Source organism: Neoarius graeffei, chromosome 28, assembly GCF_027579695.1.
Source record: "Neoarius graeffei isolate fNeoGra1 chromosome 28, fNeoGra1.pri, whole genome shotgun sequence".
Lineage (NCBI taxonomy): Eukaryota > Metazoa > Chordata > Actinopteri > Siluriformes > Ariidae > Neoarius > Neoarius graeffei.
Window position 1 is genome coordinate 46815608 of NC_083596.1, and position 72089 is coordinate 46887696.

At 43.0% G+C, this 72089-nt stretch overlaps 1 long non-coding RNA gene across 2 annotated transcripts; it reads left to right on the plus strand.

Moving 5' to 3' along the window:
• Positions 1-35331: 35331 nt before the first annotated feature.
• LOC132875523 (uncharacterized) lies at positions 35332-55246 on the plus strand. 2 transcript variants are annotated; one of them, XR_009651832.1, is made up of 4 exons: positions 35332-35379; positions 43352-43392; positions 43497-43823; positions 48567-55246. It is a non-coding gene; the product is annotated as an uncharacterized LOC132875523 (long non-coding RNA). The 2 variants fall into 2 exon arrangements; XR_009651831.1 differs by having other exon boundaries at positions 35342-35479.
• Positions 55247-72089: the final 16843 nt, after the last annotated feature.

The following is a 72089-nucleotide window of genomic DNA, read 5'->3' on the forward strand; positions in this document are numbered from 1 at the left end:
CTCTGGTATTATCTGTTTGAAGAGTCGTGCAGGTAAGGGATCTAGGACACAAGTTGAAGATTTTGATGTGGAGATTAATGAAATTTGTTCGATTTTTCTAAGGGGAGTAAAACAGTCTAATTGATGATCTGATAGTTATATTTGGTTACTTAAATTTTCTGACATGAAATTAATAGTTAGAATTTTTTGTCAGATATTTTCAATTTGGTCATCGAAAACCTTCATGAAGTCTGTGGCAGCGGGGGTGTGGTCAAGCATCGGTCTGTGACTGGAGGGCGGAGTCAGGGAAGGTAAGTGGCAGAATCACTGCACCTGATGTTAATTAACGTGTGTTTGTGTGTCTTCCCCAGTGACCGCGCCCTATTTAAGGAGAAAGCGAGAGCAGAGGAGGGCTCTCTCCTGAACCAGACACCAGATGTGTGTGCATGTGTCTGTATGTTACTGGAAGACCACTGAAAAGTGTATAAAATAAAAAGATTTTCAAATCTTAGTTCTGTCCTGCCGTCTTCTGTGCTCCGCCCACTCTTACAAACTGCCACAGTGGTGCTGAAACCCGGGAAGTGGAGCGCAGAAGAAGAACAGACCCATGGAGTCCTCCCATTTCGCTGACCTGGTCCACGCCCTCGCCACTGCCCAGCAGAGCCAGCACCAGGCACTAGTCACCCTCCGGAAGGAGCAGGAGCAACGGTTTGAGGCCCTGGTGTTGGCTCAGCAGGAAGATCGACAGGCGTTCCGGCATCTCCTCGCGTCGGCGGGGTCCACCAACTCCACCGCCGCGGGCCCTTCCCACCTCACCCTAATGAAGATGGGCCCGCAGGACAACCCCGAGCCCTTCCTCATGCTCTTTGAGCAGGTAGCAGAGACCTCGGGATGGCTGGTGGAAGAGCGCGCGGTGCGCCTCCTCCCCCTGCTAATGGGCGAGGCGCAGCTGGCCGCGCTACAGCTCCCCGCCGACCGCTGGCTGGCCTACGCGGACCTTCGCCGGGCCGTCCTCCAGTGTGTGGGGCACACCCCTGAGCAACAACGACAGCGCTTCCATGCTTTGCGCTTGGAGGAAGTCGGTCGGCCGTTCGCGTTTGGCCAGTAACTCCGGGACGCCTACTGGTGGTGGTTGAGGGCCGACAACCGCAACGCCGAGGAAATCATCGATCAGGTGGTACTGGAGTAGTTCATCGCTCGCTTAGCAGCAGGAACCGCAGAGTGGGTCCAGTGCCACCGCCCGGTGTCGCTGGATCAGGCAATCAAGCTGGCGGAGGACCATTTGGTGGCTGTCCTGACGGCAGGACAGGAGAAAACCTCTTCTCCCCTCTCCTCTCTCTCCCTCTCCTCCTGTATCTCATCCTCACCCTGTTCCCCCACCGCGGAGGTGGGGGCCGGCGCCACCCCAGCCGGCCCGCCGCACCCACGGTGCCCTCCCATTTCTCCCGTCTGTCCCCCCCCCCCCCCCTCAGGTGAGTGAACCCCAGAGCACCAGTGCAGAGAGGAAGCCCGGGCCGGTTTGCTGGCGCTGCAGGGAGCCGGGCCACCTCCAACAGCAGTGCTCGGTAATGGAGGTGGGCACGGTGGTTCGGATCCCCGACATGCCAGGAGCCGCCCTCGATCGGGCTGTAGTGTATCGCATACCAGTGAGTGTCCAAGGGGATACATATCAGGCGTTGGTGGATTCTGGCTGTAATCAGACCTCAATCGACCAAAGCCTGGTGCAAGACGAGGCATTGGGGGAAGCACAATTGGTGAAGGTCTTGTGTGTGCACGGGGATGTTCACAACTACCCTTTAGTGTCAGTCCACATTCTTTTTCGAGAGGAAAAATTTAGAGTAAAGGCGGCGGTTAATCCTCGCCTTACCCACTCGATAATTTTGGGAACTGATTGACCGGGATTTGGGGAATTAATGAGTCATTTAGTGACGAGTGGGTCCTGCCGTAGTTTAGCAGGGGGAGGTCCTGGTGTCGTGTTAGCGGGAGCAGCTGTCACAGAGCCGTCTACGTCATCTCCGCGTCAGAGTGAGGAGCCGCCGGCTCCTCCTCTCTCTATTGGGGAATCCCTTGCGGATTTTCCATTAGAGAAGTCGCGAGATGAGACTCTGTGGCATGCGTTTGACCAAGTGAGAGTAATCGATGGTCAAATGCTCCAGCCAAACACCACCCCGTCCTACCCCTACTTCGCAATTATGACAGATAGATTATACCGAGTGACGCAGGACACTCAGACTAAAGAGCAAGTCACGCAGCTTTTGATTCCAAAGAGCCGCCGGGAATTGGTATTCCAGGCAGCTCACTTTAATCCCATGGATGGACACTTAAGGCAGGATAAGACACAAGCCCGAATAATGGCCCGGTTCTGTTGGCCAGGGATTCACAGCAATGTCCGTAGGTGGTATATGGCGTGCCGCGAATGCCAGTTAGTAAATCCAGTGGCCATTCCAAAAGCACCTTTGCGCCCTCTCCCATTAATCGAGACCCCGTTCGAAAGAATTGGGATGGATCTTGTCGGGCCATTAGATCGGTCAATACGAGGGTACCGCTTTATTTTAGTTTTGGTGGACTATGCAATGCGATACCCGGAAGCGGTGCCTCTTCACAATATCTCAGCACACAGTATTGCGGAAGTGCTCTTCCACATCATCTCCCAAGTTGGAATCCCGAAAGAGATTCTGACTGACCAAGGCACCTCGTTTATGTCACGTACACTGAACGAACTGTATGGGTTGTTGGGTATTAAGCCAATCCGCACCAGCATGTATCACCCACAAACAGACGGTTTAGTTGAACGGTTCAATCGCACCCTCAATAATATAATTAAAAAATTTGTAAGTGAGGACACACGTAATTGGGATAAATGGCTCGAACCCTTGTTATTTGCAGTGCGAGAGGTCCCCCAAGCCTCCACGGGGTTCTCCCCGTTTGAATTGTTATATGGGCATAAGCCACACTGCATTCTAAATGTGCTGCGAGAAAATTGGGAGGAGGGACCTTCACCAAGTAAAAATTAAATTCAATATGTTATTGACCTGCACGCAAAACTCCACACACTCACACACCTAACTCAGGAGAATTTGTGGCAGGCCCAAGAACGGCAAATCCGCCTGTACGACAGGGGTACGCGCCTTAGGGAGTTCGCACCAGGAGATAAAGTACTCGTACTGTTGCCCACATCGAGCTCCAAATTGATCGGCAAGTGGCTAGGACCCTTTAAGGTCACACAGCGAGTCGGGGACGTTGACTATGAGGTGAGGCGAATGGACAGGGGTGGGGCGCTACAGATTTACCACCTCAATCTGCTCAAACTCTGGAATGAGGAGGACCCCGTGGTGTTGGTGTCGGTGGTTCCGGAGAAGGCGGAGCTGGGGCCAGAGGTTCAAAAGGGAGCATTGGCATCATGTACCTCTCCAGTCCCCTGTGGAGACCACCTCTCCCCGACCCAATTCGCGGAGGTTGCCCAGTTGCAGACCGAGTTTTCGGATGTGTTCTCGCCCCTGCCCGGCCGCACCAACTTCATAGAGCACCACATTGAGACGCCCCCGGGGGTGGTAGTGCGTAGCCGCCCTTACAGACTGCCTGAACACTAGAAAAAGGTGGTTCAGGAAGAACTCGAGGCCATGCTTGAAATGGGCATCGTCGAGGAGTCCCACAGTGACTGGAGCAGCCCGGTGGTCTTGGTACCCAAGGCCAATGGGTCAGTCCGGTTCTGTGTAGACTATAGAAAAGTCAACACGGTGTCTAAATTCAATGCGTACCCAATGCCTCGTATTGATGAGTTACTCGATTGACTTGGCACAGCTCGCTTTTACTCGACACTGGATTTGACAAAGGGTTATTGGCAGATCCCCTTGACTCCATTATCCTGAGAAAAAAACGGCCTTTTCCACACCGTTCAGCTTACACCAGTTTGTCACACTTCCTTTTGGGCTGTTTGGGGCGCCCGCTATGTTTCAGCGGCTGATGGATAGGGTCCTCCGCCCCCACGCCACCTATGCGGCCGCATACCTCGACGACATCATTATTAATAGTAATGACTGGCCGCAGCACCTACAACACCTGAGGACCGTCCTTAGGTCGCTGAGGCGAGCGGGTCTCACAGCCAACCCGAAGAAGTGTGCGATTGGGTGGGTGGAAGTACAGTATCTGGGCTTCCACTTGGGCAACGGGCAGGTGCGTCCCCAAATTAACAAGACAGCAGCAATTGCGGCCTGCCCGAGGCCCAAGACCAAAAAGGGGGTGAGAGAGTTCCTGGGGCTGGCTGGCTATTATCGTAGCCTAATATCGTATACCTAATTATTCGGACATCGCCAGCCCACTGACTGATCTGACTAAAAAGGGGGCACCAGATCCGGTCCAGTGGACGGAGCAATGCCAGTGGGCTTTTTCTGAGGTAAAGGCTGCACTGTGTGGGGGGCTAATGTTACACTCCCCTGACTTTTCTCTCCCCTTTATGTTACAGATAGATGCATCAGACAGAGGGCTGGGGGCTGTTTTGTCCCAGGAGATGGAGGGGGAGGACTGTCCTGTGCTGTATATCAGCAGGAAACTGTCGGTGCGTGTGGGGCGCTACAGCACTATTGAGAAGGAGTGCCTCACAATCAAGTGGGCTGTCCTCGCCCTCCGTTACTACCTGCTGGGACGCCCTTTCACCCTCTGTTCGGACCACGCGCCCCTCCAGTGGCTCCACCGCATGAAGGATGCCAACACGCGGATCACCCTTTGGTATCTGGCACGCCAACCCTTTAACTTCAAGGTGTTCCACAGGCCGGGGGTGCAGATGGTCGTGGCTGACTTCCTCTCCTGTCAAGGGGGGGGGGGGGGGGGGGGGAATTGGCTGCAGGCCGAACAGCCACCCGCCCTGAGTCGGGCGGTGGGGGTATGTGGCAGCGGGGGCATGGTCAAGCCTCGGTCTGTGACTGGAGGGCGGAGTCAGGGAAGGTAAGTGGCAGAATCACTTCACCTGATGTTAATTAACGTGTTTGTGTGTCTTCCCCAGTGACCGCGCCCTATTTAAGGAGAGAGCGAGAGCAGAGGAGGGCTCTCTCCCGAACCAGACACCAGATGTGTGTGCGTGTGTCTGTATGTTACTGGAAGACCACTGAAAAGTGTATAAAATTAAAAAGTATTTCAAAACTTAGTTCTGTTCTGCTGTCTTCTGTGCTCCGCCCACTCTTACGAACTGCCACAAAGTCATTGGTACTACACATTACAGGTGTGCATATGTCTGTAGTGGTCTTTTTCCTAGTTAATTTTGTTAAAGTATAAAACAGGAATGTAGAGTTATTTTTGTTATCTTCTATTAGGGTGGAGAGATACAGTGGTGCTTGAAAGTTTGTGAACCCTTTAGAATTTTCTATATTCCTGCATAAATATGACCTAAAACATCAGCAGATTTTCACACAAGTCCTAAAAGTAGATAAAGAGAATCCAGTTATACAAATGAGACAAAAATATTCTACTTGGCCATTTATTTATTGAGGAAAATTATCCAATACTACATTACTACAATACTACATCAAATATTTGTTTAGAGTTTGACAATCTTATTATTTCTGGGGATTTTAATTTCCATGTTGATAATCCAGATAACACATATGCAAATGAATTTCTTACACTGATTGATGCCTGGGGCGGTACGGTGGTGTAGTGGTTAGCGCTGTCGCCTCACAGCAAGAAGGTCCGGGTTCGAGCCCCGTGGCCGGCGAGGGCCTTTCTGTGTGGAGTTTGCATGTTCTCCCCGTGTCCGCGTGGGTTTCCTCCAGGTGCTCCGGTTTCCCCCACAGTCCAAAGACATGCAGGTTAGGTTAACTGGTGACTCTAAATTGACCGTAGGTGTGAATGGTTGTCTGTGTCTATGTGTCAGCCCTGTGATGACCTGGCGACTTGTCCAGGGTGTACCCCGCCTTTCGCCCGTAGTCAGCTGGGATAGGCTCCAGCTTGCCTGCGACCCTGTAGAACAGGATAAAGCGGCTAGAGATAATGAGATGAGATGATTGATGCCTTCAACCTAACACAACATGTACAAGGGCCAACACACTCCCATGGCCACACCCTCGACCTTGTCATCACTAAGGGTCTTAATGTATCTACTAGTGTCATGGACCTGGGTATATCTGATCATTTCTGTGTTTTCTTTGATGTTTCCATTTCCCCTCACTTTCAAAACAAGTCTGTGACTGTAAAAAAGAGGGTAATTACCAATGGCACAGCAGCTCTTTTTGAGCAGGCACTCTCAGAACTCCCATGTCAATCTTCAGATTGTGCAGATCTCATCTCATTATCTCTAGCCGCTTTATCCTTCTACAGGGTCGCAGGCAAGCTGGAGCCTATCCCAGCTGACTACGGGCGAAAGGCGGGGTACACCCTGGACAAGTCGCCAGGTTATCACGGGGCTGACACATAGACACAGACAACCATTCACACTCACATTCACACCTACGGTCAATTTAGAGTCACCAGTTAACCTAACCTGCATGTCTTTGGACTGTGGGGGAAACCGGAGCACCCGGAGGAAACCCACACGGACATGGGGAGAACATGCAAACTCCACACAGAAAGGCCCTTGCCAACCCCGGGGCTCGAACCCAGGACCTTCTTGCTGTGAGGCGACAGCGCTAACCACTACACCACCGTGCACCCCATTGTGCAGATGATCTAATGGAAATTTTTAATTCAAGAATGAATCATATTATGGATGCTATTGTTCCTTTTAAAACCAAAAGAGTCATAGACAAAGGAAAAGCACCCTGGAAACTAAATCCAAAAGTTAAAATGTTAAAGAGGGAATATAGAAAGTCTGAAAGAAAATGGCGTAAATCTAAACTCCAGATTCATTATCAAATCTACAAAGGGATGTTATGTAAATACAACTTAGAAATTTCTAAAGCAAGACAGTCTTTTTTTGCTGATATTATTAATAGGAATATCAACAATGCCCGTGTGCTATTTTCTACAGTTGAAAAGCTAACAAACCCATCAAAACAAATGCTTTCTGAATTTCTCTCAGTTAATACATGCAACGACTTTGCATCTTTTTTCAAAGGAAAGATTGATAAAATACATATGAATATAGCCACACAGGTGCAAACACTTCAAAATCTGGAACCATTGGATAACGAGAGAGGGGGTGGTAATACAATGTCAACATTTAGTTTAATTGATGTTGAGACTCTGAGAAAAACAGTACAAAGTCTCAGCTCCTCCACATCTGAACTGGACATTTTACCTACAGTCTTGACACGGTAGATCATTCCATACTGTTACATCGACTGGAGCATTGGGTTGGATTTACTGGTATAGTAATCAACTGGTTAAAATCTTACCTACAACAAAGATTTTTTTATGTGGCCATTGGAGGCCACAGTTCATCACCAGTGTCCTTGAACTGTGGGGTTCCCCAGGGCTCAATCCTGGGACCATTACTATTCAACCTTTATATGCTCCCACTTGGACAAATTATTAAGAATAACTCAATAAACTTCCATAGCTATGCAGATGACACTCCGCTTTACTTAGCTATGTCACCTAATGACTATGCCCCTCTTGAGTCTCTTCATAGATGCATTGACCAAATTAACAAATGGATGTCTCACAATTTTCTTCAGCTGAACGCAGATAAAACTGAAGCAATTATATTTGGCAAAAAGGAGGAAAGGCTTAGGATTGCCACTGTTCTTGAAACTAAGGGGCTTAAAGCAAAGGATCCTGTCAAAAACCTTGGTGTCCTTATTGACAGCGAACTTAACTTCAACAGTCATATGAAAGTGGTAAAAAAGTCTGCATTCTATCACCTAAAAAACATTTCTAAACTCAGGGGTCTCATGTCAAAACATGATCTAGAAAAACTTATTCATGCTTTCATCTCCAGTAGGGTTGATTACTGCAATAGCCTTTTCACAGGTCTTCCAAAAAAGACCATCAAAGAGCTTCAACTAATCCAAAATGCAGCAGCAAGGGTTCTTACAAGAACAAAAAGGGTAGTCCATATAACTCCAATCCTAAGGTCTCTGCACTGGCTCCCAGTGAGCTATAGAATTGACTTTAAAGCACTACTTCTTCTATTTAAAACATTAAATGGGATGGGACCCAGCTACCTACTGGATATGTTTCAATTATATGCACCAACTAGGTCTCTAAGATCACAAGAGAAAAATTTGCTAGTAATACCAGCTGTCAAAACGAAGTGTGGTGAAGCAGCCTTTAGTTGCTATGCTGCTAAGCTTTGGAACCAACTTCCAGATGATATCAAAAATGCTCCTACTGTTGTTAGTTTTAAATCCAGGCTCAAGACAAATCTGTTTTCAGATGCTTTCACTTGATTAATTTTTACCTAAGTAATTAATTTCCTTTAACATAATTTCTTTTAATTTTGATTTTAATGATTTTACTTTCTTTATTTTAATTTCTTTTTAATCTTGGATTTTAATGATTTTACTTTTACTTTAATTAATAATTAATCTCGAGGCTGATTAACTTTATTTCATTTTATTATTTTATTTCTACTATTGTTTAATTCTTATTATTTTTCTTCCCCAATTATTTTATGCAATTTTATTTTCTATTGTTTACTGTTCTGCTTTTACTTCTGTAAAGCACATTGAACTGCCACTGTGTATGAAATGTGCTATATAAATAAACTTGCCTTGCCTTGCATATCTGTGAGTTGAAAAAGTATGTGAACCTTTGCTTTCAGTATCTGATGTGAGCCCCTTGTGCAGCAATAACTGCAACTAAACATTTCCGGTAACTGTTTATCAGTCCTGCACACTGGCTTGGAGGAATTTGAGCCCATTCCTCCATACAGAACAGCTTCAACTCTGGGATGTAGGTGGGTTTCGTCACATGAAGAGCTCACTTCAGGTCCTTCCACAACATTTCCATTGGATTAAGGTCAGGACTTTGACTTGGCCATTCCAAAACATTAACTTTATTCTTCTTTAACCATTCTTTGGTAGAATGACTTGTGTGCTTAGGGTCGTTGTCTTGGTGCATGACCCACCTTCTCTTGAGATTCAGTTCATGGACAGATGTCGTGACATTTTCCTTTAGAATTCACTGGTATAATTCAGAATTCATTGTTCCATTGATGATGGAAAGCTGTCCTGGCCCAAATACAGCAAAACGGGCCCAAACCATGATACTACCACCACCATGTTTCACAGATGGGATAAGGTTCTTATGCTGGAATGCAGTGATTTCCTTTCTCCAAAAATAACACTTCTCATTTAAACCAAAAATAGTTCTATTTTGCTCTCATCCATCCACCAAACCTTTTTCCAATAGCCTTCTGGCTTGTCCACATGATCTTTAGCAAACTGCAGATGAGCAGCAATGTTCTTTTTGGAGAGCAGTGGCTTGCTCCTTGCAACCCTGCCATGCACACCATTGTGGTTCAGTGTTCTCCTGATGGTGGACTCATGAACATTAACATAAGCCAATGTGAGAGAGGCCTCCAGTTGCTTAGAAGTTACCCTGGAGTTTGTGACCTCGCCGACTATTACATGCCTTGCTCTTGGAGTGATCTTTGTTGGTCGACCACTCCTGGGGAGGGTAACAATGGTCTTGAATTTCCTCAATTTGTACACAATCTGTCTGACTGTGGATTGGTGGAGTCCAAACTCTTTAGAGATGGTTTTGTAACCTTTTCCAGTCTAATGAGCATCAACAACACTTTTTCTGAGGTCCTCAGAAATCTCCTTTGTTCATGCCATGATACACTTCCACAAACATTTGCTGTGAAGATCAGACTTTGATAGATCCCTGTTCTTTAAATAAAACAGGGTGCCCACTCACACCTGATTTGTCATCCCACTGATTGAAAACACCTGACTCTAATTTCACCTTCAAATGAACTGCTAATCCTAGAGGTTCACATACTTTTGCCACTCACAGATATGTAATATTGGATCATTTTCCTCAATAAATAAATGACCAAGTATAATATTTTAGTCTCATTTGTTTGACTGGGTTCTCTTTATCTACTTTTAGGACTTGTGTGAAAATCTGATGACGTTTTAGGTCATATTTATGCAGGAATATAGAAAATTCTAAAGGGTTCACAAACTTTCAAGCACCACTGTATGCTGATCTAGCAGCACCAAGAGCTTTTCTATACTTCAGGAGGCTCTCCTTCCATGCTAATTTGAATACCACCAATTTTGTTTTATGTCATTTACATTCTAATTTTTGAGTGGTCTGTTTTAAAGTGCAAGTGTAATCATTATACCAGGGTGCTAATTTTTTCTCTCTAATCATTTTTCTTTTAATAATATTTCTAATAGTTCTTAGACATTATATATGTAATTTCAACAGGAATGGTTGAACAAGGTTTTGGTCACACTAGAAAGGTACTAGACATAATTAACTTGTTTAAATCAAAAGTTTCCACTGTCTAATCTTTTGAATTCACAGAAACGAAGACACTGAAATATTTCATTTTACAAACTGGACACACACTAAATACTCCCGAGATCTTCACGGCTCAGCTTCAGTCTAAAATCTCATCTCTGAAGGAGGCGTATACAGTAGATGGGTGTGATTTCATTCTGACTTTCTGTCCTGTTGTGTCACGAGCCGGAACTGACATTGAAGCAGGAATGAAAAAGCTTAATGATCTTTCAGGTATTGAAAGAATCCTTTCTAATTAAATGATGTATCTACTGAACAATGTCATGAGAATTGTTCTGAGTAAATGTCTCATTTGTTTTCCAAAGCTGACAAACCTACTGTTCTGGTGGTGCTCCATCACATGTTTAATCCAGAGTGTGTTGTACCAGATAGCAGCAGATCTGTAAACAGAGGGAATACAATCACAGTCGACTGTCTGTTCCATGAAAAAATGGGACTATTGAACTGTTCAAAGAATCAGGAATCATTTATCAGAATTATAAACTACATAAAATCTCAGGTACTTGTTTGATCGTTTTACTTTAAGAGTTGTCAGTGTAAAGCTGCATGCATTGATTTGGACGTCTGTTTTAAATATATGAATAATATGTTGCAGCAGTTCGTAAGAGTGGGCAGAGCACAGAAGATGGCAGGACAGAACTAAGTTTGAAAATGCTTTTTATTTTTTATTTATGTATCCCCTTGGACACTCACCGGTATGCGATATGCTCCGACCCAATCGAGGGCGGCTCCTGGCGCGTCGGGGATCCGAACCACCGCGCCCACCTCCATTACCGAGCACTGCTGTTGGAGGTGGCCCGGCTCCCCGCTGCACCAGCAAACCAGCCCAGGCTTCCTCTCTGCACTGGTGCTCTGAGGCTCACTCACCTGGGGGGGGGGGGGGGGGGGGGGGGCGAGAGACAGAAACAGAAGGGAGAAACAGGAGGGCACCGCGGGTGCGGCGGGCTGGCTGGGGTGGTGCCGGCCCCCGCCTCCGTGGTGGGGGAACGGGGCGAGGATGAGACACAGGAGGAGAGGGAGAGAGAGAGCAGAGAGGAGAAGAGGTTGTCTGCTGTCCTGCGGTCGGGACAGCCGCCAAATGGTCCTCCACCAACTCGATTGCCTGATCCAGTGACGCCGGGCGGTGACACTGGACCCACTCTGCGGTTCCTGCTGGTAAGCGGGTGATGAACTGCTCCAGTACCACCTGATCGATGATTCCCTCGGCATCGCGGTTGTCGGCCCTCAACCACCGCCAGCAGGCGTCCCAGAGTTGCTGGCCAAACGCGAATGGCCGGCTGACTTCCTCCAAGCGCAAAGCGCGGAAGTGCAGTCGTTGTTGCTCAGGGGTTCGCCCCACACGCTGGAGGACGGCCCGGCAAAGGTCCACGTAGGCCAGCCGGCGGTTGGCGGGGAGCTGTAGCGCAGCCAGCTGCGCCTTGCCCGTTAGCAGGGGGAGGAGGCGCGCTGCGCGCTGTTCCACCGGCCATCCCAAGGTCTCTGCTACCTGCTCAAAGAGCGTAAGGAAGGCCTCGGGGTCGTCCTGCTGGCCCATCTTCGTTAGGGTGAGGTGGGAAGGGGCCACAGCGGTGGAGTTGGTGGACCCCGCCGACGTGAGGAGGTGCCAGAACGCCTGTCGATCTTCCTGCTGAGCCAACACCAGGGCCTCGAACCGTTGTTCCTGCTCCTTCCGGAGGGCGACTATCACCTGGTGCTGGCTCTGCTGGGCCATAGCGAGGGCGTGGACCAGGTCGGTGAAAGGGGAGGACTCCATGGGGCTGTTCTTCTTCTGTGCTCCATGTCCCGGGTTTCGGCACCACTGTAGAAGTTTGTAAGAGTGGGCGGAGCACAGAAGACGGCAGGACAGAACTAAGTTTGAAAATGCTTTTTATTTGATACACTTTTCAGTGGTCTTTCAATCTAACAGCCACTCGTGCACGCACACACATCTGGTGTCTGGATCGGGAGTGCTCTCCTCTGCTCTCCTTAAATAGGGCGCGGTCACTGGGAAAGACACACAAACACACATTAATTGACATCAGGTGTAGTGATTCTGCCACTTACCTTCCCTGACTCCACCCTCCTGTCACAGACCGACGCTTGACCACGCCCCCGCTGCCACATATGTGTATTTATATTCATAGAAAATATAATTATTCTGTCTGTCTATCCGACAAAACAAGTACCATAGCTTAATTGATCAATAATGTCATTTTACCCAACAGAATGGTTTGATTGTAGATGAATTGTTGATTGGACAGACATTAATAGCTTCATATATCATATATGATAGAGGAGCTTGATTTTAATTTTACACTGATTTACACAGACACATCTACAGTGAACTAAAATCAGAAAAACTGTTTTTTTTGTTTGTTTTTTGTTTGTTTGTTTTTATTCCACAGTGTGAGCCAATATTGTCTGTAAAGAACAGAATGGAAACTGATAAAATCCCTGTGCAATCTCATGAGTATTCAAATATTTTTGAAAATAAGCATATTATCCCTTATAAAGCCATAAAGCTATAGTCAAATGCAGTCCTGAATGATTTTTTTTTTTATTGAAATGTGCCAAAAACTATAAATGTGATTTCAGTTGTAAGATTTATTCACTGACTCAATTTCCTTCATATCCAGTATGATATGATATGATCTGATAATGATTCGGTGACTCGATTTTATTTCACTTACAGCAAAAAAAACATGCAAGTATTTCACTTATCGGGGAAATACATCAGATTCTCACAAAGCTGTCATGGATATTCTTAAACATATGTCAGAGGTGAAGGAGGTGCAGACAGAGGAGGAGTGTGATTTCTATGTGACTTTCCGCCATGTCCGAAAGGTGAGAAATTATTCTACTGATCATTGTAAACTTAAGTTCTAAAAATAGTCTCAAATGATTAATAAGCATGACCCAACATTTTAGAAAAAGAGCACTTGGTCTCACACACTGAGCACATGCAACGGAAATTACAAGTGTATATTGTGTATATATAAGTGTATATACGCATGGTCAAAATGAGCATGTGGGATCTGTCACTCATGCTGAGATAGCGATAGTGAGATTAGAGATCACCTTTATGTCCGACATAAAACAAGTGTTCCACTCTTTCAGCATGACAGAGAACGGCGCAAACATGTGGAGGAACAAGTAGCAAGTGAGTATAAGAAACTCTGTGTGTGTCTGTGTCTATGTTTTTGATAGAGACTACAAAGCACTTCTGTAATTGGTTCTGGATAGGAGTGTCCACTAAATGCTATATAAATGTAAATGTTATCATTTCTGTGCATGGATTTTGGTGCTCCAAATGAAGCTCTCTTTGTCTCTACCAGGTGCTTTATCACAGGATAATGATAACAGATGAAAGGAGGCAGAACACAGCCAAAACAGTGAAGACCATGGAATGGGAATTTCAGGACAAGGACGAATAATCTGAGAAGATTGATTGATTGCTTTATTCTGAACAATAAAGAAGATATAAAAATTTAAATAAAAAATACAATAATCAAAACATCATAAACAAACAGAATAGTGTAGCCACAAGGCAATAACATAACAATGTTCAGAAAGGATTAGGAAGAAGTAATAACTTATCCAATCCTAACCCTCTATACCATCGCTAATCAAATGTCATTTTCCACCATAATAAACTATATATACAAAAGAAAACAAAAGCAATAAACAAAAAAGAAAACATACCAACATACCAAAACATACCGACATGGTATAATATCGACCAAATCAAATCATATATACAGATACTTATGTTATGCATATATACACACATACAATACATATATACAGTACATACGTATACACATACCTATAGCTATACACTAAATACAAGAAGACCAGTCACAGACTTGCTCTCAATTTCATCATCACCTATATAGTCTGCCTGTCCTCATTCTCATACATTTTTATTAACATGTTTTTATATAATTTTTTAAACAGTTTTGTGTTGGTGCTATTTTTGAGTTCATTTTCCAGACCATTCCACAATTTCACCCCACAGACTGTTATGCACATACTTTTCATAGTTGTTCTAACATTTACTCTCTTAAAATTCATTTCCCCTCTCAGGTTATACCCACCCTGCCTTTCTATAAACGTATTTTGTACCTCACCCGGAAGAAGGTTATGTCTTGCTTTATACATAATTTGTGCAGTCTTGTGTTTAACCAGATCCGTGAATTTCAGAGTGTGTGCTTTTACGAATAATGCGTTTGTATGCTCAAGATATCCCGTATTATTGACAATTCTTATTGCTCTTTTTTGTAATGTGCATAACGGCTGCAGGTTAGATTTGTAGGTATTACCCCATATCTCCACACAGTAGCTCAGATATGGAAGTATGAGTGCATTATACAGAGTATGTAGTGATTTATAGTCCAGAATGTGTCTTGATTTCCCCAAAATTGCAGTAATCTTTGCTATTTTTGCTTTAACATGATTAATATGCGGTTTCCAGCAGACTTTATGATCAACAATCACACCCAGAAATTTTATTTCATAAACTCTTTCTATGGTTATGTTGTCAATTTTCAATTCAACTTGAGGGTTCGACTTATATTTTCCAAATAACAATCTTTGTTTTACTCAAATTCAATGACAATTTGTTTACATTAAACCACCTTTTTAATTTATTCATTTTGGTTGTGATTGTTTCCATAAGCTGCTGTGCATTGTCCCCGGCGCAAAAGATGTTGGTATCATCAGCAAATAAAATGCATTTCATTATACATGATACATTACATAAATCATTAATGTACAATATAAACAGCTTAGGACCTAAGACAGACCCTTGCAGTACTCGACATATTATGGGCAAATAATCAGATGTGTTGTAGCATCAGCCACATAAAATTTTTACTTATCAGTAGGGTAAAATAGTATCTATGTAAAGTAAGACATAGAAAGCCTCACTTTAAGAGAAATTCAGGGCGAGCGTGAGCATAGGAAGTCTATAGGGTTCTTCTCTGTCACTCACCCTGTCACACACACACGCACACACCTCCTCACCCCTGTCCTATGGCCTTAGACCCTTTAAATCACGTGCTCGGTTTTGAATGGGGGGGCGGAAAGAGGAATGAATGAAGGTAGATGGAAGCCGGCGCACGGACATTTCTGACATCCTTCAGTACTCTTCAATGCTCCGAGATAGATTGACTACTACACGCTTAAGGATTAATTTTTTTCCTTCTTCGCCCTTTTTGAGGAAGGTACATACGGACTTAAACCCACATCTGAAGAGGTGAGATCGCTCCTTTTTTTTTCCTATTTTTTTGCTGGCGAGGATTGTTTGTTTTTGGAAAGCGCACGGGCGGTGCGCGGGTTTTTGTTATACTGCTTGTACAGTGGTTGGACTAAAGACTCTGCCCTGAAGGCTATTCTCTCACTCTTTCTCACTATGCACCAACACACAATAAAATATTCACTTTGGAAATATGTTGTAAGCGCGTTTCATGCATTAAGTTACAAGATTTGTTAACGGCTCGTATCGAGTTCGTTACAGTGGAGGCCCCAGTGAGAACTTGAACGCGCTTTCTTTCTAACTTTAATTTTTCACCTTTCGCCTACTAATAGCCTTTCCTTTTCTGTCCTTCATCATATATGGCAGAGCAGCTTGCTGAGGGGGCTTTAGAGCCTTTACATGAGTCATCTGAACAGGGAGGGTTAGACAGGCCACCAATATCCATTGATGCTGAAATGGCACATCTAGCGCACCCTCACATTACCTTTAGAGAACGGGTAGATCATCTCACTGAATCCCTTGGTAGCCTGTATCTTGGTGAGGACGAGAGCAGAACTACAAGCTCTAATGTTGAAGGTGGGGAGGGTGATGATTATAATGAGGAGGAAGAGATTAACAATGACGGTGAAGATGAAACAAATGTTACCGTGTCTCATGCGTCTGTCCAACAAGTGGAAATACACGAACTCAGAAGAGCACTTGATGAAATGAAAATTCGTTTGACTGATCTAGAAACGCAAGTGTCTGAATCAAACACCAGTATCATTAACAGAGAAGGTTTAATGAGACAAATGGTTGACAATAAAATTGAGACAGTGAAAACTTTTGCTGTTAATATTGTCGCGAAACTGGAGGATGCAGTTGTACGCTGCTTACAAAGACGTGACCATCAGTGGGAAGCTCAGTTGAGGCACTTAAAACTCACCAGCACGCCCAAACTGTCTCCTGTGAATCAGACAGAAGGACAATCACCTGTGAGGTTTCAATATGACACTCAGAGCCCCCCTAGCTTTACGGGTGTAAGAACATCTAAGCTCCCCATTAAATTGAATTTTCCCGAATTTGGTGGTGACAGTGAAATAAAAGACCCCATGACTTACATAGAGCTATGTAAGGAATTTCTGGATTTAAGACCCACACCAGACAATGAAATATTAGCCACACTGTCTTCTGTGCTGAAAGGTCCAGCCAAAAGCTGGTGGATAGCAGAGCGGAAGAACATCCATACATGGGAGGAATTTAAAACTGCATTCCTATCAGCATTCTTGTCCACTGATTTTGTTCAGGAAATTGAAGAACGGTTGCGTACTCGTATCCAGAGTCTAAATGAACCCATTAGGGACTTTGCTTACGATTATAGAGCTCTCTGTCTGAAATGGAAGCCCGACATTGATGAGGCTACATTGGTCCGCCGCATTCTCAGTAATGCCAATCCGAAAATCGCTTCAGGCCTACGTGGAACAGTGAACACAGTGGCTGAAGTAGTGAAAGTAGGCAGCATGATCGAGAATGATCTAGCATCAATGAAAAGTTATTGGGCACGAGTCAATAATGAGAAAGCAGCTAAACAGCAACCAAAGACAAAAAAAGCTGAAGTAATTGTTGTGAAATCTGAAACACACTCCCACGCTCCTCCCAAACATCTACCGTCTCTCCTGGCCGTCAATCTCTCTATTAGAGGTTTCCAAGGAGCCACCCTGCTGGACACAGGGAGTACTTTCTCTCTGATGCGCGACAAACTGTGGCAGCAGATTAAGAAGCCACAGGAAAACCTGTCACCGTGTGGTGATCAGGAGTTTGCCCTGGCCAATGGGACAGCCAAAAAGGCCTTAGGGATAGTTAACTGTACCCTTGACCTCCATAACACGTACTGGACACACTCCATGTATGTCTTATCTGATGAAGATCTGGCTTTCCCTCTTATCTTAGGCCTAGACTTCTTACAAAAGAGTGGCATGCACCTGGATTTTAAGCGGGGAACCTATGGAGTAAGAAATGGAGGGAAAATAACACACTATCTGCATCCTGACCAGAACGAGTGGGGAAATGAATGGTGTACAGTGGAACCAGCAAGAGTTCACATCTATTATGCTCTGCCTCATAGAAAGCCAGCACCTAACACATCTGTTCATCTTAGCATCTTGTCTGACTTACCCCAGCAGCCTAGGCCTGAGCTGCTACAGCTGATGAATAAGTGGCCGTTCGTCTGCTCTGGAAGACTTGGGAGGACGACCGCTGTAGAACACACCATCCGGCTGACCGATGACGTCCCTTTGCGCTGTCCATCTTATCGAGTGTCTCCACTAAAGAGGGAGATTATCCAGCAGCAACTGAAGGAGATGGAAGCTGATGGGATTATTGAGCCTTCCTCCTCCCCATGGGCCTCTCCAGTTGTTCTAGTGCCCAAGCCTGAAGGGAAATGGCGATTTTGTGTCGATTACAGGCGCCTGAATAAAAAGACTCTGTTTGATGCCTATCCAATGCCGAAGATCCATGACATCCTTGAGTCCTTTTCTGGTGCCTCGGTATTTAGCTCTCTAGATCTACGCTCAGGATACTGGCAAGTCCCAATGGACAAGGACAGTGTTGAAAAAACAGCATTCATCATGCCTTATGGTCTCTTCCATTTCCTTTCAATGCCTTTCGGTCTCAAGAACTCGGGAGCCACATTTCAGAGGCTTATGGAGACAGTCCTGGCCGAATTGAAGGGGGTATGCTGTTTTGTTTACATAGACGACATTATTGTCTTTTCAAAGTCTGAAGCTGCCCACCTGGCTGATCTGAGGAAGGTGTTTGAGAAGCTCCATCTAGCCTCACTGACCCTCAACCTGAAGAAATGTCATTTCTTCAAGACCTCCTTGACGTTCTTAGGCCATCAAGTGTCCAGCCAGGGTATTGCAGCTGACTCTGAGAAGCTCAAGGCCATCAGTGACTATCCTAGGCCTCAAAACATCAAAGAGCTCCAGAGGTTTCTGGGTCTTGCCGGCTGGTATCATAAATTCATTAAAAACTTTGCAGATCTGGCCGCCCCTCTTCACAATCTCAAAAAGAAGGATGTTGAATGGAAGTGGACGAAGGACTGTGAGAGGAGCTGGGAAAGACTGAAAGAGGCACTACAATCTCCCCCGGTGCTTGCTCATCCAGACCTGTCGAAGTCCTTTAAGGTTGCCACGGATGCTAGTGATATTGGGCTAGGTGCAGTATTGACACAGGACGATGATGATGGCGAACACGCTATTGCCTTTGCTTCCCGCCTACTGAATGGGGCCGAGAGAAACTACTCTACATCTGAAAAGGAGTGTTTGGCTGTTGTATGGGCTGTGGAGAAATGGCAACACTTCCTTGAAGGAGTCCAATTTGAAGTGGTGACAGACCATGCAGCCCTGTCTTGGGTCTTTAACACCCCCAAAACTTCTTCACGCCTCATACGCTGGGCACTGAGACTCCAGCCCTTCACCTTTACTGTGCGTTACAGAAAGGGTACATTAAATGTTGTTCCCGACGCCTTGTCACGCAGTCCAATGTCCGCTGATAATACCACCATGATGACACCACGCCTCGCTATATGTGCTGCCTCCACAAAAGTGGTCGTTGATCTGCCCAACTCCCTGGATGAAATTTCTGCTGCTCAAGGAAGAGACACTTACATCGCAGGGGTCCGTGGGCAGATGTCTTCCTCTGACTCTGTTTCTCCTAGCCGCATCACCTTTGTTGACCAGCAGGGGCTGCTTTACAGGCGAGTCCCAATTGCACGGGATGGGCACAAATTCCAGCTAGTTGTCCCAAAGGAGCTGCAGTCCACTTTCTTGCAGTATTACCATGACAATCCTTTAGGCGGACACTTTGGGCGCCTGAAGACCCTCCGGCACATCCTAGAGGTTGCTTGGTGGCCCGATATCCGCAAAGACACCTGGGCCCACATCAGAGAGTGTACTGTCTGCCAGCAACATAAGCCTTCCAATTCTAAACCCAGTGGTCTGCTGCAATCGACCCAAGTGTTAGAGGTTGGTGAAATGATGGGTATTGACATCATGGGCCCATTTCCTCGCAGCCGCAAGGGTAACTGCTACTTGGTGGTCCTTGTGGATTATTACTCCAAATGGACAGAGTTGTTCCCTGTGCGTGATAGCCGGACCCCAAAGCTAGTAAGGATTCTCACAGAAGAGGTATTCACGAGGTGGGGTACACCAAAATATCTTCTATCCGACAGGGGGAGCCAGTTTACCAGTCACCTCTTGAAAGCTGCCTGCAAATCATGGGGAGTGATTAAATAAGTTCACCACAAGCTATCATCCACAAACGAACCAGACTGAGCGGGTCAACCGAACACTCAAAACCATGATAGCCTCCTATGTGGGGGAAAAACATAACAACTGGGACCAGTGGGTACATGAGTTCCGGTTCGCCATCAACTCTTCATGGCAAGAGTCCACTGGTTTTGCACCAGCCATGCTGCATCTGGGACGTAGTCTCAAAGGTCCTCTTGACCAACTTTTGTCAAAGGCTCTGCCTCCAACCTCCTCGCAACACTCTCTACTGGAAAGACAGCTGGAACTGTCGAAACAAGTGGCTGCCAATGTAAAAAGAGCACAGGACAAACAAACTAAATATTACAACTTAAAAAGGAGAAACATGGAATTTTTTGAAGGGGACATGGTGTGGGTCAAAGCCCATCCACTATCTGATGCTGTAAAAGGATTCTCAGCCAAACTGGCACCAAAGTGGACGGGACCATGCATTGTAAAGAAGAAATTGGGAGCCCTAAATTACAAGGTTCAGTTCCCTGACAAGTCCACTGACAATGTGAACGTGGTGAATCTTAAACCCTACTTTGGTCCTTCTCTCGACATATCCAGTCTGGGGGGGGGAACTATGTAGCATCAGCCACATAAAATTTTTACTTATCAGTAGCGTAAAATAGTATCTATGTAAAGTAAGACATAGAAAGCCTCACTTTAAGAGAAATTCAGGGCGAGCGTGAGCATAGGAAGTCTATAGGGTTCTTCTCTGTCACTCACCCTGTCACACACACACGCACACACCTCCTCACCCCTGTCCTATGGCCTTAGACCCTTTAAATCACGTGCTCGTTTTTGAATGGGGGGGCGGAAAGAGGAATGAATGAAGGTAGATGGAAGCCGGCGCACGGACATTTCTGACATCCTTCAGTACTCTTCAATGCTCCGAGATAGATTGACTACTACACGCTTAAGGATTAATTTTTTTCCTTCTTCGCCCTTTTTGAGGAAGGTACATACGGACTTAAACCCACATCTGAAGAGGTGAGATCGCTCCTTTTTTTTTCCTATTTTTTTGCTGGCGAGGATTGTTTGTTTTTGGAAAGCGCACGGGCGGTGCGCGGGTTTTTGTTATACTGCTTGTACAGTGGTTGGACTAAAGACTCTGCCCTGAAGGCTATTCTCTCACTCTTTCTCACTATGCACCAACACACAATAAAATATTCACTTTGGAAATATGTTGTAAGCGCGTTTCATGCATTAAGTTACAAGATTTGTTAACGGCTCGTATCGAGTTCGTTACAGTGTGATCTCCAATTTTTACAAATTGTTGCCTGTTACTTAAGTAGCTCCTCACCCAGTCCAAACCAACCCCTCTGATACCATACCTCTCTAATTTTTTGAATAGAATGTCGTGATTTATTGTGTCAAATGCTTTCTTTAGATCTATGAAAATTCCCATAACATGTTTTTTATTGTCTATACCATTTGTGATTTTCTCAATAAGTTCCATTAATGCCAGGGTTGTTGATCTGTCTTTCCGGAATCCGTATTGACTGTCAGCTAAAAGTTTATATTTTTCAATGAAGTTGTCTAGTTTTGCTGTGAACAGTTTTTCGAGGATCTTGGAGAACTGAGAGAGTAAAGAAACTGGCCTGTAATTTGTGTAATGGTGTCTATCTCCACATTTATATAAAGGTATAACTTTAGCTATTTTCATGTTGTTTGGAAATTTACCAGATTGAAAAGACATATTACATATGTGAGTAAATGGTTCTGCAATTTCTTCAATAACTTTTTTTATTAAACTCGTATCAATATCATTCCAGTCAGTGGAGGTTTTACTTTCACTTCTCCTTACAATGTCTATGACCTCTTTTATGCCAACTTCACCAATGAATATAGATTTAGGATTTCTCTCCCATCGAGCAGCCTCCGCCCCTTCAGGTGTGTCTTTATCCTGAATCTTTTCTGCCAAATCTGGTCCCACATTTACAAAGAATTTATTAAAACCATTTACCACTTCTTCCATATTATTTATTGATCTGTCATTCTCAGTATAATGATCAGGGTAGCTTGTGTTTTTGTTTTTAGCTCTATTCCTAATAATACTATTTAGTACATTCCATAGCCCCATGTTATTTTTATTACTATCTAATAATTTATTATAATATTCCTTCTTACATGTCCTCCTAATGCTGGTTAATTTATTCTTTTATTTTTTATATTTAATTTCTGCCTCCAAAGTTCTTTTTTTTATGAATTGTCTATACAGCCTGTTCTTTTTTTTTACAGGCATTTTTTAATCCTTTGGTGATCCATGGACCATTTGCTTGTTTTTGTCCATCATTGTATTTCCTTACAGGACAGGTTTTATCATATAGTGTTTTAAAGATATTTAGGAATCCACTGTGTGTTTTGTCAATATCTTCTTCCTCATATACTACTTTCCAGTTCTGTTTAAGTAATTCACTCTTAAGTGTCCTTATATTTTCTTCGGTTCTTATCCGTTTGTATTTCAGCTGATTCATATCCTTAGGTTTCCAGTAATTACAGTGATAGACAATAAATACAGGCAAATGGTCACTGATGTCATTATATAAAAGCCCACTTTCTGTATTATTTTCCATACTGTTTGTAAATATATTATCTATTAATATGACACAATGAGAAGTAATTCTACTAGGTTTGGTGATTTTTGGGTATAAACCCATACTGTACATTGTATTTATGAAATATTCTGTCATTTTATGCTTTTTTGGATTTAACAGATCAATATTATAATCCACACAGATAAACACAGTCTTCTGCACTGAGTTAGAAAACATGTTTTCCATCCAGTTTTCAAATATATCGATACTTGATGCTGGAGTTCTGTACAAACAGCTCACAATTATATTTTTTACTTTTTCCATACAAATTTCCACTGTGATACATTCCACCAGATTATCAACAGCTGCTGTCATACTCTCCACCACCTTATACTTCAGTCCTTTGTCCACATATATTGCCACACCTCCTCCTCTCTTTTTCACTCTGCTTATATGATTTAGATCATAACCCTCCATCTCAAAGTCCACACCTCTGTCAGTGCTGATCCATGTCTCTGAAATTGCTATGATGTTGAATGGGTTCTTAAACTGTTTCAAATATTCTTTAATATTGTGGAAGTTGGCATATAAGCTTCTGCTATTGAAGTGGATGATTGATATACTATGCTTTGATTGGAAAGTTGCGTTGTAGTGCTCATCTGTGTAATAACTGCAGCTGTTTTCTATATCATTGAGTAAATTGTTATCCGGATCAATATCATGTTCTATGTCCTGTATTTTATGTTCTGTATATGCAAAGTTTTCTAGTCCTAATGTGTGTTTATTATCAGGAGTTTTCATGGCTGTAGTTTAAGGATACCTTGTTGTTGTACATTTCATTAATATTTGCTCAGCTCCTCCAGCTCCCGGATGACTAGTACTTTGGCTTGTTCTGGTGTTCCATTTAACTTGATGTATATTTTGCAGTTTGAAGTCCATGTTGATTGTATTTTCTTCTGTTTTCTGAGTAAACGGGCCATTCTGGCAATGTCCGCATTTTTCTTTGTCAGGTGCTCATTGATGTAAACGTCTGATCCCTTCAGCCGTCTTCCCTGTTTCAGCAGTTCGTTTTTGTGTTTTCTATTTGCAAACCGAACTATTATTGCCAGTTTTGTCTTCTCGTTTCTCCTTGGGAGCAGGTGTCAGGCCTCGATGTTCTCCCTGTCTAACTCAACTCCCTTTGAGCGGACAAACGCTGCCACCTGTTGCTCCACCGATGCCGCGTCCTCCTCACTCGGCTCCTCTCCGTTCCGCATCGCCACTGCCCATGCATATGAACGAGGTTTCATTTCCAAGCCAGTGATTATGATGTCGTTCATCCTGGTATATTGCTCCAGATCGGCCACCCGGTTCTCCAGCAAGTTAATCCGCTTGTCCTTCTCGGTGATTTGTAGCCTCAAGGCTTTAACTTCCTCCACCAGGCTCATGATGGCTTTCTGCTGTTGTCTAACAGCAGAAACCTCCTCCGTCAACATGTCGAGCGATCTTTTAATATCGTCGACCTCCTCAACCTGTGCTGTATTCTTTTTTGGTGGCATGTTGTCTCGTTATCATGATCAAGATGAGGACTGAGTTCAAGAAACTAAAAACTGAATTGGCAGAAGAAGAAAAAAAACAACTAGAAAAAAGAAAACCCACCACATGATGGATGACGTAGTATCTTGAATTGGGTCATGGTGAAGCAGGAAACAATAGTGGAGAATTTAGGGCTACATGGCTCTAAATTCATTAATTGTTGTATTTAAAAAAATAATAATAAAATTGGAAGTTTGTGATTCGAATTCAGTAGCTTTCAGTCCATTAAACAAAAATAATTGGTTGTCAGGGAGAATTCTTTTTATGACCTACACTTGAAAAATCTGAAAGGTAGTCTACCTTTAAATAATCTGCTTTTTAAAATACTTCAAAAGATATGGGAAATGTGATATACAACCAGACTTACCGCAAAATAAAAAGCATAAAAACATAAAAGGAAGGTACATTTTGCAATTTGTTGGCTTGAAACTCATCTCATCTCATCTCATTATCTGTAGCCGCTTTATCCTGTTCTACAGGGTCGCAGGCAAGCTGGAGCCTATCCCAGCTGACTACGGGCGAAAGGCGGGGTACACCCTGGACAAGTCGCCAGGTCATCACAGGGCTGACACATAGACACAGACAACCATTCACACCTACGGTCAATTTAGAGTCACCAGTTAACCTAACCTGCATGTCTTTGGACTGTGGGGGAAACCGGAGCACCCGGAGGAAACCCACGCGGACACGGGGAGAACATGCAAACTCCGCACAGAAAGGCCCTCGCTGGCCCCGGGGCTCGAACCCAGGACCTTCTTGCTGTGAGGCGACAGCGCTAACCACTACACCACCGTGCCGCCCATATATATATATATATATATATATATATATATATATATATATATATATATATATATACACACATATATATATATATACACACACACACATACACACACACACACACCCGTTCAAAAGTTTGGGGTCACTTTGAAATGTCCTTATTTTTGAAAGAAAAGCACTGTTCTTTTCAATGAAGATCACTTTAAACTAATCAGAAATCCACTCTATACATTGCTAATGTGGTAAATGACTACTCTAGCTGCACATGTCTGGTTTTTGGTGCAATATCTCCATAGGTGTATAGAGGCCCATTTCCAGCAACTCTCACTCCAGTGTTCTAATGGTACAATGTGTTTGCTCATTGCCTCAGAAGGCTAATGGATGATTAGAAAACCCTTGTACAATCATGTTAGCACAGCTGAAAACAGTTGAGCTCTTTAGAGAAGCTATAAAACTGACCTTCCTTTGAGCAGATTGAGTTTCTGGAGCATCACATTTGTGGGGTCGATTAAATGCTCAAAATGGCCAGAAAAATGTCGACTATATTTTCTATTCATTTTACAACTTATGGTGGTAAATAAAAGTGTGACTTTTCATGGAAAACACAAAATTGTCTGGGCGACCCCAAACTTTTGAACGGTAGTGTGTATACATGTTATTTCACCTCCCTCACTGTCATCACCAGGAACTACCTGCAGGCCAGGACAATGATAACATTTTAACATAGCCTATGGAAATCCAAAGTTTACACATTATCATCACACACAGAAATTGCAAAACTGCAAAACTAGTTTTAAAACCGCCAAGTTCCAACTGTTAAACATAGCGAGAGGCTGGGCTACGTGTGTGTGTGTGTGTGTGTAAAGTGTAAACCAGTGCATCCTGACTTTCTAACTATGCCTGTGTGTTGCGTGAGCGGCAGTCAGTCAACAACTCTTCGCAAAGTTTCCTTATGAAACAATATGCTCGCTGAAATTATGGCAGGGAACGCCAGATTAAACATTAAAACTGCCTTCTGAGCACTGTATCTACAGGCTGCCACCGAAAGAAGGAGGCTACCAGAAAGGCATCTCTACTCCGTACGATTTTACTTTCACTACGACATTACTTTGAACAGACTATCAAAAAATTGCAAGGTGATATGATAAAGTAAGGCACAGTTTACTTACAGCCGTTGTTTTTTTTTTGAAAAAACGATGCAATCGTTTTCTGCCTTTTGGCACCCTTCATCATGCCGTGTTGGGGTCCTGAACTAGGAGGCGCTGTCCCCGATATGCCTGTCAAACTTGTAACCATAGCAACCAAGCTCGAGCTCGCAACCTGTGCAGTCTGCGCAGTTGTAACTATGTATACACTGCTGTGCACCTCAATAAACCGAATGGTAATTAGTCTTTTGATTTTTCCGTGAGGTTTGCCTTATGCAAAGAAAGACAGCATAGACGTTTTTTCCTCCCTATAAGTGGGGGGGGACCGAACGAGGTGAATTTAAATCTGGGTGGGACGAATCCCACCCGTCCCCCCCTCTATCTGCGCCCGTGGATGTGACAAATTCATAGGTTCCAGATCCATAGTCTGTCGGTTCTAGTATGCATTTATATTGCTTGGAATTTTAATATCAGTGTTGCGATGACGACCATTTGCCAATCATTTGTCAATTTCAGTATCAGTTCCTTACTACATACCTTTAACTTAATGTTTAATATGGCCCTTATTACTTTAATTTACTCGATGTGTCAAAAGTTATATGTTCGAAATATGATTTTACTCATTTATAAATGTTGAAGCAAATATTATATATGAATGTAACTTCAGTATAACCAAAGCTGGATTATCAATTAAGCATAAAAAAGAAAGAATACTGTCTCTAAATGTCTAATGTATCTAATGCATAAATATGAAAAATTACTGTTATTGTGTCAATGCTATTGTTAGTTATCTCATCTCATTATCTGTAGCCACTTTATCCTGTTCTACAGGGTCGCAGGCAAGCTGGAGTCTGTGTGTCATCACAGGGCTGACACATAGACACAGACAACCATTCACACCTACAGTCAATTTTAGAGTCACCAGTTAACCTAACCTGCATGTCTTTGGACTGTGGGGGAAACCGGAGCACCTGGAGGAAACCCACGCAGACACGGGGAGAACATGCAAACTCCATACAGAAAGGCCCTCGCCGGCGACAGGGCTCGAACCCAGAACCTTCTTGCTGTGAGGCGACAGCGCTAACCACTACACCACCGTGCCGCCACTGTTAGTTATCTCATCTCATTATCTCTAGCCGCTTTATCCTGTTCTACAGGGTCGCAGGCAAGCTGGAGCCTATCCCAGCTGACTACGGGCGAAAGGTGGGGTACACCCTACCCTGGACAAGTCGCCAGGTCATCACAGGGCTGACACATAGACACACGGCCATGGGGCTCGAACCTAGAACCTTCTTGCTGTGAGGCGACAGCGCTAACCACTACACCACCGTGCCGCCACTGTTAGTTATTCACAGGAAAATTCAAACTGCTCTTCATATACTTTATAAATGGTGCCATCTAGAGGCTGTGTACATTTCACTAAAATGAAACTAAACATTCATTCAAGGGAAGTCAATGGAAGATCATCACCGTTAACGGTTTTTAAACTCTGGTGAGCCATAATGTCTCTAAAGTTAACCCTCCTCTTACCTTCAAAATTACTAACATCTTTTATCCTTGGGGCCAATTTGACCCCAGCAATTTAAACTTTCAAAAAAATGATGAAAATTAAAATTGTTCCCCAAGTTTATCTGTCAGGTACTTTGTTTGTTGACTATCTAAATAGCTCTTTAAAGACCCCCCCCCCCCCATACATCCAGAATACCTGTTACGTGACTATGGAGAAATATGCAGATCACCATAAAATCTCACTGATTGACCTAAAATTGGAAAGAGATATCACATCCAAGTCTTTCCAACTGTCCCCATACACGCACCTCCCCTCTAAATTTGTCATCTCAAGTATGTCCTTTTCGACTGATGGTGTTATGAAGAGCTCAAATGCTGAATTTATGTCTTGGACATGGCTGACAGCGTATCTGGTGGGGCCTGGAACCATTTTGATGACATTAGCAGCACTAAGTCTACCCTGTTGTTCAAGTGGGGAGACTGACCATAATAACTCTCCATTTTTGGAAGGTAGTGTGTTTGCTGGTGGTTGAGAGACAACAGGAGGGTCAACACCGAGGGTCTCATTCTCATCAGAGGAGAATGGCTCATAATCAGTGTCCTCCTCAACATCATCGTCTGTCTCAGACACATTTTCCTCGACATCACTTTCATGGTCAAAGACGTGACAACACCTCATTGACAGAAAACCTTTCCTTAGATGTCATTTTCAGTTGAGAGGGAGCAGAAAGAGAAAGCACACAGAGCACCAAGAGAAATGGTTTAGAAGGCTGCTGTGCAAGCTTTTATATGTTTGCTCCACCTCTTTGTTGTGTGAAGTATCAATATTTTTTGGAGGGAACCATATTTTCCCGGCCCCACAGTGTGGGAAATATCAAATTTCTCAAGAGAATGTCATGTCATGTGAACTATCGTGGTTCTCGCACTGCTATAGTTATGGTTGTTAGGGCCCTAAAGCCTTTGAAGATTATAAAATTGCATGTTATAGTGACCTCAGTATCATCCAAAACAACTAAAACAAATGTGTGTAAAATGTTGATATTTCTTTTATGTTTTATACAGTGTAATGGAAATTTCTAATAAACACTTCAGAACGCTTAACAGTTGTCTTTTCAGTCATTTATTATAGTAGATCATATAAAAGATATATAAAATAGGAAAGGAAAGAGAAGAATAGAAGAAGACATCACTTGTGATGATGCCGAGAGTACGCGCACTCTGAGTTGTGTTTTAGGAATGTTATCTATTATACTCTGAAAGCATTCGCTCACTGCTTGTGTCTTCACGTGATTGGCTCAAGATTTTCTATGAAGCTTTGTTAGAGCGTGCACCTGGCATGCGGGTGGATGCGTAGTTATGAGAACTCGGGCACCCTGCTTATCACCACCGAGGTCAGGAATGCTTCTTCAGCTTCTGGTGTCCATACGACAGGTGATGAAGCGGTGAGGGACGAACCGTGCACGAGCTCTCTCACTGGACTTTCCAGGATGGAATAATTCGGAATGAATGCTCTGCAATAGGAACACATACCCAAAAATGACAAAACTTGTTTCACAGTGATCGGCTTGGGAATTTTCTGAATAGCTGAGACTCTGTCCGCAGACAGCGTTTTTCCCTCCCCTGTGATATCATGCCCCAAGAAATGCACCTTCTGTTTTGCAAACTGTAATTTTGTGAGGCTAGCCTTATGACCTTCCTTAGCGAGGTGTCGCAGTAGCGTTATGGTGTCATCCTCACATTGAGCTTTAGTTGGGGCACAAATCATTAAATCGTCAACATACTGCAGCAAAGCTGATCTTGGTGACAAAGTTAACGAAGTGAGGCTGTCTCTGAGGCACTGGTTGTATATGGTTGGAGACTCACAGTAACCCTGGCACAAATGAGTGAAAGTGTATGGACGACCATCATACATAAAGGCAAACCAATACTGGCTGTCTTTATGTATAGGAATAGAAAAGAACGCATTTGCTAGATCCACCACTGAAAACCACTTACTGTCAGCGGGCACCTGGCCCAAAATGGTGTATGGCTTAGGGATGTCAGGTGCGCGCGGAACAACCGCAGCATTGACTGCTTGCAGATCTTGGACAAACCTCCACTCATCGGGCTGAGACGATTTTCTTGCCTTCTTAACTGGAAAAATAGGAGTGCGCACTGGAGAGTCCTGGCAAGGGACAATTACATCTGCCTTCAGCAAATAATCAAAAACCGGTCTTATACCTGCGATTGCTTCTGGTTTGAGGGATACTGGGTCTGTTTAGGACTGAAATCTGATTTGGGGGTGATCACCACTGGTTCAGCATTCTTTATTAGGCCCACATCATGTTTACCCTTTGCCCAAACGGAATTTGGAACTCCCGCCAATTTGGGGTGCACCTCTGCTGGAGTTATGCCTGTGGAAACAGAGACAAACAGGCCACTATGGCTGGGGTCCCCAGGACCCTGGTCATCAGTGGCTAGTATTACGCTGCGCTTAACATGCGCACACACACAGCCTGACTTTGCTTGTAGACCCCAAGCCTTTGACAAAACAACACACTAGGGTCCTCTGTTCAGGACCATTCATTGTCATTGGCTGCACACTTCTTGACCCACTTCCCCACGTCTTTCCAATGGGCGGCTTGCGGTTTTGCTAATGAGACATGGGATATAGAATTAATGATGTCAAAGAAATCATGTTGGCAGCAGCCGACCTCAAAGTCCTCTGACACGAGGCCGTGTATAACATGTTTGAGAACACTGCGATGAGCATTGATGCAGCTGTTTGGACAACGAGTAAAATGGACCTGCACAGCGCAATAATGTTTAGACCAATACATAGTTTAAGGGTCAATCGTTCACGTGCATGGAGGTCTGCAAACCAAGTCTTTTCAAACTCTACATCTTGCCCTTGGTGAACATGTGCTGTACAATGCAAATCTTCCTCTTTCATATAATCTGTGTCAACTGATGAGGTGTTCAAGCGTGAGAGCTGTACAAGGTGTTTTGGAGTTTGTGTGAGCTGATCTGAGCAGAGCCGCCAGACATACACATACAGGGGGCTTCCAAACCCATACTGCACACCGCACATTTCACTTACTTCAATGGTTAGCCCATCTGGAGTGGACATGAGATTTACTCCTAATTTGCACATTAAATCACGTGCTAACAAATTCACTGGACATGTATGTGAGATGAGAAATGAGTGGGACGTAACTATTCCTCCCTCGCTTTCACACGGGAGGTTGACTGAGAAAGTTTCGGTTATAGGTCGTCCTGAGATGCCCATCGTCTGAATAGAATTTGAGCTGAGCGGTGGGTCTACTGGAAGTACCCCATGTTGTATCACTGAGTGTGCTGCTCCAGAATCTACTAAAAAGGTTAACACATGCCCACACACAGTGAGGGGCATACAAGGGAGTTTAGAAAAGGGAGTAGTTGTGTATTTTAACAAACTTAATGCAACTTAAGGTATATTTATTTGGACTGGTATATCGGGCGTTTCTGTGTAGTCTTGCTGTTGCATGCAGGTGCTGCTACTAATGTGTTTAACATTATGTGAATGCTCCTGTGTATGTGTATCATCAGGTGTGTGTGTGTTACCTCCCCTGTTCTCTGTGTGGGGCCCGTTCCCGGAGTCCGCCCATCAGTCTGCTTTGCTGTACTCCTCACGGGGCTTCTGCCTGTTACTGTGGAGACAATTTTGAGTAATGTGTCCCTTTTGATTGCAGTTGTAGCAGGTTGCACCTTTTATCCAGGACGAGTCACTCCAGGTTGTCCTGTCTCGGCCGCTACTTTGACCTCTTCCTCCTCTTGTTCCTTTTTCTCCAGGCTGAACAGTCTGGAAAAGAGTGAGAGTGGCGGCGTGTAGATCTTGGTCTCTTTGTGTCGACTTTGTCTTCTCCTTCTCTTTCAGCAGCTTTTCTGCATGCACAGCGTACTGCTCGATCTTGGTGAGACTGGTGGTTTCCCACAGGAGACAGAGCTGCTTTACTAACTTGGCCGCTGCTGGATCCATACCGCTCATGAAACTGTTCCGCAGGTGCACTTCCCAGACCTCAGGAGTGCCTTCCACTCCAGCCAGGGTCGCAGGTCTGGTCAGGCCACTGTGTTTCTCATGCACGGCAGTGAGACGGGTGAGAAATGCTGACACCCCTTCTCCATCTTCTTGCTTACACATACTGATCTTAGTCATGTCTATGTTCAAAGGAAAAGCACTGTCCAGATGAGCACAGAGAGCAGTGATAGTATCTCTATACTCACTATTGCCAGCCACACTCCAGTCTGGTGTAGTCATTCGCTGGTCAGCTTCCGGCCACTCTTTGGAAACTTTGCTCCAATCTATACCCATCTTGATCATGAGTAGGCAGCGAAGTTCATGGGTGGTCGGTCGGAATTCTCTGCAAAATATCAACAGTTCATTACCAAATCTCTTTCCTCCTACCTCTCTCACGTTGGGAAGAGAAGCCATGCTTTCCTTGATATCAGCTGTCATCCAGGGTCTGTGGACTAAAAGCACACCATCAGCTCCAGCCACTTCCACCATTGGAAGATGAAGGACTTCAGACTTTAGATTATGGCCTTGTGGACCCACTGGTGAGCACGTGGTCAGGTCCAGGAGAGTATCTTTTCCCTCACCATATGCAAGACCGGATCTCGTGTGTGACGGAGAAGCGCTGAGAGGTGCTGATGCTGGAGGCGGCTGGTAGGCTGGGAGAGATTCCAGAGGCTCAGTTTTTTTTTCCTTTTTTTTTCTTTGTCTTGACTTCTCCCCCTTTCTGTGGGTGAAGCGCTTGTGGGAATGATGCTCCGCCTCGCTGAGGAGGCAGTGTGTGTTGGGGTGGTAGGGCAGACTCCAGGTCAGGGTCCATCTGAAATTTCAAACACTGAGAAGAGGGTGAGAGCCCTGCCTGTCGTTTCTCTCTTTTGTACTCTCTCTTAAGTGTTTCTTCTTTCCATGCAGAAAACGTCCTCCAGTCCTCTAAGAACTTAACATTATCTGCAGACTCTTCTTTTTCCTTCTGTTTCAACTTTTCTTCTAACTGTCCTATCTGCCTGGGACTAAAACTGCCCTTCTCAGGGAATCCTAAGTCCTTTACCCATATATCAAACTATGCCAAATAATCCTCGCCATACGAGGTTTTCATAAACTGGATGTTTGGGCTGTCATAGGAACAGCCAATTCTTATTATAGCACATGTAGCTTCACACTTACTTGCTTTTTCTTTTCTTTCTCTAACTTACTGTTTCTGTTCCTCATTGTACACTGTTATATTAATAGGTTATGACAACAATGGCTGAGTTTTTATTAGGATCACAAGAAGAGCAGGTTGGACTATGTCCAAAAATGCGACACAATAATCTTTTAGGTGTGTTCTTATTAGTAAACAATTTATCTGACATTTGCCTTAAATTAAAGTAGGTATCATTTAGCACAACAACCTCAAAGACAACTCACGCATGTGTACAAAATCTGTTTCTCTGTTTCAGAATTTGGAGGACAGTACTCTGTTAATTCCTCAATATTTTGCATGCACACCGGTGTGTCTTTGCGACTTCGTGATCGAACCTCTCTATCCCGTTCCTCCGATGGGCCAGTTGTTCACACAGAACAAAGGAAGCAAGATTCAATTCTTTCCCAGTTACGAATCGCTGAACGTGAGTCCGTCGAGACACGCACCCGTACTTCCTTCGCTCAAGTAGGTGAGCTGTTACCCAGTCGTCACTTGGGCGGATAATTCTCTTACACAACCCAATAAACTACTCGCAGTTTATTGTCTCAAAATTGTGTTTATCCGTTTCGGCAAACATATTGATGGTACCACAGCTTAGCAGTCCTCCTGGGCTCGGACAAACTTCTGTCCGTCTCTTATATCAGTCTTCCTTGACTGGGACAGTCTCTGTCCATCTCTTATATCAGTCTTCATTGACTGGGACAATCTCTGTCCATCTCTTATATCATTCTTTAAATACTAGGACAAATCTCTGTCCATTTCTTGTATCATTCTTTAAATACTGTTTCCACTAATTTCTTTACACAAGAATGCAAAGTTATCACTTACTGGTTCGGTGAGCCCTGACGGTCTGGTCTCTCGTCCGAGTTCTCAGCTCCGCACCATAGCCTTGGGAGTGTTCCGTCGTCCGAGGATCAGACGCATAGGGCCCACCCAGGGAAAGCCAAATTGTAATGGAAATTTCTAATAAACACTTCAGAACGCTTAACAGTTGTCTTTTCAGTCATTTATTATAGTAGATCATATAAAGATATATAAAATAGGAAAGAATAGAAGAAGACATCACTTCTGATGATGCCGAGAGTACGCGCACTCTGAGTTGTGTTTTAGGAATGTTATCTATTATACTCTGAAAGCATTCGCTCACTGCTTGTGTCTTCACATGATTGGCTCAAGATTTTCTATGAAGCTTTGTTAAAGCGTGCACCTGGCGTGCTCTGGTATGTGCAGGCGGATGTGAGTTAGGGAGAGCTCAAGCTCCCTGCTTATCACCACCGAGGTCAGGAAAGGTGGTTACATCATGAGAAGATGCGTAGTTAGGATGAACTCAAGCACCCTGCTCATTACCACCAAGGCCACAGAAAAGCGATTACAGCATGTGGAAAAACATCTCTTCTTAGTAACTAAGCCACTTTAGCTCAACATACAGAAACACAGAGAATAATAATGTTCATCCATTAAAATTCCCTCACAACAGCTAAAACAGCCTGGGGTCAAATTGACCCCAAAGAAAACCGATGCATACAACATGTGTACAGGAAATTGAAAACATATCATCATGTTAATTTTATGTTTACCCAGTTGTCCCCATTAAATTAGAAAAAGTCATTAAATATGAAGCAAAAAAATGTCAATCATATATTTAGAGATGTTAAACATTGAACGGGGTCAAAATGACCCCAAAGATAATAGTAGGGTTAAACAATGAGATGAACATAACATTCTCAGGTTTTCTACTTTCACAACAGGGTCTAAGATGATTTACCAGATCTACTCATTCCGCTTTATCCTGTTCTACAGGGTCACAGGCAAGCTGGAGCCTATCCCAGCTGACTACGGGCGAAAGGCGGGGTACACCCTGGACAAGTTGCCAGGTCATCGCAGGGCTGACACATAGACACAGACAACCATTCACACTCACATTCACACCTACGGTCAATTTAGAGCCACCAGTTAACCGAGCCTGCATGTCTTTGGACTGTGGGGGAAACCGGAGCACCCAGAGGAAACCCACGCGGAGAACATGCAAACTCCGCACAGAAAGGCCCTCGCCGGCCACGGGGCTCGAACCCGGACCTTCTTGCTGTGAGGCGACAGCACTAACCACTACACCACCATGCCGCCCTCCAGATCTACTCATCATAATATATTTTTTAAATGCCTAAAATCTTAATTAGTCCTGATATGCAGTAAAAATGATGTAGTCTTTTAATGTAATAGATATAAAACTCATCTGCTGTTCAAGGACACCCAGTAGATTTCACACACATCTCCATCATGGTACTGAGATGAAGATGCTGGTTCTGCTTGTTTATACAGGAACTGAAATCTTCAAGTAAAGCATTCTAAACATCATTATATGACATGCTGTTGAGGTTTTATACACAGTTACAGTGTCACTTTTACTCTTTACCCTGATGCCTGGAGTGGATGTGACATATGTTTCTTAATTTATACCCAGTTTCTGGAACATAAATGCAGAACATCAGTCCTGAATTTATAAACAGGATACTTGGGGTCAAATTCCCAAGGAAAGATTCATGACAGGAAAATGGTGCAATAAAAAGGATTGGAGGCGATGTGATCAGACCGGAAGTTACTGTGATGCAACTGAACATAACTTTGAACACGGAAATTGACACTTCCTGTTGTACCAGAGGAAACACTGAACAGATGTTTGTTTAGGAGCCTAAAAAGAAGGTGAAACGTTTAAACAGGGTGATAATTGAACTTAGCGTAATGAAGTAAATTACATGAACGAATGTGATCTTTATTGTGAGCATAGAGCAGGTGAATTGAGGTAAGTGGGGTTGATCAGTTACCAGTTTGAAATGTCCGTTTTATAATGTATTAAAATTGCTGACTGGCACAATTATATTGACAGATCTAATTGTAAGACGAATTACGTTAACTTTCTTCTGTAAAACTAATTGATCTTTATTGTGAGAATAGAGTAGGTCACTATGAACTGACATGACTGGGTTTTAGATTTTAAATGCCCCTTTTTCAGGAGTAAGATGAAGTAAAATGTTAATATTTTGGTGTCAGAGACAGTGAAATGTGAATAATAATAATAATAATAATAATAACTACTCCACCACTACTAATAATAGAGCGGCGGCTACAATTATCGACAGTCCATAATTATCGACACCTTTTCAGATTTACCAATAAAAAACAATTTTACAAAGGTGAGTTTCAGTTATAACAGTCATTATTGGTTAATTAATCAACCAGAAGACCGCCCTTGCTTTTTGATCTTGTCGTCTGATGACGCAGCTCGTTACCTGAAATGGAATTTTGTTCAGCACGATCAGCAATTTGAGGAAAACCTGGACATTATCATCGCAGGTAAGCATGGTGGAAAGATCATGGACATGCTTTTACTGATCAAATTCACTGATATTTCATGATCTCCTCATCGAAACCTACTTTGTTTCTTACTCTTTCATTTGACAGTCGCGATTTTCTATCTAAACGCGTGTTTGAGAAGTCACGTGAGGTGTCGATAATGATGATCACTTTCACCGGTGTCCACCATTATCGACACCCTGTGGAATTAAGTGACATTTACAGCTGTTTATGTATTGATCTTTGGGTAACATTGTTGAAGTAGATGAAGTAATTTAAAAAAGGTGCTGTGATTTTATATATTTTTTCTGATTCATAACAGCATAGAATGTTTATAGAGTATTTGGAATCCTATTGCAATAAATAGAATTAGACCAGAATTAAATTCCTAGCATATAAAAAATTACATGCTTGAAATATTCAGATTTTTCTATTCCATTCAGTTTTTTTTTCAGTTTGTTGTAAATATCTACCACATATTTCAATATCAGTAGACATTTTATATTTTTAGATGTAAAAATATAAAGTTTTGGTTTGAGGAATGACATGCAACCATTGACCTGGATTTTCATGTGGTTACAATGTCAATTTCCTGTTGACATTTATTGGTAAACTACAAAACTAGAAATTAATACAAACAACAAATGATTAACAAAATGTGATCTATGAAAATAAAGTGGGTAGAAAGTGGTTAAACATTATCAGTTCATTGGCTTACAAACATTAGAATTACTTCCTCGTTTATGTAAGCACCAACATCGATATATTCATATAAAAGATATTTTGTAAATATAAGTCTATTCAAAACAAATTTTAAATAAAAACTATGTTTTGTTTACCTGATACCACATACCAATGTTTTTTTTTTTTAAATATATAATCATCTGGGTGTCGATAATTGTGGAAAGGTGTCACGTGATCTGATATGCTAAGTAATCGGGAATCAACTTATTTTTTTTCCAGTGGAGGTTTGAGTAATTATTCATGCACAATTTATGTATTGAAAGTCTTTTCTACTTTTGCAATGGCCAAAAGATGGTTAAGGTGTCAATAATTGTAGCTGCCACTCTCTTGAAGTTTAAAAAAAAAAAATTATTGTTATTTGGTTTAATGCTTTATAGCATCTTTAAACTTGATAGATTTTTGCTATTTTTAAATGCATGTTTTATTTTATATATATATATATATATATATATATATATATATATATATATATATATATATATATATATATATATATATATATATATAATGCAGATGTATTCCTCTTGTCTCCTTTTGCTGTGAAAACTTTTCTTAAACTTTAGTTCCTATACTAGCATTTCAGTTCGTAGTGTGCTGTTCACTGTGCTTGTGATGGGTCTGCAGAATGGTGATCACAAGACTCAGAACGACATCCCGAAGATGATGTCACCATCAGATGATGGTGGTTGTCTCAATAAGTGGCACTGTCGGGTGAATCAGAGTCGAGTATTTTGGTTGAATCAGAAGGTTTAACCATGATCATTTCTTGAGAGATAGATAGATAGGACTTCTTAATAAGTGTTGTACTTTTGTTTATCGTGTTTGGAATTCTGAGATTGATCGTGTTATGGCCATAATTCTAAGCAGCAACGATGTCAGGTCATGAACTTTATAAAATCCCAGCTCGATATGTAGTTACCAAAAGATAATATACAATTGACGTTCAAGCTTAAATTTGTAAATTTTAAAGACAATTTAAGCTTAAAAGGCCTTATGTTTGTCATTTTCAAACTCACAAATTAGCGATATAGACAATGTTAGCTTTTTATCTTTCTTGAGCCTCAATTTTACCTACATGCATGGATCAAATATACATTATCCTCAATGCATCAAGATGTAGCTTAAACTTGTTTTTATGTAATAAAAAAGGGTTTCATATTATACAAAAAATGCACTGGACTTGGAAGACTTATCTACTTTCTTCGCCACAATTTAACAACACATCGGCGCCATCTTTTAAGCTTAAATTGCCTCATTATTTATTTATAGGAAAATAAATTCCCTCCAAAACATATTTTCAGCAAAAATGCTATTGATTTGGAGATTCACACATATTGAGTAATATGTTATCAATAGGCCTGCCTTCAAGAAAATACAAATGTTGCACTTCGTAGGGGTGGGTGGAGCACAGAAGGACGGCAGGCCAGAACTGAGTTCTCAAAACTTTTTATTTTTGCTTTTCAGCTTTGCAACCACACTCTCCCAGTCACCTGCGCGCACATTCACACACAAGTCGTCTGGTTGGGGAGAGAGCTCCTTTCCTCTACACTCACTCTCTCCTTATGTAGGGCGCGGTCACTGGGGAAGACACACAAACACACGTTAATAGACATCAGGTGCAGTGATTGTCACTTACCTTCCCTGACTCCGCCCTCCGGTCACAGACCGACGCTTGACCACGCCCCCGCTGCCACATACCCCCACCACCCGACTCAGGCCAGGCGGCCAACCGACCTGCAGCCGACTCCCCCCCCCCGCCTTGACGGGAGAGGAAGTCTGCCATGACCATCTGCGCCCCCAGCCTGTGGATCACCTTGAAGTTAAAGAGTTGGAGTGCCAGATGCCAACGGGTGATCCACGCGTTGGCATCCTTCATGCGGTGGAGCCACTGGAGGGGTGCATGGTCCGAACAGAGGGTGAAAGGGCGTCCCAGCAGGTAGTAGCGGAGGGTGAGGACCATGGCAAGGCACTCTTTCTCGATGGTGCTGTAGTGCCCCTCATGCACCGACAGCTTTCTGCTGATATACAGCACTGGAAGGTCCTCCCCCTCCACCTCCTGGGACAAAACAGTCCCCAGCCCTCTGTCTGATGCATCTGTCTGTCACATAAAGGGGAGAGAAAAGTCAGGGGAGTGTAACAGTGGCCCCCCACACAGTGCAGCCTTCACCTCAGAGAAAGCCTGCTGGCATTGCTCCATCCACTGGACTGGATCTGGTGCCCCCTTTTTAGTGAGATCAGTCAGCGGGCTGGTGACGTCCGAATAATTAGGTATAAACCTACGATAGTAGCCAGCCAGCCCCAGAAACTGTCTCACCCCCTTTTTGGTCTTGGGCCTCGGGCAGGCCACAATCGCTGCTGTCTTGTTAATTTGAGGACGCACCTGCCCATTGCCCAAGTGGAAGCCCAGATACCGTACTTCCACCCACCCAATCGCACACTTCTTCGGGTTGGCCGTGAGACCCGCTCGCCTCAGCGACCTAAGGACGGCCCTGAGGTGTTGCAGATGCCGCGGCCAGTCATTACTATAGATTATTATGTTATCTAAGTATGCAGCCGTGTAGGTGGTGTGGGGGCAGAGGACCCTGTATATAAGCCACTGGAACATAGCGGGCGCCCCAAACAGCCCAAAAGGAAGTGTAACAAATTGGTGTAAGCCAAACGGTGTGGAAAAGGCCGTTTTTTCTTGGGATAGTGGAGTCAAGGGGATCTGCCAATAACCCTTTGTCAAATCCAGTGTCGAGTAAAAGCGAGCCGTGCCTAGTCAATCCAGCAACTCATCAATACGAGGCATTGGGTACGCATCGAATTTAGACACCGCATTGACTTTTCTATAGTCTACACAGAATGGGACTGACCTGTCAGCCTTGGGCACCAAGACCACCGGGCTGCTCCAGTCACTGTGGGACTCCTCGACGATGCCCATTTCGAGCATGGCCTCGAGTTCTTCCTGAACCACTTTTTTCTTGTGTTTGGGTAGCCTGTCAGGGTGGCTGCGCACTACCACCCCCGGGGGCGTCTCGATGTGGTGTTCTATGAGGTCGGTGCGGCCGGGCAGGGGTGAGAACACGTCTGAAAATTCGGTCTGCAACTGGGCAACCTCCACGAGTTGGGTCGGGGAGAGGTGGTCTCCACAGGGGACCGGAGAGGTACGCGATGTCAATGTTCCCTTTGGAACCTCTGGCCCCAGCTCCGCCTTCTCCGGAACCACCGACACCAATGCCACAGGGACCTCCTTGTTCTAGAGTTTGAGCAGATTGAGGTGGTAAATCTGTAGCGCCCCACCCCTGTCCGTTCGCCTCACCTCATAGTCGACATCCCTGACTCTCCGTGTGACCTCAAAGGGTCCTTGCCACTTGGCGATCAATTTGGAGCTCGATGTGGGCAACAGTACGAATACTTTACCTCCCAGTGCGAACTTCCTAAGGCGCGTACCCCTGTCGTACAGGCGGGTTTGCCGTTCTTGGGCCTGCCACAAATTCTCCTGGGTTAGGTGTGTGAGTGTCTGGAGTTTTGTGCGCAGGTCAATAACATATTGAATTTCATTTTTGCTCAGGGAAGGTCCCTCCTTCCAATTTTCTCGCAGTACATCTAGGATGCCACGTGGCTTACGCCCATATAATAATTCGAATGGGGAGAACCCCGTGGCGGTTCTCAGACTGCAAATAACAAGGGTTCGAGCCATTTATCCCAATTACGTGCATCCTCGCAAACAAATTTTTAAATTATGTTCTTGAGTGTGCGATTGAACCATTTGATTAACCATCTGTTTGTGGGTGATAAACGTTGGTGCGGATCAGCTTAATTCCCAATAACCCATACAGTTTGCTCAGTGTGCATGACATAAACGAGGTGCCTTGATCAGTCAGAATCTCTTTGGGGATTCCGACTCGGAAGATGATCCGGAAGAGCGCCTCCGCAATACTGCATGCTGAGATATTGCAAAGAGGCACTGCTTCCGGGTATCGCATTGCATAGTCCACCAGAACTAAAATAAAGCAGTACCCTCGTGTTGAGCGATCCAATGGCACGACGAGATCCATCCCAATTCTTTCGAACGGGGTCTCAATTAATGGTAGCGGGCGCAAAGGCGCTTTTGGAATGGCCACTGGATTTACTAACTGGCATTCGCGGCATGCCGTACACCACCTACGGACATCGCTGCGAATCCCTGGCCAATAGAACCGGGCCATTATTCGGGTTAGTGTCTTATCCTGCCCCAAGTGTCCAGCCATGGGATTAAAGTGAGCCGCCTGGAATACTAATTCCTGGCGGCTCTTTGGAATCAAAAGCTGTGTAATCGGCTCCTTAGTCTGAGTGTCCTGCGTCACTCAGTATAACCTATCCCTCATAATGGAGAAATAGGGGAAGGACGGGGTGGCGTTTGGCTGGAGCGTTTGACCATCGATTACTCTCACTTGGTCAAATGCATGCCGCAGAGTCGCGTCCCGCGACTGTTCTAATGGGAAATCTGCAAGGGATTCCCCGAGAGAAGGAGGAGCCGCCCGCGGCTCCTCACTCTGACGCGGTGATGACGTAGACGGCTCTGTGACAGCTGCTCCTCCTAATGCCACACCGGGACCTCCCCCTGCTGAACTATGGCAGGACCCACTCTTCATTAAATGCCTCATTAACTCCCGAAATCCCGGCCAATCAGTCCTCAAAATTATCGACTGGGTAAGGTGGGGATTAACCGCCGCCTTTACACTAAATTTTTCCCCTCAAAAAAAAAATGTGGACTGCCACTAAAGGGTAGTTGTGAACATCCCCGTGCACACACAACACCTTCACCAATTGTGCTCCTCCCAATGCCTTGTCTTGCACCAGGCTTTGGTGGATTGAGGTCTGATTACAGCCAGAGTCCACCAACGCCTGATATGTATCCCCTTGGACACTCACCAGTATGCGATACGCTCCGGCCCGATCGAGGGCGGCTCCTGGCGCGTCGGGAATCTGAACCACCGCGCCCACCTCCATTGCCGAGCACTGCTGCAGGAGGTGGCCTGTCTCCCCGCAGCGCCAGCAAACCGGCCCGGGCTTTCTCTCTGCACTGGCACTCTGGGGCTCACTCACCTGAGGGGAAGAAGAGACAGATACAGAAGTGGGAAATGGGAGGGCACCGCGGGTGCGGTGGGCTGGCTGGGGTGGAGTCGGCCCCCGCCTCCACGGTGGGGGAATGGGGCGAGGTCGAGACACAGAAGGGGAGGGGGAGAGAGAGCTAGAGGAGAGGGGAGAAGAGGAGATCTGCCATCCAGCCATCGGAACAGTCACCAAATGGTCCTCCGCCAGCACGATGGCCTGATCCAGCGACGCCGGGCGATGGCACTGGACCCACTCCATGGTCCTTTCAGGTAGTCGGGCAATGAACTGTTCCAGTACCACCTGATCGAGTCCCTCGGCGTCACGGTTGTCAGCCCTCAGCCATCACCAGCAGGCGTCCCAGAATTGCTGGCCAAACACGAACAGCCGGCCGACTTCCTCCAGGCGCAGGGCGCGGAAACGCTGTCTGTGTTGTTCGGGGGTGCGCCCCACACGCTGGAGGACAGCCCGGTGGAGGTCCGCGTAGACCAGCTGGCTATCGGCGGGGAGCTGTAGCGCGGCTAGCTGCGCCTCACCCATTAGCACGGGGAGGAGGTGCGCTGCGCGCTGTTCCACCAGCCAGCCCGAGGCCTCTGCTGCCTGCTCAAAGAGTGTGAGGAAGGCCTCAGGGTCGTCATGCGGGCCCATCTTCGTTAGGGTGAGGTGGGAAGGGCCTGCGGCGGTGGAGTTGGTGGACCCCGCCGACGCGAGGAGGTGCTGGAATGCCTGTCAATCTTCCTGCTGCACCAGCACCAAGGCCTCGAACCTTTGCTCCTGCTTCTTCTGGAGGGCAACTAGTGCCTGGTGCTGGCTCTGCTGGGCTGTGGCAAGGGCGTGGACCAGGTCCGCGAAGGGGGAGGACTCCATGGGGCTGTTCTTCTCTGTGATCCCGGGTTTCAGCACCACTGTTGCACTTTGTAGGGGTGGGTGGAGCACAGAAGGATGGCAGGCCAGAACTGAGTTCTCAAAACTTTTATTTTTGCTTTTCAGCTTTGCAACCACACTCTCCCAGTCACCCGTGCGCGCGCGCGCACACACACACACACACACACACGTCGTCTGGTTGGGGAGAGAGCTCTTTTCCTCTACTCTCTCTCCTTATGTAGGGCGTGGTCACTGGGGAAGACACACAAATACACATTAATAGATATCAGGTGCAGTGATTCTGCCGCTTACCTTCCCTGACTCCGCCCTCTGGTCACAGACCGACGCTTGACCACGCCCCCGCTGCCACAACAAACATATAACTTCTCTTTGAATATAGCAAAGGCAACATAAATATAACATGAATAAATATTAAATATAATCTATACTTATAATAATTTGTATATACTTTTTTGTGTGTTTTTTTTTGTTTGTTTTTTTGGTTCGTTGTTGTTGTTTCAAAGAAAATTGATGCATCTCCTGTCAATCCATTTTGTAGCCCACTGACCATGTATTTGTGTGAGTAGTTTTAAAAGGATGACTCTCTCTTTCTCTGTGTGTTTGATTTTTTTTTTAGTTTGAACCTAAAGGAAGAGATAAGGATGGCAGCTGCAAGCAGTAAGTTACATTTCCAGGGGGAAATTTATCAATTTTATTTTATTGCCTAAGTTTATCAAAACTAACCGTGTGTGTGTGTGTGTGTGTGTGTGTGTGCTACACAGATGAGTTTACACTCACTGGTCCTCATGTGATAAAACAACATGACTCCTCTGCTGTCACTCTCTCATGCCATCTGTCTCCTAACATCAGTGCTGTTAACATGGAGATCCGGTGGTTGAAGGGCACAAACTGTGTTTGTGTCTATAAGAACAGACAGGAGACAAAGGGGAGAGGTTACGAGGAGAGAGTGAGTCTGTTCACTCAGGAGTTGAGGAGAGGAAACGTCTCCTTACAGCTGAGAGACTGTAAATGGTCAGATAGAGGACATTACCTGTGTCAGGTCACTGATGGAAACAGAACAGAGGAGTTTACAGTAAAAGTAAAAATGAGTAAGTGTTCCTGAACTCCACGATCCATCACCCTACTTTTTACTCTGTAATGTGCCTCTCTGTAGTGGTTGAAAATGCATAAAAGTAGACAGTTTAACAAATATGAACTAAGAACAGTGACCCTCAATCTCTCCTAATGTGACAAATAATGAGATTAAATATATCAGTTTAATCTGAAATAATCAGCGACCTTTTTTAACATCAGAGAGGACATTAGACACTAAATGTGGTCTTTAGATTGGTACAGTTACTGGATATACAGTAGAACAGACTAGATCACTGCCAAATATAGCACTGAGAACCAACACAACGCACATTTAAAGTGGTGCTTGAAAGTTTGTGAACCCTTTAGAATTTGTTATATTTCTGCATAAACATGACCTAAAACATCATCAGATTTTCACGCAAGTCATAAAAGTAGATAAAGAGAACCCAGTTAAACAAATGAGACAAAATATTATATTTAGTCATTTATTTATTGAGGAAAATGATCTAATATTACCTATCTGTGAGTGGCAAAAGTATGTGAACCTCTAGGATTACCAGTTAATTTGAAGGTGAAATTAGAGTCAGGTGTTTTCAATCAATTGGATGAAATCAGGTGTGAGTGGGCACCCTGTTTTATTTAAAGAACAGGGATCTATCAAAGTCTGATCTTCACAACACATGTTTGTGGAAGTGTATCATGGCATGAACAAAGGAGATTTCTGAGGACCTCAGAAAAAGTGCCGTTGATACTCATCAGGCTGGAAAAGGTTACAAAAGCATCTCTAAAGAGTTTGGACTCCACCAATCCACAATCAGACAGATTGTATACAAATGGAGGAAATTCAAGACCATAGAGATCTTGCAGTCACGTGACCGGAAAGTACACAGCCACCATCTTGTCGGTCAACAGCACAGCTGAATATTGCTGCACTCATGTACAGAATGGATCAATTTCAACCGATGGACTATTTTTCTAATGAACAGATAACTAGATATATGTCTAAAATAAACGATCTACAGATTAGTGACCCTTTTGGCTTACCGGACGGAGTTTTCACGACCTTGTCAGTGGATATGGAACTTCCAGAGGTGGAATACCCCGACGTGTATAATTACCTCATTAACTTTCCCTTGCTGTTCACTGGTGAAGCACTGCGTGCTTATAAATCTCTGGACAGTTATCTTTACAGAAATTCAGGATTTGTCAGCGACTCAGATGTGGCATCTTGTAAACAAGAAAATGATCCTCACTGGATGGGTAAGTCACTTAAGTATTGAGTATAGCACTGACCAGCCGATTATAGAATAGAATAAAGTAATTCCAAATTGTCCGTGTTGTTTACCTGGATCTGGTGTTGGAGAGGTAGAGGCTTAGCAGTGGAGATTTGAGTGGTTGTTTTCTGAGCTTGGTCAACAGGCCGGCTCTACAGCCTCGCTTTTGCTTCCGCTCCCGGCGCTGCCTCCTTAGCTTTGCTTCCAATAACAATCCACGGAGACCCCGCTGGTCTCGCTATCTCGTCCGGAATGTTTTTTTTTTTTTCTCGTCCAGAATGTTGTGCATGCGATGGAAATTGCTACAAACCGTCATTTTCTGCTGGAAACCAATGTCCAGTAAGTCCATACGGTTGTAGTGGATATTGAAGTCCGGTACAGACGAACAACACGCAAAAATACACACAAAAAAACATAAAAAACGTGCACAGGTAGGGAGAGCTGGTAGCCACAGCCGTTGTAGTAGAATTGTATATAGTAGGTTTTTCCAGAAGAAAAGGTAGAAGTAGAAGTAGAAGGCGGAAATATGGCGTTTGACCGACAAGATGGCATCTGTCACAATCTGGATCGGCTGTGACGTCACATGCAAGTGCTCCATAGTTACCCTCCCCAGGAGTGGTCGACCAACAGAGATCACTCCAAGAGCAAGGCGTGTAATAGTCGACAAGGTCACAAAGGACCCCAGGGTAACTTCTAAGCAACTGAAGGCCTCTCTCACATTAGTCAATGTTAAATGTTCATGAGTCCACCATCAGGAGAACACTGAACAACAATGGTGTGCATGGCAGGGTTGCAAGGAGAAAGCCACTGCTCTCCAAAAAGAACATTGCTGCTCGTCTGCAGTTTGCTAAAGATCACATGGACAAGCCAGAAGGCTATTGGAAAAATGTTTTGTAGATGGATAAGACCAAAATAGAACTTTTTGGTTTAAATGAGAAGCGTTATGTTTGGAGAAAGGAAAACACTGCATTCCAGCATAATAACCTTATCCCGTCTATGAAACATGGTGGTGGTATTATCATGGTTTGGGCCTGTTTTGCTGCATCTGGGCCAGGACAGCTTGCCATCATTGATGGAACAATGAATTCTAAATTATACCAACAAATTCTAAAGGAAAATGTCAGGACATCTGTCCATGAAATTAATCTCAAGAGAAGGTGGGTCATGCAGCAAGACAACAACCCTAAGCACACAAGTCGTTCTACCAATGAATGGTTAAAGAAGAATAAAGTTAATGTTTTGGAATGGCCAAGTCAAAGTCCTGACCTTAATCCAATGGAAATGTTGTGGAAGGACCTGAAGCGAGCAGTTCATATGAGGAAACCCACCAACATCCCAGAGTGGAAGCTGTTCTGTACGGAGGAATGGGCTAAAATTCCTCCAAGCCAGTGTGCAGGACTGATCAACAGTTACCAGAAACATTTAGTTGCAGTTATTGCTGCACAAGGGGGTCACACAAGATACTGAAAGCAAAGGTTCACATACTTTTTCCACTCACAGAAATAAAATATTGGATCATTTTCCTCAATAAATAAATTACCAAGTATAATATTTTTGTTTCATTTGTTTAACTGGGTTCTCTTTATCTACTTTTAGGACTTGTGTGAAAATCTGATGTTGTTTTAGGTCATTTATGCAGAAATATAGAAAATTCTAAAAGGTTCACAAATTTTCAAGCACCGCTGTATGCTTAAAGTTAGAGAAAGACAACACAATTTAGCTGATGATCAAGAGTTTTCAGCATAACTATATGCAGCTAGTGGCTAATGAGAGGTGTTTCACAATCTAAGAACCTTTTTTTAATTATTATAATATATTTTATCTTCCCTTAAAGTGCCATTCCACCATTGGATGTATTCTTTGGCATAAAATACAATATATTTTATGACAACATGACTAGACAGAGAAATCTTTTAGCTTCAAAATGATATATCAAACATAATTTTTTGACAACGACAAGTATATTAATTTTGCAACCAAAGTCACCTACCCTTTTAATTTCCGTGCGGTAGTGAAACGTGATGTCATCGTCAGGTTCCCCTTCTTGTGTACCACGTGTCGGTCTATTTTTAGACCAGGAAACCCCCAAAGTGAGAGAGTCATTTCTCCTCGTATATGGGGTCCAAAAAAATTGCGAAAAATTTTGAGTTAATCTTTCAGTTAGCTAGACTTATTGGTATTAGCTAGATTTATTGGTATTATTTTTATCGCGTTCTATCCGCCATTGCTGATAATATGTGCCACGTCACGTGGTACACAAGAAGGGGAACCTGCCGATGACATCACGCACGGAAATTAAAAGGGTAGGTGACTTTGGTCGCAAAATTAATATACTTGTCGTTGTCAAAAAATTGTTTGATATATCATTTTGAAGCTAAAAGATTTCTCTATCTAGTGATACCATTTATATATGTTGTCAAAATATATTGTATTTTATGCCAAAGAATACATCCAATGGTGGAATGGCACTTTAAGCACTACAACAAATTAAATAAACAGCTTAACCCATTGATTCAAATTGATGACATGGTAATGCTAATGTTTCTGCCTGTAATCCTTGTTAATGCTAATTCTAGTTGATGTCCACACTCTGGGTGACTGTAGATTGTGTGAGGAGCGGAACATGTGAACATTAGTGGGAATGATGTGGCAGGTTCAGCAAGTAAAAAAATAACTCGGTGTTGAGCTCATCTCTTTAACAGTTAGAGACCATATATTCAGAAATTTTGACTAATCATAACTACTGCACTTTTAATATGAATTGAAATAAAAAGGCACTCAGAATTTTAATTTCGTATGAAGGGTCTCATCATCATCATCTCTAGCCGCTTTATCCTGTCCTACAGGGTCGCAGGCAAGCTGGAGCCTATCCCAGCTGACTACGGGCGAAAGGCGGGGTACACCCTGGACAAGTCGCCAGGTCATCACAGGGCTGACACATAGACACAGACAACCATTCACACTCACATTCACACCTACGGTCAATTTAGAGTCACCAGTTAACCTAACCTGCATGTCTTTGGGCTGTGGGGGAAACCGGAGCACCCGGAGGAAACTCACGGGGAGAACATGCAAACTCCGCACAGAAAGGCCCTCGCCGGCCACGGGGCTCGAACCCGGACCTTCTTGCTGTGAGGCGACAGCGCTAACCACTAAACCACCGTGCCGCCTTCATACGAAGGGTTCTGTTCAAAAATACATTATATAAAGGAACAGAGGACTGAGTATTAATAGAAAAAAAACACTCCATGAAGTATTTAATCAAGTTTAAATGAATGATTTTAGAATGATAGGTTATCTCCTGTTGCAATGCATTGCATAAACACCATAAACACATTTTGTAGTGAGATAAAAACACAATGCACTGTTTCTTTTACAATGTAGCTAAATATTAGTTGCGGTAAGCTATTTTAACTGTAAATCACAAGGTTTTTTTCATTGCATTTCAGCTAATATTCTGTTTTTCTCTGTTGTTTTAAACAGATCCTTTCTCATGGGTAAGTAAATAACGATAACACTTCATGGGTTTGGGAGACTGAAGACATGGTAGACATGCAAGGTACTTTGACTGGTGTCTATTTTTACTTTCACTTTTCAGCATAGCTTCTTTTCTTTTGGGTCTCACACTGAGATAAACCTCAACATGAACACACTCACTCATGCACACACATGCAGCTGTGTACTGGTTTTGACTCTCTCCTCCTTATCCCTGAGCATTGGCAACCTTCATGCAGTGGAGCCACTGAAGCAGGCATGATCTGAACAGAAAGTGAAAGGGCATACCAGCAGGTAATACTGGATGGTGAGGAGTACCCACTTGATTGCCAGACACTCCTATTTCAATGGTGCTGTACTTTGTCTCCCATACTGAGAGCGTGTGGATGGTCTACAGCACCAGGCACTCCTCCCCCTCCATCCTTTGGGACAAAATGGCCCCCAGCTCTCTGTCCGACATGTCAGTCTGCAAAATAGAAAAGTCAGGAGATTGCAGTAGTAGCCCTCCGCAGAGTGAAGATTTTCCCTAAGTGAAAGCCTGTTGGCACAGCTCTGTCCACTGGACTGGATCTGGCACTCCTTATCATTCAACAGGCTGGTGACATCCGAATAGTTTGACCTCTTTTTTGGCCTTGCATCCTAAAACCACTGTGGTTTTATCAGTCTGTGGCCACACCTGCCTGTGACACAAGTGGAAGCCCAGATACCATACTTGCACCTGTCTAACCACACACTTTTTTGGGATCACCGTGAGCCCCACCCATATCAACAATTTCAGGACAACCCTCAGCTGCTGCCAGTCATTACTATAAATAATAATGTTATTGAGAGAGGCCGCAGCGTGTGGATGGAGAATTCTGTCCGTGAGCCACTGCAGCATTGTAGGGGCCCCAAACAACCCAAAAGGAAGTGTCACAAATTGGTGGAAAAGGCAGTTTTTTCATGGGATATGGGAGTCAAGGGGATCTTCTAATATCCCTTTGTCAAATCCAGTGTCAAAATAAAAACAAGCCATTCCTAACCAATCAAGCAGTTTGTTAATGCAAGGCATTGGGTATGTGTCAAATTTAGACTTTTCTAAAATCTGCGCAGAACCAGACCGATCTGTCAGACATGGGCACCAAGACCATTGGGCTGTTAAATTCACTGTGTGACTCCTCAATTAACCCCATGCCAAGCATAGCCTTGAATTCATCCCGAAACACATTTTTCTTGTATTCGGAGAGACAATGGGGTTGCTGCATATCACCACCCCTGGAGGCATTTTTATATGGCGTTCTATGAGGAGTGCAACTGGGCAGAGATGAGAACACACCAGAAAATTCCACCTGTAACTTGGCAACCTCTGCAATTTGGGACAGTGAGAGGTGGTTTGCACAAGGGACCGGGATGGATTGAACTGCTATTTTTAGATTTACCTCTGTTCCCAGCTCCTCCCTCTCTGGAACGACCATTGCTAAAGCCACAGAGACCGCCTCTATCCATGATTTAAGGATATTGAGGTGGTATATTTGCCCACCCCATCTCTATCCATTCACACCAACTCATAGTCAATCTCCCCAACTCACCCTGTGACCTCAAAGGGCCCTTTCCACTTCTAGATCAATTTGGAATTTGCTGTTGGCAGTAAAACAAGTACATTATCTCTCACTGGAAAAATTCCCAGATCCTGACAACCAAGCACACTATGCAGAGGGAGTAGCTTTCATGTTGGCTGAAGAGGCTCAGAAAGGCCTCATAGGATGGGAACCCATCAACTCTAGGATCATAACAGCCAGGTTCCAGAGCAGCCACAAACTCATCAAACTATGCATAATACAGTGCTATGCACCAACCAACAATGCAGAAGAGGCAGCAAAAGAGAGTTTTAGATGCAGCTGGAGAAAATCATCAAAACGCATAAAGAGAAGGAAGGCTCCATATTAATGAGTGACATGAACACCAAAGTGGGACAAGAGAACACAGAATATGAACAAGTAATGGGAAAGCATGGTGTAGGAAACATGAATGAAAATGGAGAGTCATTTACTGACCTCTGCGCAGAACAAAACCTGGTTATAGGAGGTACCATATTCCCACAGAAACAGATACACAAAATGACCTGGGCATCACCTGATAAGATCATGGAAAACCAGATTGACCGTATCTGTATCAGCTGAAAGTTTAGAACATCACTGCAGGAATTCAGAAGTAAAAGAGGAGCAGATGCTGCATCAGACCACTATCTTGTGCTGGCCAAAGTGCAGCTGAAGCTGAATAAATGCCAAAACAGAAAGGATACCATCAAGTGATATAATGTACTCCAAGTGGGGAAGTGAAATAAGCAGAGAGAATTTGAAATAGTACTGAAAAACCATTTTGAAGCCCTGTAAGACCTCAGTGAAGAATATACAACAATAGAAGATGACTGGCAACAAGTGAAACAGATATGGGCAGAAACATGTGACACTGCGGTGAGAATAAAGAAGCAAGAACACCAAGCATGGATAACAGTTGAGACTATGGGAAAAGTGGAAAAAAAAGAAAACAGCGGAAATAAAAAGTTAACAACAGCAAGACAAGGGCAGCGAAACAAACAGCACTGGATGAGTACAATGGAGCCAATTGGGAAGTGAAGAAGAGTGCCAGAAGCGATAAGAGGACATTCATTGAAAACAGAGCCAAGGAAGCTGAAGAGGTGGTAGGACAGAGGAAGATGGAGGCACTATATACAGTGGTCCTTGAAAGTTTGTGAACCCTTTATAATTTTCTATATTTCTGCATAAATATGATCTAAAACAACATCAGATTTTCACACAAGTCCTAAAATTAGATAAAGAGAACCGAGTTAAACAAATGAGACAAAAAATATTATACTTGGTCATTTATTTATTGAGGAAAATCATTCAATATTACATATCTGTGAGTGGCAAAAGTATGTGAACCTTTAGGATTAGCAGTTAATTTGAAGGTGATATTAGAGTCAGGTGTTTTCAATCAATGGGATGACAATCAGGTGTGAGTGGGCACCCTGTTTTATTTAAAGGACAGGGATGTATCAAGGTCTGATTTTCACAACACATGTTTGTGGAAGTATATCATGGCATGAACAAAGGAGATTTCTGAGGACCTCAGAAAAAGTGTCGTTGATGCTCATCAGGCTGGAAAAGGTTACAAAACCATCTCTAAAGAGTTTGGACTCCACCAATCCACAGTCAGACAGATTGTGTACAAATGGAGGAAATTCAAGACCATTGTTACCCTCCCCAGGAGTGGTCGACAAACAAAGATCACTCCAAGAGCAAGGCATGTAATAGTCGGCGAGGTCACAAAGGACCCCAGGGTAACTTCTAAGCAACTGTAGGTGCAATTGGTAATTATTAAGTGATCAATCTCATTAAATCTGAAGGTTAATAATTAAATTGAATCAGTCTCATTTGAATCATACCATTGAATCATTCTCATTGAATCGTTTTCATTGAATCAGTCTCATATCATTAAATCACTCATGGAATCAGTCTCATTGGATCAGTCTCATTAATTAATACCATTAATTTTGGTGCTTAATAATAAATTACCAAACAGCTAAATTATGGTATATTCCAAATTATTATGATCACTTACCATATTACATAAATCAGATGCACCTTTGAATTCTTGGAGATTGGTTGACTTCAGAAATATTGGAACACAAACACACAGTTTCAATAATAAATGAATTTATTATAACAAAGAAAAATGAATAATGGCAGTTGAAATACATACAAACAGTGAGATATACTTGATGAGCGTGAGTGTGTGCATGTTGTGGTGAAGGCAAAAGATTAGCTTTGGGTGCTAATTAAGATGTGTTTGTGTGTGTGTGAGGCCTGGTGACCACGTGTTTCTAAGTAAAACAAGAGAGCTAGCTTTGGTTGCTAATACAAAGGAATGCTAGCTAGGGTGTGTTTGAGTGAGTGAGTGTGAGTCCACGTGGTGGAGGCCTTGGGGCCTAGGCAGAGACTAGTGTTGTGTTGCTAGCTAAGATGTGTTTGTGTGTGAAGCCTGGTGACCACGTGTTTCTAAGTAAACAAGAGAATTAGCTTTGGTTGCTAATTAGACAAAAGAATTAGCCATATGTGGCTAGCTAAGGCCCAAGGATCCTACCTCGTGGAGTTAAGACAAAAGGTGTGTATGTGAGTGTGGAGGAGGGACGCCACGTGTTCCCTTGAGACAATACACTTAGCCCTGGATGCTAATGGGACAAACGAATTAGCCATAGGGTAATTTCACTAGCTTATAACAGTACTAAATCCACTGAAATCTTGATGCAGCCAAAATGTGTAAAAGGAAATTAAGATGTTAGTAAGGGATAGAGAAGCATGCACAGCCTATCTATTAAACATTTGAGAGATTAAAACAAAATATAATAATCAATTAAATACCCTGAGGGTCTACAGTGTACACATTTAAACCGTTCCTGAGTTTAAATTCACACTGCTTCATAAAAGCTAATTCCTAAGACTAGGTTTTGCCCAAAATGCCAAGCCTTACTGCAGTATCTTGCCCTTCTGTAGAAAGCAGAGAATTCTTGGAGAGGCTGAGTTTCACAGGAGCTTGTGGAGCACGTCTGTGGAAAGCAGAGAATTCTTGGTCCGACGCTTCATAGCTCATGGGAAGAAAAACTCTGATCAAACAATGTGCACAGTTTTCTTTAGTTAGAAGGGATCCAGCCGCTTCTTAACTTTAAATTAGCTGTTTGGACTGCAGTCCGTATGTACGTGTAACGAATAACTGAAAACCAGTTGTAACTCAAGCTGAGTTTTAAAATCGCGCGATCCGAGAATCTACCATGGCCAAAGGTGAAAGGAAAGCACGAAACTCTGATTCTTGAGGAAAAGAAAAGACGTCTTTATCTGGTTTTCCCGGTCAGAGCAAGTCTCTCTGTGTCTAGACAGCTTGAAGTCCAAGACGGAAAGAGAGCGAGCTAGGAGTTTCCGGGTTTCTTATGCTTTCATGGAGGATGTGACGTTGGAAATCCCGCCCACGCGTGATGTAGGTCATTGTGGAAGTCGGCTGATGGGAAATGTAGTTTTTAAAGGGACTGTGTTGTAGTTCTTAGACAGACTGTGTTACCTACACAACTGAAGGCCTCTCTCACATTGGCTAATGAGTCCACCATTAAGCCTCGGTCACAACCGGCCGTACGTGCTCCTACGGCCGGTCTACGCGCAAAAAACGCAAAGAAACGCATGGAGGGTGCGCGTGTGACATGCTGATTTTCGAGCCGTGGACTGGCCCCAGACCGGCCGCAGAGGTTCTTTGTCATGTCAAACAAACTCTACGGGCACTTAGGTTTTTTTCAGGTTGCAAGACAAACTTGCGGCCTCGTGTGTCTTCCGTACGGCCGACGTGCGTCTTTCGTACGATTTGCTGGTGTCAGGTTTGGGCAAAATGTCAATTTTTTTCATACGTCGCACTTGCGGACTCCGTATGTGTATTGTGCGCCCCACATACGTAATTAGTGCGGCCAACGCACGTTCAGATATTTTGTATGTCATCCATGTGTGTCAAGTAAGTCGGCTGTACATTGGCCGTACGGCGAGAGGGTGTCAGTCGCATGAAAACTCGAGTATATATGTCAGCCTCTAGCTGTGTGGGGATCTTATTTTTATTTTTGCTGTGATGGTTTGCTGTGATTTATTTGGGTTGCTATGATTTTGGTGTGTTCACATAATTGGTTGATTGCTGTGATTTCACTGTGTGCTGCTAATTGATTGCTACCTACACTGATATTGTATTTGCGGCTCTCTAATTGCTTAGATGGATCAGCTGTTTGGACAATTATTACCTGACCTATTGAAGCACTTGAAAGACGAAGGGGTGGGGTATAAAAAGGGGACCTTTTCAGTATTAAGGAGGAGTTCAACAGGGCATGAAATCGTTAAGAGGTGCCTGTGGATGGTATGAGGCCGGTAACGGCCCCCGCCCCGCTGGGGACGTGGACTTCTCAGAGACGGGTTGTTTGGGAATGCAGCCCAAAGAGGGGACGTGGATTTCTCAGAGTTGGGTTGTTTGGGAATGCAGCTCAAAGAGGGGATCGGACGCCACAGTAGATGCGTAGTTACCAGTGGAAGATCAGCGGGCAGATTGAAGGAAGGAACAAACGGACGAAGGAAGGAAGGAATGAACGAACGAACGAACATACAGTTTTTTTTTCTTTGCCTGCGCTGTGCTGTTTCCCTGATTTGCTGCCTTCTCTTGAGGTGCGTCGGCTGCAGACTTAGGAAATCGTGACCTAGCCAACGGGGATCTGGAGTCAACTGTACTTAATTCAACGCTCGCTAACGACAGGGTAAAGGGACATAAGACTTCTCCTTGCCTGCTGTTTTTGCCTTGTTGCGTACGTCGCCATTGTTTGATGCTTTCTCTTTTATTGCCCGAGGTGTGCGCTGACTCCGGGCGAGCCATAGACATTTTTGGGAATCCCCCGCTGCTACCTGGACGCTGGAGGTGTGACGTCACGCGCAGGGCTTCCCCGCGCATTAGACTTCCCCACGATTTCAGCACATTTGGGACTGGGATTCCTCTTTGCGCGGACTGCACACTGCTGAGACGGGACAATTTTATTTTTCTTTTATTTTTTTCTTTCTTTGTAGCTTGGTGCTATTTTTAAAGGATAATTTAGTTATCTATTTACTAAATAAAGCATGCATTTTTTAAGCTTCTGTTTTTGTGATCCTTCTGTGTCCTGGGCATTTGCTGTTAATTAAAGGATTAAAAAGTGCCTTACGGCCGACATATAAAGCTGCAGGGGTGCCTACGGCCATTTGTACACGTAGGCTTTGATTGAGAGAAAACCCAATTTCATTTAATTCCATAAAAGGTGACGGAGGAGAGAGAGACGGCGGCAGAGAGGGAGGAGAGAGAGAGGACAAGGAGCAGTGAGGAGGAGGATGAAGACCACGACAGTGGCCAGCAGGCCAGGAGTTTGAGACGAAGTCTTTGCGGAGGGATTGCCATTTTCACAGTGAGAAACCAAAGTATGCCAAAATATATATAACCCTCTCCAATCGCCGCAGTGCGACAAACGAACGCCGTTAGTACGCACAACGTACAGATCATGCGCAGTTCTTGCAACCTTCATACAAAGCCTGCATGGAACGCATGGTCAGTACGATTAGTGCACGTTTGAAGGTGCGTTGGCTGTATGAATGAAGCGACAGCCGTACGTCCGAGCAGCCTCAGATTTCGTGCATGGTACGCACGTTCGACTTCCGGGTTGTACGTTGGGTGAGCGGTGATCTTACTCCTTCATGGTCACCACAACTACGTTCTCCACAAACAAAAAAAAAAAATACAGCGATTTGGGAAACGCCAAAAATCGCACGGCCAAAAAATCGTACGTCCGGTTGTGACCGAGGCTTTAGGAGAACACTGAACCACAATGGTGTGTATGGCAGGGTTGCAAGGAGAAAGCCACTACTCTCCAAAAAGAACATTGCTGCTCATCTGCAGTTTGCTAAAGATCACGTGGACAAGCCAGAAGGCTATTGGAAAAATGTTTTGTGGATGGATGAGAACAAAATTGAACTTTTTGGTTTAAATGAGAATCGTTATGTTTGGAGAAAGGAAAACACTGCATTCCAGCATAAGAACCTTATCCCATTTGTGAAACATGGTGGTGGTAGTATCATGGTTTGGGCCTGTTTTGCTGCATTTTGGTCAGTATGGCTTGCCATCATTGATGGAACAATGAATTCTGAATTATACCAACGAATTCTAAAGGAAAATGTCAGGGTATCTGTCCATGAACTGAATCTCAAGAGAAGGTGGGTCATGCAGCAAGACAACGACCCTAAGTACACAAGTTGTTCTACCAAAGAATGGTTAAAGAAGAATAAAGTTAATGTTTTGGAATGGCCAATTCAAAGGCCTGACCTTAATCCAATCGAAATGTTGTGGAAGGACCTGAAGCGAGCAGTTCAAGTGAGGAAACCCGCCAACATCCCAGAGTTGAAGCTGTTCTGTACGGTTGTACAGGATGACTCAACAACACCTTAGATGAGCTTTTCATCCATGAGATGATAAGTACCTGATACTCCCTATTAGTCAGACAGAACTGAAGAAGCTTTTCGGATGAGAGGTGAAACGTCTTCAAGAATCTTCAAGCAAGTCCAGTTGCTCTCTTATACAGTGCCTTGCAAAAGTATTCATACCCCTTGAACTTTTTCACATTTTTCCACCTTACAACCACAACCTTAAAAGTTTTTTACTGAGATTTTATGTGATAGACCAACACAGAGTAGCACATAATTGTGAAGTGAAACAAAAATGATAAATGGTCTTCAAAATTTTAAACAAATAAAAATCTGAAAAATGTGATGTGCATTAGTATTCAGCCCCCCCCCCCCGCGTCAATACTTTGTAGAGCCACCTTTTGCTGCAATTACAGCTGCAAGTCTTTTATGGTATGTCTCTTCCAGCCTTGCACATCTAGACACTGAAATTTTTGCCCATTCTTCTTTGCAAAATAGCTCAAGCTCAGCCAGATTGGATGGAGAGCGTCTGTGAACAGCAATTTTCAAGTCTTGCCACAGATGCTCAATGGGATTTAGGTCTGACTGGGCCATTCTAACACATGAATATTCTTTGATCTAAACCATTCCATTGTAGCTCTGGCTGTATGTTTAGGGTCATTGTCTTGCTGGAAGGTGAATCTCCTTCCCAGTCTCAAGTCTTTTGCAGCCTTCAACATGTTTTCTTCCAGGATTGCCCTGTATTTAGCTCCATCCATCTTCCCATCAACTCTGACCAGCTTCCCTGTCCCTGCTGAAGAAAAGCATCCCCATAGCATGATGCTGCCACCACCATGTTTCACAGTGGGGATGGTGTGTGCAGGGTGATGAGCAGTGTTAGTTTTCCGCCACACATAGCGCTTTGCATTTAGGCCAAAAAGTTCAACTTTGGTCTCATCTGACCAAAGCACCTTCTTCCACATGTTTGCTGTGTCCTCTACATGGCTTCTTATGCCTGTCTTTCAACAATGGCTTTCTTCTTGCCACTCTTCCAAAAAGGCCAGATTTGTGGAGTGTACAACTTTATAGTTGTCCTGTGCACAGATTCTCCCACCTGAGCTGTGGATTTCTGCAGCTCCTCCAGAGTGATCATGGGCCTCTTGGCTGCTTCTCTGACCAGTGCTCTCCTTGCTCGCTCTGTCAGTTTAGGTGGACGGCCATGTCTTGGTAGGTTTGCAGTTGTGCCATACTTTTTCCATTTTTGAATGATGGATTGAACAGTGCTCCTTGAGATGTTCAGAGCTTGGGATATTTTTTTATAACCTAACCCTGCTTTAAACTTCTCCAGAACTTTATCCCTGACCTGTCTGTTGAGTTCTTTGGTCTTCACGATGCTGTTTGTTCTTCAGTGTTCTCTAACAAACCACTGAGGCCTTCACAGAACAAGTGTATTTATGCTGAGAGTAAATTACACACAGTAGGACTCTATTAACTAATTAGATGACTTCTGAAGGCAACTGATTGCACTGGATTGTATTTAGAGGTATCAGAGGACAGGGGGCTGAATACTAATGCACACCACATTTTTCAGATTTTTATTTGTTTAAAATTTTGAAGACCATTTATCATTTTCGTTTCACTTCACAATTATGTGCTACTCTGTGTTGGTCTATCACATAAAATCTCAATAAAAAACTTTTAAGGTTGTGGTTGTAAGGTAGAAAAATGTGAAAAAGTTCAAGGGGTATGAATACTTTTGCAAGGCACTGTACCACCCACACTTTAACTGGGTTCTCTTTATCTTCTTTTAGGACTTGTGTGGAAATCTGATATTGTGTTAGGTCACCGAGGAGTGAGAGAGAAAAAACTACATTTTCTGTAGGAGTTTGTCTGTCTTTCATGACATTTTGGTCCACTCTTTAAAATATTGCTTCAGTTCATTAATGTTTGTGAGCATTAATTTATGCACAGCTTTTAAGATTTTGACACAGCATTTTAATGTGGCTGAGGTCTGCACTTTGACTTGGCCGTTCTAGCACTTTGAAATTTTTCACGTTATCTATCAGGGCATCTACTTCCAAAGTGGGTGAATGGTATTGAAATTAGGTGTCACAGTGGTGTGGTGGTTAGCACTGTTGCCTCACAGCAAGAAGGTTCTGGGTTCGAGCCCAGTGGCTGACAGAGGCCTTTTTGTGTGGAGTTTGCATGTTCTCTCCGTGTCTGTGTGGGTTTCCTCTGGGTGCTCCAGTTTCCCCCACTGTCTAAAGACATACAGGTTAGGCTAATTGGTGGCTCTAAATTGACTGTAGGTGTGAATGGTTGTTTGTCTCTATGTGTCAGCCCTGTGATGACCTGGCAACTTGTCCAGGGTGTACCCCGCCTCTTGCCCATAGTCAGCTGGGACAGGCGCCAGTTTGCCCACGACCCTGCACAGGATAAGCGGTAATGGATGGATGGTACTGGAATTACAACTCTTATTTATGTGTGGTTTCCCTGTCTTAAGGGATTAAAAGTCATTGGACAAACTTGCATAATCATTAATTAAATTGTAATTTTTAATACTTGGTTGCCAATCCTTTGCAGTCAATGCCTGTCTGAAGTCTGTAACCCATATAACCCATCAACAGACACTTGGTTCCCCAAAGATATTTTTAGCAAATTCTAATCTGGCCTTCCTGCTTTTTTTAGGCTTACTGATGGTTTATACTGTATATTGGGATACTCTGTCTTCTCTTGATTTTTTTTTTCTTTGACACATACCTCTTGGAGGATGTTCTTGATATTTTCAACTATTCTGAAACAGTGATAGTTCAGCTCAACAGATTGGAATATCATGATAAAGTTTTTTTTTTGGAGTTTAATTCAGAAAGGTAAACTTCCAGATTTTCTATATTCATTACATGCAAAGTGAAACATTTCAATCCTTTTTTGTTTTAAATTTTCATGCTTATGGCTCATTAGAATCAGAAATCCAGTCTCTCAAATTATTAGAATATTTCCTAAGATCAATCAAAAAAGAATTTACAATCCAGAAATGTCCAACTTCTGAAAAGTATGTTCATTTATATACTCAATACTTGGTTGTGGTTCCTTTAGCATGAATTACTGCATCAATGCAGTGGCATGGAGCAATCGGCTTGAAGCCCAGGCTGTTTTGATAGTGGCCTTCAGCTCCTCTGTATTTTTGGGTCGGCGTTTTTCATCTTCCTCTAGACAAAACCTCATAGGTTCTCTATGGGATTCAGGTCAGGCAAGTTGGCTGGCCAATCAAACACAGTAATATCATGGTCAGTAAACCATTTGGTAGTACTTTTGGCACTGTGGGCAGGTGCTAAGTCCTGCTGGAAAAGGAAATTAGCATCTCTATAAAGCTTGTTAGCAGATAGAAGCATGAAGTACTCTAAAATCTCCTTGTAGACAGCTGCATTGCCTTTGGACTTGATAAAACATAGTGGACCAACACCAGCAGATGACATGGCACTACAAATCATCAGACTGCGGGAACTTCACACTGGATGTCAAACACCTTGGATTCTGTGTCTCTCCACGCTTCCTCCAGACTCTAGGACCTCGATTTCCAAATGGAATGCAAAATATACTTTCATCTACAAAGAGTACTTTGGGCCACTGAGCAACAGTCCAGTTCTTTCTCTCCTTACCCCAGGTATTTCTCAACTGGTATTTCACTTCTGACATTGTCTCTGGTTCAGGAGTGGCTTGATATTAGGAATGTGACAGTTGTAGCCCCTTTCCTGAAAATGTCTGTGCGTGGTGGCTCTTGATGCACTGACACCAACCTCAGTCCACTCCTTGTGAAGCTCTCCCAAGTTCTTAAATCAACTTTTCTTGATAAACCTCTCAAGGCTGCGGTGATCCCTATTGCTTGTGCACTTTTCCCAGCCAGACTTTTCAGCAATGACCTTCTGTGCCTTACCTTCCTTATGGAGGGTGTTGATGATCGTCTTCTTGACAACTGTGGAGTCAGCAGTCTTCCCCATGATTGGAGTTGCATGTACTGAACTAGACAGAAAGATGCACAGTATTTTATATTGTTTTACTCAAACTCGAAATTAAATATTCTAATAATTTGAGATACTGGATTTCTGATTTTCATGAGCTATAAGCCATAATCATCAAAATTAAAAATGGCTTGAAATATTTCATTTTACATGTAATGAATATATAATATATATGAAAGTTTCCATTTTTGAATTAAATTATGAAAAGAAATTAACTTTTTCTTGATATTCCAATATTTTTGAAATGCACTAGCAGTTAAAAGTATCACAGTAGTTGTATGTGGTCTTCTGAACCTATTGGTGTTCCTGAGTTTACTCAAGTATACTTTCTGTTCAAGAATGTACCAAATCGTTGATTTGGCCACACTTAATGTATTTGCTATTGTTCAGCTTAGTGATGGCTTGCTTTATTGGTAATCACAGATTTTTGCGCTTCATATGGAGAGTTAACATCAACTCTAGACTTTTTAATCTACTTACTTGGAAGTGAAATAATGAGGGAATAACACACATCATCTGGCCATGGAATAGATGAATGGCTAATTGTAGAATTACTTTACATCTCTTAACTATTCACCCAATATGGATATACAGTGGGGTAAAAAAGTATTTAGTCAGCCACCAATTGTGCAAGTTCTCCCACTTTAAAAGATGAGAGAGGCCTGTAATTTTCATCATAGGTACACTTCAACTATGAGAGACAGAATGGGGCGAAAGAATCCAGGAAATCACATTGTAGGATTTTTAATGAATTAATTGGTAAATTCCTTGGTAAAATAAGTATTTGGTCACCTACAAACAAGCAAGATTTCTGGCTCTCACAGACCTGTAACTTCTTCTTTAAGAGGCTCCTCTGTCCTCCACTCGTTACCTGTATTAATGGCACCTGTTTGAACTCGTTATCAGTATAAAAGACACCTGTCCACAACCTCAAACAGTCACACTCCAAACTCCACTATGGCCAAGACCAAAGAGCTGTCAAAGGACACCAGAAACAAAATTGTAGACCTGCACCAGGCTGGGAAGACTGAATCTGCAATAGGTAAGCAGCTTGGTGTGAAGAAATCAATGGTGGGAGCAATTATTAGAAAATGGAAGACATACAAGACCACTGATAATCTCCCTCGATCTGGGGCTCCACACAAGATCTCACCCCATGGGGTCAAAATGATCACAAGAACGGTGAGCAAAAATCCCAGAACCACATGGGGGGACCTAGTGAATGACCTGCAGAGAGCTGGGACCAAAGTAACAAAGGCTACCATCAGTAACACGCTACGCCACCAGGGACTCAAATTCTGGAGTGCCAGACGTGTCCCCCTGCTTAAGCCAGTACATGTCCAGGCCTGTCTGAAGTTTGCTAGAGAGCATTTGGATGATCCAGAAGATGATTGGGAGAATGTGTCATATAGTCAGATGAAACCAAAATAGAACTCTTTGGTAAAAACTCAACTTGTCGTGTTTGGAGGAGAAAGAATGCTGAGTTGCATCCAATGAACACCATACCTACTGTGAAGCATGGGGGTGGAAACATCATGCTTTGGGGCTGTTTTTCTGCAAAAGGACCAGGACGACTGATCCGTGTAAAGGAAAGAATGAATGGGGCCATGTATCGTGAGATTTTGAGTAAAAACCTCCTTCCATAAGCAAGGGCATTGAAGATGAAATGTGGCTGGGTCTTTCAGCATGACAATGATCCCAAACACACCACCCGGGCAACGAAGGAGTGGCTTCGTAAGAAGCATTTCAAGGTCCTGGAGTGGCCTAGCCAGTCTCCAGATCTCAACCCCATAGAAAATCTTTGGAGGGAGTTGAAAGTCCGTGTTGCCCAGTGACGGCCCCAAAACATCACTGCTCTAGAGGAGATCTGCATGGAGGAATGGCCCAAAATACCAGCAACAGTGTGTGAAAACCTTGTGAAGACTTACAGAAAACGTTTGACCTCTGTCATTGCCAACAAAGGGTATATAACAAAGTATTGAGATGAACTTTTGTTATTGACCAAATACTTATTTTCCACCATAATTTGCAAATAAATTCTTTAAAAATCAGACAATGTGATTTTCTTGATTTTTTTTTTCTCATTTTGTCTCTCATAGTTGAGGTATACCTATGATGAAAATCACAGGCCTCTCTCATCTTTTTAAGTGGGAGAACTTGCACAATTGGTGACTGACTAAATACGTTTTTGCCCCACTGTAAATACCTTCAAGTTAAAGCTGAATGCATGCTCATATTCATTATTTAAAGGTAGACTCCCTTTCAGATTTCTCAAATTTAGGCCATAAAAATAATTCTCCCTGACACCCACTTATTTTTATTTTTTAGTGGACCGAAAGCTACTGAATCCGAATTGCAGACTTCCAATTTTATTACTTTTTTTCTGAAAAGAACAATTAATTAATTTAGAGCCCCGTGGCCCTCAATTCTCCACCATTTTTTCTTGCCTCGCCATGACCTAAACCAAGATACTACATCATGCATGACGTGGAAGGTTTCCCTGTTTGCAATGCATTGTGGGATACAAATTTGCAACCTGAGAGAACAATGGAGCACGTGAGTGTGTGCATCGGAAGATCGACTACAGTAATGGAAAGTGAGAAGAAAAGACCATGTATTGCGAAGGAAAGGAAATGCAGGACCAAACTAATATAAATAAATATTGCCGATCGTATATATCACTCCTTCAATCAAACTTTAGAGATGTTTTTCTCTCCTCGGGCTCCTGTCTGAAACGGGTGGGTTATACAGGAAATTCACTAAAGTCGAGTTTAGAAAAGTCAGTTAGTGGCATTACAAAGATAGAGGAGGGTTCATATTTCCAAAACTATTACTTCTGATCACTACATTTGGCAAAAACATTATCAAACACAAAAATCAAAAAGATGAGTGTAACAGGCAGGCGGGATCAATACCACTTTCATTTTTATTTTTTAACTGTCACTAAACACAAAACACACTTTTCAGCAGTTTCAGAATAAACTGTGTGCCACTGTACCGATGTGATTTCAGCCAGGGGAAAAGATCCTCTCACTGCACACACACACACGCGCGCACACACACCAGCCTCGCGCTCCATTCACAAACCGGCGCTTGACCACGCCCCTGCTGGCACAGTGAAAAGGAACCATATACTGTCTTGCTCAACGAAATAACACAGTGCAATGGACATGCAGGATCCATTGGCTCTGTCATATTTTCTGTCACAACTTGAGTACTGAACTTGCAATGCGAGTGTTATGATTAGCTCCTCGTCTCGTGGCAAAATGACATAACTGGGTCAGTGCCCAGTCAATGAAAACTTGCACATGAGCACACCAGACTTCCTCTCTCTCTTCCTCTCTCTGCTTGACATGCACATTATTTGCTCAGGAATCCCCTCAAAATAAATGGCCTGTTTTTTTTTTTGTTTTTTTTTAGATATTACAGAAATAAATATCGCAATGACCAAATTTCAGAGGGAACTAAATTTCACCGATTTTATGAAATCGAAAGGGCGTCTTGCTTTAATCTCATCTCCGATATACTGTGTATATAAAATAACATTTTTTTTTTCAATGTCAAATGTTAATGGACCTGACTATGTATCAGAAAACAGTATTTTCAATAAATCACAAGATATTTCTGTTCCCTAAGAGTAACTATCAGTATATTAGTCCAATGCTTTACTCTGTGTGATGACTGACTGTTGCCTGGTTTTTCTAGTAAGACACACATCAGCAATATTTTAATCAGAGTAACAGTTACTTTCCATGTAACAATTGAGATTTGGCATCATGCATAAATCTTCACATATTTTTGTTTGTTTTGTTTTATACAGGCAGTAGGCACAATGAGACGTGAGTATAAAATACTTTGCTTTCATAGTAATGCTCTGATATATAGTTTTTGATTGTATTAAAAATGTCATGGCTATCAAAAAAATCTTCCTTCAGCTAAATGAGAGCAAGTCCAATATAGTTATTTATTTGTTCCTTCTGAGAGCATTCATATTATTGGTAACAACTTGATCACAGATGTGTTACTGCACTGATTAAAAAAAAAAAACACTCCATGAAGTACGGTATTTGTTTAAATATAAACTACAACCCCAATTTCAAAAAAGTTGGGACACTGTGTAAACTGTAACTAAAAACAGAATACGATAACTTGCAAATCATGGAAACCCTATATTTAATTGAAAAGAGTACAAAGACAACATATCAAATGTTGAAACTGAGAAATTTTACTGTTTTTTGAAAAATATTTGGTCATTTTGAATTTGATGTCAGCAACGCATTTCAAAAATGTTGGGACAGGGGCATGTTGACCACTGTGTTGCATCACCTCGACTTTTAACAACACTCTGTAAACGTTTGGGAACTGAGGAGACCAGTTGCTGTAATTTTGAAAGAGAAATATTGTCCCATTCTTGCCTGATATACAATTTCAGTTGCTCAACAGTTCGGTGTCTCCTTTGTCATATTTTACACTTCATATTGCGCCAAATGTTTTAAATGGGAGACAGGTCTAGACTGCAGGCAGGCCAGTTTAGCACCTGGACTCTTTCTATGGAATCATGCAGTTTTAATATGTGCAGAAAGTGGTTTGGTATTGTCTTGCTGAAAGAAGGAAGGCCTTCCCTGAAAAAGATTTTGTCTGGATGGCAGCATATTGCTCTGAAACGTGTGTGTGTGTGTATGTGTATATATATATATATATATATATATATATATATATATATATATATATATATATATAAAATCATTCAGCATTAAAGATGCCTTCCCAGATGTACAAGCTACTCATGTCATGTGCACCCTCATACCATCACAGATGCTGGCTTTTGAACTGTGCACTGATAACAAGCAGGATGGTCCCTCTCCTCTTTAGCCTGGAGGACGTGGTGTTCAGGATTTGTACAAAGAATTTCTACTTTTGATTCATCAGACCTTGGGACAGTTTTCCACTTCGTCTCAGTCCATCATAAAAGAGCTCGGCCCAGAGAAGGTGGCAGTGTTTCTGGATATTGTTTAAATCTGGCTTTAAATTGCATTTGTGGATGCAGTAATGAACTATTTTCACAGACAATGGTTTTCTGAAGTGTTCCTGAGCCCATACAGTGATTTCCACTACAGACACATGTCTGCTTTTAATGTAGTGTCACCTAAGGGCCTGAAGATCACAGGCAACCAATGCCAGCTTTTAGCCTGGTCTCTTGCATACAGAGATTTCTCCAGATTCTCTGAATCATTTAATGATATTATGTATCGTAGATGATGCGATCTTCAAATTCTTTGCAATTTTACACTGAGGAACGTTATTCTGAAATTGTTGCACTGTTTGCCCACGCAGTCTTTCACAGAGAGGTGAACTCCTCACTACCTTTACTTCTGAGAGACTCCACCTCTCTGGGATGGTCTTTTTATACCCAATCATGTCACTGACCTGGTGCCAATTAACCTAATTAGTTGGTCTTTAGCATTGCACAACTTTTTCAGTCTTTTGTTGCCCCGTTCCAACTTTTTTTTTTTTAAATGTGTTGCTGACATCAAATTCAAAATGAACATATATGTTTCCAAAAAAAAAAGAGTAAAATTTATAAGTTTCAACATTTGATATGTTATCTTGTACTATTTTCAATGAAATATAGGGTTTCCATGATTTGCAAATCTTCACATTCTGATTTTGTTTATATTTTACACAGTGTCCCAACTTTTTTTTGGAATTGGGGTTGTATTTCTAATGATAGTGTCTGTTGTTAAACTGCATAAAAATAGTTTTGCGATGTATCTGAAATTGTTTCCCTCTGTTGTAACACAGGAGCTTTAACACTGGTAAGTAAATAACTCAACTTGAAACTAATGATTTCTGGTCTTTATAACATTTTCTCACACATTTTAATTCAGGGATCAAGTTGAAATATAAAAAGCATTTTCAGATCATGTTTAGTTGATGGACTCTGATCAGCAACTGGCATTCCATTTCCATCAGTTAGTTTCTTTCCCACAATGCTCCTGTGTGTAACCCCACTGCACTGCAATAATGGAGGCAGAGACATTTACCATGTGAAGAAAAAGACACAACAATCATGCAACATATAACACACACCACTGCCAGACTCCATCAGAATCTTTCATCTTGTATAGTACATTTTCTTCTGTATTAATAAGGCTCTACTCCTCAGTATTGGGAAGGGATATAAATGGACTGATGAGTCATTAATGTTCTCCACATGCAAGGTTCTATAATTACACATGTTAATAGCAGTACTATTTTGTATTTACAGTGGTGCTTGAAAGTTTGTGAACCCTTTAGAATTTTCTATATTTCTGCATAAATATGACCTAAAACATCAACAGATTTTCACACAAGTCCTAAAAGTAGAGAAAGAGAACCCAGTTAAACAAATGAGACAAAAATATTATACTTGGCCACTTATTTATTGAGGAAAATGATCCAATATTACATATCTGTGAGTGGCAAAAGTATGTGAACCTCTAGGATTAGCAGTTAATTTGAAGGTGAAATTAGAGACAGGTGTTTTCAATCAACGGGATGACAATCAGGTGTGAGTGGGCGCCCTGTTTTATTTAAAGAACAGGGATCTATCAAAGTCTGATCTTCACAACACATGGTTGTGGAAGTGTATCATGGCACGAACAAAGGAGATTTCTGAGGACCTCAGAAAAAGCATTGTTGATGCTCATCAGGCTGGAAAAGGTGAAAAAAAAACATCTCTAAAGAGTTTGGACTCCACCAATCCACAGTCAGACAGATTGTGTACAAATGGAGGAAATTCAAGACCACTGTTACCCTCCCCAGGAGTGGTCGACCAACAAAGATCACTCCAAGAGCAAGGTATCTAATAGTTGCCGAGTTCATAAAGGACCCCAGGGTAACTTCTAAGCAACTGAAGGCCTCTCTCACATTGGCTAATGTTAATGTTCAGGAGAACACTGAACAACAATGGTGTGCATGGCAGGGTTGCAAGGAGAAAGCCACTGCTCTCCAAAAAGAATATTGCTGCTCGTCTGCAGTTTGCTAAAGATCACGTGAACAATCCAGAAGGCTATTGGAAAAATGTTTTGTGGATGGATGAGACAAAAATAGAATATTTGGTTTAAATGAGAAGTGTTATGTTTGGAGAAAGGAAAACACTGCATTCCAGCATAAGAACCTTATCCCATCTGTGAAACATGGTGGTGGTAGTATCATGGTTTGGACTTGTTTTGCTGCATCTGGTCCAGGACGGCTTGCCATCATTGATGGAACAATGAATTCTGAATTATACCAGCGAATTCTCAAGGAAAATGTCAGGACATCTGTCCATGAACTGAATCTCAAAAGAAGGTGGTTCATGCAGCAAGACAACAACCCTAAGCACACAAGTCGTTCTACCAAAGAATGGTTAAAGAAGAATAAAGTTAATGTTTTGGAATGGCCAAGTCAAAGCCCTGATCTTAATCCATTCGAAATGTTGTGGAAGGACCTGAAGCAAGCAGTTCATGTGAGGAAACCCACCAAGATCCTAGAGTTGAAGGTGTTCTGTACAGAGGAATGGGCTAAAATTCCTCCAAGCCGGTGTGCAGAACTGATCAACAGTTACCGCAAACATTTAGTTGCAGTTATTGCTGCACAAGGGGGTCACACCAGATACTGAAAGCAAAGGTTCACATACTTTTGCCACTCACAGATATGCAATATTGGATCATTTTTTTCAATAAATAAATGACTAAGTACAATATTTTTTGTCTCATTTGTTTAACTGGGTTCTCTTTATCTACTTTTAGGACTCGTGAAAATCTGATGATGTTTTAGGTCATATTTATGCAGAAATATAGAAAATTCTAAAGGGTTCACAAACTTTCAAGCACCACTGTATATGGAAGTGATGGAATAAATACACAAGTTAATGTTGAATTTGTTTCTGGCTGCATGATATTTCCCTCCACAGTTATGTTTCTGTACCTGATAAATCTCTCCAGTGTCAGCAGATGATTATCGGCACAGTGTAACAGAATGTTATGCAGATTTACTTTATTCACTGTGTCTGATGGTTAATTGTAAAACCTTAATTAGCTTACCTTTTATTAGGAGATTAATTTACGAATAAACTCTGACATCATGCATGCAACATTACCATTTTATCATTCACAGCCACAGAGGAGATCTGAAGTTAGACCACAGAAGGAAGACATGGCAGGTGAGAAAGTCATTGATGAAAAAAATGTTTATTTGCTTGTATTACTTGTTCAAAGTAAAGGTCCACTGACCATCATCAGCATAGTGTAGTGAACACAACAGACTGTGATCGCTGGCAGAACATTCATCATGCTGTTGTCTAGTTTGTCGTTAGTGTTATACAGACACAGAAATCTGACCTACACACTTGTACTGAGAGATAAAAAGCTGATCATTTGTTTTCAAATAACACACACTCATTAGTAAACAATCCGATCAACTTGAGCAAATCAGAAATTGGCTCAATATCAGTGTAAAACTAGAGTGCCTTTCAGATTTTTCAAGTTTGGTTCATAAACTATATATACAGTCTGTGTATGTATATATCTCCCCGACACACATTTGGTTTAGTGCAGTGGTTCTCAAACTTTTTTCACCAAGTACCACCTCAGAAAATACTTGGCTCTCCAAGTACCACCATAATGACCAACATTAAAATACAGTAGCGTAGTAGGCCTAAGTATTCATTAAAAACTAGGCGGAGGTTTTATTTAACAAGTATATTTAATATTGTTGGCCACTGTAACATTACACACAGTACTTTGAACAGTAACACTGTGTTTAAATATAGGAAAATAAAACACTGTACTTAAATAATGAATCAAATAAAATTAATTGCACATAAAAGTGAAATAAAACATTGTACTAAAATAAATATTAAGACAGTTCTTAAAGATTAAATGAAAATGTACTTAAGTTAAATAACTGTACTGTACTTAAATGTTAAGTAAAAAAAGTACTGTACTTGAAAAAAAATCAAAACAGGCTATAGCTGCAGTTCTTGCCGTTTCTTAACTCCAGTGACTGCTTTCTGAAACAGAAACACACCCACAGAGGAAGAACAATAAGATTAAGAATAAAACAAAAGTGAGGAAAAGCATTAAGAATAACAGCTTATGTTAAATATACACAGAGTATTGATTGACAACTTACTGAGCTTAATGTGATGGGTGTGCATGCCTCTGTGAACACAGTCCTGCAACGTCCAATCCAAGCCATGCTCCTGGATGAACTTGTTCAGTAACTGGAATATTTGCTCTGATGTAGTTCTGGTCTCCAGTGATTTACAGAACATAAAGTCCTCCTGAGCCACACCATCATATTCATATCTCACAAACCAATAAATTGGCCAAATCTGCAACATCTGTAGTCTCATCAAGCTGTATGGCAAAATATCTACTGTTCTTAATGCGCTCAATCAGTGCCTTTTTAACATCGTCAGCCATGTCGTTTATTCTCCTTGACACGGTGTCATTTGAAAGCAGCACCAAGTTTAACTCTCTGGCAGCTTTCTCTCCACACATGATACGTGTCATCTCTTTGGCTAATGGCAAACACAGCAGTTCCCCAATTGTGTGCGGCTTACCGGCTCTGGCGATCAGGAGGCTGGCACGATATGAAACTTCCTGTGCTTTGGCTATAGGTGTACCATAGGACAGAATGGTGGACTTGGACTGCTTCAGTTCACCACGTTTTCGTAAAAAAAAAATCCATTGGTTTGTCCTTTAGTGCTGTGTGTTTGGTTGTAAGATGCCGTTTGAGATGCGATGGTTTCATGGACTCATTGCTCAGAACGTCCCCGCATACAACACACTGCGGCCTGGGAAGCTCCTCTGTCCCGCTCCAAATGAATCCCAGTTTTATGTATTTTTCGTCATACTTCCTCCTTACTGGTTTCTGCTGTTTGCTAGCAGTTCTGGGGCTGGTTTTGCCACTGTCGTTAGCATCTGCGCTCGGCTCACACACATCCTCTTCAGTTCTCCCTCTCTCTTGACTGATCCACGCTCGCATTCGCGGATTTAAGCCACGACAGTAATTTTGTCGTACTCGTCATAATTAGCAAAGCCACCTCCACCTTTTCCCATCACAGCCTAGTCTACCAATGGCGGATAACCGTCTGTCAGCGGAACCAGCGGGAATGCATTGCGTATGTACGCTACGTATGGCTACCCAGAAGCACTTGCAAACTTTTTAAAATTATTAACTTAATTTGTATCTCCTTTCATTTTCTTGTGATTGGTTGATAAGATATTTTCATCCATTCAGATATTATGGATAGTATTTCACGTTTTATTTTTTAAATTTTATTTATATTTAATTAAGTGATTCTTTGGCGTACCACTAGTGGTACGCGTACCAGTTTGAGAATCACTGGTTTAGTGGACCGAAAACTACTGAATTTGAATCACAGACTTCCAACTTTGGGGCGGCACGGTGGTGTAGTGTTTAGCGCTGTCACCTCACAGCAAGAAGGTCCGGGTTCGAGCCCCGTGGCCAGCGAGGGCCTTTCTGTGCAGAGTTTGGATGTTCTCCCTGTGTCCGCGTGGGTTTCCTCCGGGTGCTCCGGTTTCCCCCACAGTCCAAAGACATGCAGGTTAGGTTAACTGGTGACTCTAAATTGACCGTAGGTGTGAATGTGAGTGTGAATGGTTGTCTGTGTCTATGTGTCAGCCCTGTGATGACCTGGCAACTTGTCCAGGGTGTACCCCGCCTTTCGCCCGTAGTCAGCTGGGATAGGCTCCAGCTTGCCTGCGACCCTGTAGAACAATATAAAGCGGCTAGAGATAATGAGATGAGATGAGCGATGTCTTGATGCTGCATGAATAATATATTTATTGTGCAGATGGAATAGATTAGACTGTGCTGTGTGTTCAGAGTGCAATAGCACATAGATATATGAGCATCATCAGCACAGTGTAGTGAACACAACAGACTGTGATCGCTGGCAGAACATTCATCATGCTGCTGTCTAGTTTGTCATTAGTGTTCTACAGACACAGAAATCTGACCTACACACTGATACTGAGAGATAAAAAGCTGATTAGAGTCTTTCCCGCAGACCAGGTAGCAATTTGTGGTGCTCCACTATGCCGATGAGGGAATCGTGCGCGGTGGTGTCTTGGCGGTCGGTAGAGTTGGTCATTGGGGTGTATGCAAAGTGTTTACAGCGGGCGGTGTTCAAACACACAGTATTTTTCTTCAGAGTCGCCTGCTGGGACTATTTTAAAGCTACAAGAAGCATTTGAGATTATTCACTTCAATCTAAATTCTTTTAAGTTCTTTAAGAGAAGACAGCTAAAACAATTTTTACCAGAACCCTGCCTGGTTTCATTCCTTGACCCAACTTTACATTACAGGGCAGGCCATAAGTTTGCTGGGCTTGATGTTGGTGGAAAACCTGTCTTTTAAATTTATGAGAATTACTCACCAAAATTGAAGTTTTTTACCTTAGTTTTTTTGCCTTTTTGGTGGCAATCTTTCAATCATTCTTTAGTTGACATTCAAGGAATAAA